General features: G+C 45.2%; 4 protein-coding genes and 1 pseudogene across 4 annotated transcripts; 2 read left to right on the top strand and 3 right to left on the bottom strand.

The window, feature by feature from the left end:
- The first annotated feature begins 12,403 nt into the window (after positions 1-12,403).
- On the top strand, positions 12,404-19,960 carry LOC136507606 (uncharacterized). Its single transcript, XM_066502275.1, has 4 exons — positions 12,404-12,584; positions 13,492-13,680; positions 13,784-14,007; positions 19,349-19,960. Exons 1-4 carry the CDS (start codon positions 12,404-12,406, stop codon positions 19,958-19,960), a joined length of 1,206 nt encoding a protein of 401 aa, XP_066358372.1.
- Positions 19,961-21,896: 1,936 nt separating this feature from the next.
- On the bottom strand, positions 21,897-23,902 carry LOC136507605 (NAC domain-containing protein 20-like; annotated as a pseudogene).
- Positions 23,903-36,899: 12,997 nt separating this feature from the next.
- Positions 36,900-37,412, top strand: LOC136507604 (secreted RxLR effector protein 161-like). The gene has a single exon (XM_066502274.1). It carries the CDS (start codon positions 36,900-36,902, stop codon positions 37,410-37,412), a length of 513 nt encoding a protein of 170 aa, XP_066358371.1.
- Positions 37,413-38,408: 996 nt separating this feature from the next.
- Positions 38,409-45,365, bottom strand: LOC136507974 (uncharacterized). Its single transcript, XM_066502559.1, has 5 exons — positions 44,920-45,365; positions 43,750-44,623; positions 39,569-39,775; positions 39,346-39,482; positions 38,409-39,264 (listed from the first exon to the last, which is right to left on the bottom strand). Exons 2-5 carry the CDS (start codon positions 44,543-44,545, stop codon positions 38,506-38,508), a joined length of 1,899 nt encoding a protein of 632 aa, XP_066358656.1. The 5' UTR covers positions 44,546-44,623; positions 44,920-45,365; the 3' UTR covers positions 38,409-38,505.
- Positions 45,366-48,796: 3,431 nt separating this feature from the next.
- On the bottom strand, positions 48,797-52,495 carry LOC136508226 (probable inactive purple acid phosphatase 1). The gene is made up of 13 exons (XM_066502871.1): positions 52,343-52,495; positions 52,007-52,217; positions 51,824-51,915; positions 51,611-51,677; positions 51,357-51,479; positions 51,137-51,229; positions 50,792-50,921; positions 50,601-50,682; positions 50,365-50,497; positions 50,059-50,264; positions 49,844-49,969; positions 49,448-49,757; positions 48,797-49,306 (listed from the first exon to the last, which is right to left on the bottom strand). Exons 1-13 carry the CDS (start codon positions 52,348-52,350, stop codon positions 49,001-49,003), a joined length of 1,887 nt encoding a protein of 628 aa, XP_066358968.1. The 5' UTR covers positions 52,351-52,495; the 3' UTR covers positions 48,797-49,000.
- Positions 52,496-71,703: the final 19,208 nt, after the last annotated feature.

Raw genomic sequence — 71,703 nt, 5'->3', positions numbered from 1 at the left:
AAGGAGTCTTCTTAAGGGCATCTAAAGGATTATCTAGCAACAATTATTGACCGCACTACATACCTTGGCATCAAGTGCAATCACAACTTTCTAATGCAAAGGAGGATCGCAGTCACAAAGAAATTACAGATTATGTACTCTTCAGTTGTCCTGTTCATATTTCACAAACTAGTGCTCCAATATGCACAAATTTTGGTGGGCATGTAGATCCATGGGTCTTCTAACTACTCACCAAAATTCAACTCAACCGGACACCGTTTGACCATCCAAACCATTCATCTACCAAAACTGCTCTGTTCTGAAATGACAGCAAACCGAGCCGACAAGATATCTCTCAAATCTGATGTTTTACTCAACCAATACTCAAACCAACTTAAGACATTGAAGGGTCCTAAGCAAGGAATGAGATCACCAAGTTTGGGGTCAATCCAACTTAGTTTGAGTCACTAATTGCCTGGCTTGAAGATAACCGGTTTAGTGCCACAAAATCTGGACAAATTTCTCGTTCTTCCTTTATAGCCGCGGTAGCTTTCTCGCTGAGGATGGAGGCTAGGGTTTTCCTTACATGCCTCTTAGGAAACAACCTCAACCGTTGATTTAGACACCAACTCGACGATGCGCAAGCATTTAACTGGTGGGATGTTTTCGCAGGGCACAAAGCATTATTCCACCTGGAGGGCATCCCTATATAGATAAGGAACCGTTTCTGAATATTCTCTGGCACCTCGTCCAATAGAGCCTTGAACAAATCCGTTTGTGATACCTAGGGGCACAATGATGCTGATCGAAACTAGGGATATGCTTTCTCTAGTTCTTTACTTAGCTGATACAACATCTTGCACTATATACGTGATTGTCCAAGATGGAATTGACTTGATAGCATATTTGGAGAAGAAGTAGCACTTGTATTGCAGGGCCAGGTTTGCTGTTTCCTTGATGAACATTGTTCTGTGAGATCTGGTCTTCATAGTTACCAACTAGTCGTTACCTAACTGAAGACGAACTTTCCTACTGGTAACTAATCAGTTGTCCCTCAACACTAAAAAGGTTCCAAATCTTCACTCTTGATAATAAAAATTGTGGTCGAAGCATATAGATGGTTGCCATTGAAGTCAGCAGAAAGGGATCACACCAAGGAAGGTCAGTTCGTCTACGTGATCCTTATGCACCTAAAGATTGAGAACTTGGACATGAACTCATATATACTAGGTGACCTATTACAGCACATAATATCCTGGTCCATTTATCATCCGCCTGATAACTTGTTCAACCTTAAGTGTGGTGCACCTTTCTGATCCAACGAGAATTACATAAGTTGCTCACTAGATGACCGACGTCATTACAGGGATAGTCAAGTAGAGTCACTTGCCTACCATCTCTTGCAGTCTATTTATGTTCCTGTTAGTGACCTGTTCTTCAAAGGTTAACCGTTGGACAACTTCAAAAGGAAATCCTATTGCATCTAGTTCGACATATAGATCTCTTGACATGATAAGGAGAGATAACCAAGGAAGAGCTCACATGAAAATAACACATCGGTGCAGTTCTGCAATGGATCATGACTAGAAACCTCGATACCAGCGCGTGCTGAGCAGCATAGCCTTATGTGTGCACCCATAGGAGGCTCTCGGTTTCATCATGGCATCGTAGATCGCTAATCGTGGCACCATTACTGAACATACAACCCACAAGAAATCTCACATGGCACAAATTAGGTTGCATAGGAGCAAGCACTATGCAAAGGAGGGATAGCAAACAAAGGTAGTCACAAGGTTAGGAGTCAACAAGCAGGGGATCCGAAGATTAAAACACAGCGCAAGAGAGCATAGCCTAATTGCCGAAGGCAACTAAGCAGGAGACTCTTGCTGAATTTCCATATATGCCTTGTGTCCACCAAGTGATTACCAGATAATGATTAACTTAAGATTTGGTCTTGTCGAGGAGCAACATGAGATTAAGACTAATAAACATCCAGAGACTTGAAAGAGTTGGAGACAAAATAAACAAGATTCAAGGGACAGAGCCAAGGCACTGACTAGGGATTCAGTTGATAAAACAATGACATGATCTATGAGGAAAAGGTTCCAAAGCAAGGTAGATAGCGATTAGCGTTGCACCAGATCATCTGTAGGAGAAGGAGCAATGAGATCTAACAAGGATTTTTGAGCAAGATTCTCCTACATAGGAGCGAGACAACCACAACACATGCAAGTATTCAAGGGAACTAAACTTGGGCCTAAGGTCAAGCAAAGGCATGGATAAAGGTCCTCATAGCGCAACACTCAAGGGCCAGCAACCACGGGAACAGGCTCAGGCTCCTAAGAGAGAACTTAATTGAAAACGACACCCATGAGATTACCAAAACTTGGACGTTGTTCTAGGATAGCGCTCTTCAACACTCGTATGCTTACCGAGGACAAAAGGGGTGACAACTACGGCACTACCTAAATAACGAGCATCCGCACCTACATCCTGGTCTTAAGCAAGCATTTCGAAATACTCAATCTAATTAGCTTAAGCGGCTATTTCTAAGCACAAAGCTCACACCTAACAAGTAGTCACCTACAACAACACTGCTACACATATCATGCAAAACATGGTGGTAAAGTATTGTTATCTTTTATTTCCTTTTTACTGAGTAGGTGGATATCTTTACAAAACAAGTTTTACTTACATTAGCAATTTAGTTTTCAAAGGGGTGAACCTTTTGCTAACTATTAACTTGTCATCTATTTCCTTTGGAAGCAAACATACAAGGCAAAGCTAATTACACACTATCTTCAAGCACAGCTATTCAAGTGGCATGGAACAAGGTACCTTGTCTAGCTTCACATAAGGAAGATAGAAGCATCACATTGATCACAAGTTACTTAGTATTAGAACAAGGTGAGGGAAGCATATTGATGCACAAGCACAATCATGATGCATGCTCGTCCTATTCGTCCTCATGAAATTGCCAGCCTAAGGTGGCAATCACGTTCTATGTCGGTGGCATAACACGTACTCTCTCGACATATAGCTAGTCGTCAGCTACATTCAAGCTACGCATTCGTGGTTAGCGTACCTGCAGGCAAATTCATTGCAGCCCATCCCCATAAGAGATAATTAAGTACACAATGAAAACAGTAAACTAAGATACTCTCCATATATACATCCCTAGATATATATACTTCGGTATCCATAGCTACCCAACAGATATACCCACAATTAAGTACCTTCATATATACATGTGGGTAACATATAAATATTCTAGTAACCATAGCTAACTCTCCCCTAGACCGATAGTTGAACGGTCATGCTCTCACAACTCACACTTACCTGGGCGAGAGGCAATTGATCCATACATTACCATTCAAGTGAACGGCATCCATACAATAGCACGCCGTATGGACGACGAAAGTAAAAATTTCAATAAAGTACATCCCCTAAAGTTAGTACTTAGATAGCCACCTAATGGTCCTTAACTGGGCATAAAGAAGGATGTCGCTAGCATAGTTTTTGCAAATAAGTTTTGACAAATTTGCCTGTAGCTAAAGTTTTAGTCAAAATAGGAGTTTTAAAATCAAAACTTTGTTTTTAAAACAATATACATGATAGTATTATGCTTAATCTCGCTCTGATACCAGCTGTGACAGAACCGCCCAATTTATACAAGATCAAGTACGGCTGTCCCCGCTTAACACATTGACACGCGCATACTCTCACTTATATAAACCCGGTAGGCCGCCGAGTGTCACGCAGGACCTCGGTAAATCAACATCACAACTAAGATCGCGTGATTAAGCAAATACACATCACATACATAGAGTTGCAGCGGAAATAATATTACAATGAGTTTGCAATTAAAAGTACAAGTTTGGGTTTCAAAACCAATTAGTGAAAACAACATAACTTTCAAATGATTACATTAATATAAGTTCCAAATACGTTGCTAGCATAAGTGACATCCTCAGACAAAAGCATGTAGATGAGAAGTGAATATAGAGTCACCGAGCCCACCGGTGGTTAGCCACCATCTTCAGCAGGCCAAAACCTCACCTGCAACATGGTGGGATAAACCCTGAGTACTCGAATGTACTCAGCTAGACTTACCCATCATAAACAGAAATAAAATTGACTCCAAGGAGTATGCAAGGCTTTATAAGTAGAGGTAGCTTGACAATATTTTGCATAAAAAGCGATTAACTCAATTATACAATTATAATTCTGTCATCAAGTTAATTATAACTATCCATCTCTAGATTAGCAACTATCATGTGCCAAACATGTGGTATATCTTTTTAGAGCATACAATAGTAACCATAGCAGGAATAGTAATTCCATGTTTATCTGAACTATCACATTCCATAATACAATTACTATGATGTTGGGACTAGCCAAGTTTCTCACTATCCGGGAGAGACGGTGATTCGAATCGATTTCAACCAGCTGGGAATTTATTCCTAACACAAACCTAGGCAGACCAGATCAACGGTCAGCTTAGGTCACCTTTGGTACAACTCAGGTATACATTTCGCGGGTCCGTACCACGCCACACAGTCTGGGACACCAGATGCTAGGACGTTCAGGCCTAGCCTACCCTTGGGCTCAGTCTGATCGCCCCCCGCAAGAAGCACACAACAGAACAGGTCCCGGCCTGAGTTGAGCTACTCGGCTTCGCAGTTGGAACGAGTTATCCGGCCAGCTAAGTGATAGGCATGTGTTCAATCTTGTCAGAAGCGCCAACAATGGTACGGTCCTTAATCGACACAGACAGAATCACATGAGTCAACCTACACATAGACTCCGCCCGGCCTCGATTTACTTTTACCCCATGGTTCTTTTCCACGATAGCAAATATGGCCAACCGTGCTTCGGTATCCACCTATATCTCGCAGGTGATAGGATATCACCCGACTTCTACCGGTCTAAGCATGGCTAAGCATATATTCAATCCTGGACCTATACCGGTTAAAGGTGTAATATCTGGACAAGGAATTTATATGCATCAAGTGGTTCCCTTCAACTCTTATAACGTAATGCATCAATCATAAGTACTTAAGTAATCATTTGTAAAATACTGGGAGACTTAAAATGCTCTGGGGCTTGCCTAGGATCCGACACAAGTCAGTTCAGTTAGCTTGCACCGACTTGGTGACATCTCCGGTCCTAGCACTTGCTTAGTCCTTCCCTCTTTGGGATAGATCCACCAAACCCAATCTTTGAGTTCGGCTCCACATCACATCCTCCACGTGGTTCATCTAGCGTACCTAAATGAGATGCAAGATGCACGTGTATGAATGTGATGAATGGTAACACAAGATGCCTCACATAAGCATTCAAGACCAACACAAGATTATGCAAAACATAGACACCAATAGCTATTTAACTAACATCACACAACTAACCCTAGAGAGCAAGTACATCAAGCATGACACAAGTTTAACAAGGTCACAAGTATCATAACTTGACCATCAATAAGGGCATAAGCCACACTTAGCAACACATGGAGTAAACAACCACAACTAGCATGTCTATTTATGGACTGGAAACAACAGCTTCATGTTAGGATCATAACTAGAGTTATACAACTCCAATAGCCATGCAATAAGACATTCTGTAAAGCTTATGAAATTTTCTACAATTCATATTTAATCCTCTTAGCATGATTCTCAAGTTAACTAAGTCAAACAAACTCATTTATAGAAACCGGTCCACAATTGACAGAGAGCAGCCATATCTGAAACCCAACTTTAAACAGGCATAACTCACAAACTACTTGGCCAAATGACACCAAATTTTAACAGCAGATATATACATGAATTATATACAACTTCCTTATTATCATCTAGGTGTGATTCAAATCCTAACTAGATCAAACACTAGCATCTTTCAGATCTGCTCAGAATACAATCAAAACCTGACAGAGGACTTAAAAGTCATGTAACTCCTACACTATCTGGCCTATGACCTTACAATTTGAACACAAGCAAGATCATGAAATTTGCTACAACTTTTGTATTCACTACAACCATAGCAAACATCATTTACACCACGAAAATGATTGCACAAGCAAAACTGCAAATGCAGCCCAACAGCAGTGGTACAGAAAACTGATAGAAACTTCAGAGAAGCATAACTGGAGTTCTAGACCTCCAACAAACATGACCCATAACTTTTTGAAAATATTAGGAAGTTACCTACAACTTTCTTATTCTCATATTAAGATGATTCTACAGTTATAAGGGTCAATTAATCCAATAATTGCATCTCTATCCAAAACATAGACAGAAACTGACATGCCACTTTAAACAGCTATAAATGGAGTTATACATGCCCAATAAATGTGGTTCTAGACTTTTTAGAAATCTTAGCAAATTCGAAACAACTTTGTTGTAAACACCTAAAGCTAATTCTACTACTAAGAAGGCTCCACAACAAGAACAAGGAAACCCTCTCTGGGTTTGAGCAGAAACAGCCACAGAGATTTAAGCAAGTATAACTCAAGATCTACTTAACCAAAAATCATGATATTTAACTTTTTGGAAATATTAAGAAAAGTACTACAACTCATGTATTTTCACCAAGTCATGATTCATAACTTAACTGAGCCAATTAATTCAAACATGCAGAACTGTTCAGAGTAGAAGCAAAGCAATACAAGGCATTTGTTATTTTTATAATTCTTAAACTATAAATCCTAAACTCCTGAAATGTTTACCAGACAACAACAATCACCTTAGTAGCACTCCACAAAAATTTCACATTTATTTGAGCATAAAAACTACAGTTATGAAAAAGACAATTAAGACTAGCATTCAAACCCTAACCTGCATAAATCTATTTTTACGGCAGAAACTTTAAACTCAAGAATGCCATATTATAGATCTAATGCATAGACAATTTCACAAGGATTCCAAAAAGTCCTTATTTACTATTTTACGATTCTTCTACAAATTACTATGAATTTTCAAAGTGGAGCATTCAAATCTGCCAAAATCAAAAGAAAAGGAATCTAAATCTTGCACTGGGGTCCTTGCAGAAAACCTATATTAAATACGAACAAATGAATCCTTTCTGGCACTATTCACAAGAGTCACTGTCTATTCACTTAACCCCCTGGAGAACATCATATTCATGCGCGTGGTCCTTCTTCTTCCTCACCTGGCCGGAACAGAGCAGCGTCGCCGGCGCTCGTGATTCAGGCGGTTGTGGTCGTCGTCGGCGTCGGATAAGTTGCAGGGGAGCTCCCATGGGCCGTCGGCTCACATGCGTCCGCGGCAGCCATGGCACCGGTGGTAGCGCGCCACGGCGGTGAAGAAGGGCCGGGGAGGGACTCGAGAGGCCAAGGAGAGGGCGGCGGAGCCGGTGGTGCATGCGGATGGACACAAGGAAGCTCGAGGCAGTGGAGATGTGGCGTGGTGAGTTCGGCCAGCCGGCCATGGCGGACGTGGCCGTGCTCAGCGCACGCGAGCATGGCACCAAGAGCGAGAGAGCGCCGGGGGAGGGCAGAGGGAGTGAGGGCGAGCACGCTGGGATTCGATGCTTACTCAAGTAGGGTGCCTGGGTGCAACCGGGAGGCAGGTGCACGCGTCGGCATGGTGGGGCGCGCTCGGCGGCATGGTTACCACGAAGTCAATTCATCGAGTACGTGGCGTGCGTTGCTGTGCCCAACTTGGAGTCCGTTTTCGGCATATTCGGTGCAGATTCGGACCTTGGCGCCTTTAGAAAAGTTGCTGTCCTCATAATGCTCTTCTACTTGTATTAAGGAAGCAAGACCATTAGAGCTATGGATTAGTAGGTAATTAAGCTCTAAATTAACAGTGTCAGTGTGTTGACAGCGATGAACAAAAGCCCAAATTGATGCTCAAAACGAAGTCCAACGAGTGCCATCTTTATACATGCTCATCTCCATCATGTAACCTTCAACTTTTATTTTTGGACCAACTCAAGTTGCTTAACGAATTTCGGAGAACGCGGAATGCCAATGTCGTTGCTTAGCGAAACTCCAGACTTAGAATAATTCTAAGTGTTGAAAACCACAGCAAATTCGATCTTGTGACCTCGATTTGACTTACTTCCATGCTGATCTAGCTCTTAGTCCAAAAATCAAGTTTGTTCTACATGATATGGACTACAACTTTCATTTAAGGTCCAACCTCAAAATTGGTATAGAACCTACTGTTCTACTTTGACCAAAATAGGATCACAATGAAGCTTATTTTATCCTTTTTGATCCATTAGAGCATTTTCTAGCCACCTGCTCAACATGAACCCTTCATAACATTTGTTCATGAGTGCAAGTAGAGTTGTTTGAGCAAGGTACCAAGGTTTGGTTGACTTCATAGGTTTCCATCCACTTGATAAAGCAATTCATGCAAAGATGTGACTTATCATTTCATGTGACTTTTTGATTCCAAACTTCATGAAACTTTTCCACGGGTCTAGATGGATGCATGTGGATGTAATGTACATGGAAGAAGCATGTTTAGCATTACACTTGCAAAATCTTAACAAGGGTCCATATGTAAGCAATTGTGCGTGGCCCAAGTTTAAGTTGGAGCTCCATCATGTAGATTTGATCTTGACACCTTGATTACCACTTGACATGTCATGTTTGAGCTCAAACCCCTTGCTTAACTAGTGATAAACACCGGGGGTGTTACAAGGGGTTAATTGGGCTAACCATAGGACTTAATTATTGCAAAAAAAATTAGAATTAGCCCAATTCACCCCCCCCCCTCTTGGGCATTTTGATCCTTTCACCTTTGTGTGAAGGATTCTTCTGGTGGGCACAGATGGAATCCTTGCATACTATCGATAGCTATTTTCTCGATGTTTATCTTCATTCCGCTGTTTATGATTTCGCACTCTTACATTTGGTAATGTAATAATGTAATTTTAAAGAACTTTGGATGTATGAAATGGATAAGTATTGTAACTCATTCTCATTATTAGATCATTGGGGAAAAATGTGGACCTTTTGGGCTCTCCCTCGGGATGTGCCCGATGGATACCGCCCGCTGTAGCTTGCTTTCGGGGTGCTTAGTGTCTAGTGGAAGATGAGCGCCTCCGTAAGTACGTTATTTTGGGCGGTTCTGCCACACCGACCGCCATCCAGCGGTGACACGATCAGGAAAAACGCCCGCCTCAACCATCCTGTTGATCTCCGCCTCCCCCATGAGCGACGACACCCACTCACTATCACCTCTAGCTCCGGTGGCCGCCTTCTTTAGGTTTCCAACTCCCCTCCTCGGTGCCATCTCTCAGGTTTGGTTTGGGATTGGCGGCGAAAGCGCGCGTGGATGTGAATCAGGAAGCGCTAGGGCTGAGGAAGACAAAATGGCAAAGTGGCAAAGGTGGGAGCGTGGGGCGTGGCAGCGCATTTATAAAGCACCAGCCCCCGACTCTTCGCATTCAAGGGTTTTTGGGAAACCGCTCCACGATTTGCACCCCTTTGAATTCTCCAGAGTGGCATACATGGGCTGTTGTCTGGGCTTTCACGCAACTACAGCCCGTATCGCCCATTTTTTGCCGCAATTTGTTACTGCTCGCCGAATATTCGCCGACTTCGCCGCAATTAATTAAGGCTCAGTAACCACTACTGTACAACCATTACTCTGGTTTTTTCTCCACGATTTGTTTTCTCCAAGATTTCCACTTGTGGCTTGGGGACTGCGTCATCAATATGATTTCATTCCTCACCACACTAGGGTCTATCTTCCATTGACTATTGTTTCTGACCCTAGCACCACCTGACCACATCACCTACTGTCAGGCTCGGGGACTAAGTGGGCACACTTCACCTTGCGGTGAATGTGCTTTTCTCATTTTGGGGCTACGCCTAGGGACTGGCTGCCTGCTCGGCTGGTCTTCTGCTTTTCTTCTACTTTGGACCCTGGCACCATGTGACTACATCACCTACTGTCAGGCTCGGAGACTAAGTGGGCACACTTCACCTCACGGTGAGTGTGTTTGTTTTATTCTGGAAGACTTCGCGCCTCCTGAAGTTAAAGAAGACTGTCTCCCTTTCTCGTGGTTGGACTCTAAGTGGGCACACTTGGTCCACTGCGAGGAAATTTTCGATTTTGAACTTGAGCTCCTCACATCCTTATGGCAAGCCTTACTTGGGATACACTGCTCATCGACGGTTCACAACTACTCGGCGATGGTTTGCAATTGCTCGGCGATGGTTCGCAACTGCTCAACGAGGGTTCATAACTGCTCGACAACTCATCACGGTGGTCGGACCATGAGTCTGACTACTCGGCTTTGTTCACACCTGCTCGAACAAGCTCAAAATAGCATTGCACAACAGATACAGGGCGCTTGGGGACTAGCTATGGGGGGTACGACCTCGGATACCCACGGCAGACCACATGGGCTACGCTCCCAGGGGTGGCCCAGCCCACAAGATGAAGCCTTGAGGAGCACGGCGCTGCTCGGCGCATCCCGCAAGACACCAGGAAGATATCCTAAAGATACTACAAGATCTGTTAGGATACGTATGATCCTATGATTCCTGTAATCTATTATTACTTTCCGGTTATCTCCTAGATCTAACCGACTTGTAACCCTGCCCCCAGACTATATAAGGCGGGCAGGGACCCCCTCCAAAGACACGCAATATCATACGATAGCCAATACAATCCAACAGACCACAGGAGTAGGGTATTACGTCGCGCTGATGGCCTAAACCTGTCTAACTCTTGTGTCTCTGTTGCCTTCTTGTTCTTGATTACGCGCACCTTTGTCGATCAATCTACCTTTGTGGGATACCCCTCGGAGGACTGCCGATGATATTTTGTCGACATAATCACCTCCTTCACTTCACCAACTCCTCCACCCTTGCTCAAATGTGCCAACCACCAAGTGAATCACCTTGTATACGTGTGTTAGCATATTTTCACAAACATTTTCAAGGGTGTTAGCACTACACTAGATCCTAAATTCATATGCAATGAGTTAGAGCATCTAGTGGCACTTTGATAATCGCATTTCAATACAAGTTTCACCCCTCTTAATAGTACGGCTATCAATCCTAAATATGATCACACTCGCTAAGTGTCTCGATCACTAAACCGAAAAGCTCCTATCAATTTCACCTTTGCCTTGAGATTTTTGTTTTTCTCTTTTTTCTTTTCCAAGCCCAAGCACTTAATCATCACCATGGCATCACCATTATCATGATCTTCACCATTGCTTCATCACTTGGAATAGTGCTACCTATCTCATGATCACTTAGATAAACTAGGTTAGCACTTAGGGTTTTATCAATTCAGTAAAACCAAACTAGAGCTTTCAGCAGCATAGCCGCTCACCGGGGGCCGCACAGTTGGCCGCCCGCTGCCATCCTCCTTCTCCACCGTGACCTAGCGCTAGATCCCCGCTGTGTAGTGCTCCGCCCGCCCGCCCATGTCAGGTTTTTGCTGAAAGTACAGTTGCAAGCGTATATTTCAGATGTTTTAGAGGTATGTTGCAATTGTTTCACATCGATGTTGCAAAAGTAGATCACGATGTTGCATATGTTGCAATAGCTATATGCGCATGTTGTAAAGGTCTGTTCCAAATATTTCATCAGTTTCTTAGACGTGTGTAGCGAGTGTTTTATTTGGATGTTGCATATGTTTCACGCATACTCCCTCCGTCCCTACATAATTGTCGTTTTTGGTTTCCTGCCATAAGTTTGACTAGATTTGTAAAAAAAATACGTGCAATATTTGTATCTCCAAATAAATTTATTATGAAAATAGATTCAACGACCTATCTAATGATATTAATTATGTACCATAAATGTTAATATTTTTTTTATAAAATTAGTAAAGTTATTTTCTCGGGAAGTGAGAACGACATTTATTTAGAGACAGAGGGAGTATATTGCAAGTGTTTTATCTGGATATTGCATATGCTTTTAATTGTTTTAAGGCATTTTGCAAGTGTTTCAGACGTATGTTGTAATTGTTTCAGACGTATGTTGCAAGTGTTTCATCTAGATGTTACAAAAATAGATCTAAATGTTGCATTCGTTGCAATGACATGAGACAAGATGGGAGCGGAGCGTGGCGGAGGACGGTGGGCGCGGCGCGGAAAGGGGCGTGGCTGGGCGAGGCGCAGCGGGGACGAGGATGTCGCAGGTGACACGGCGGGCGCTCTCCAGTTTCTATTACAGCACGGCTGGGGGTAACGACACTCCTATTACCCAGGCGCACTCCTATTATGCAGGCGCGCTCCTATTACGCGAGCATGGCGGGCGCGCTTCTCTTGCGTAGGGACGAGATGGGGCGTGGTGGTGCGCTTGAACGCGTCCGGACATCCGGCGCTAGCTGCCTGGATCTAGGTCTAGCCTCCTTTACTACCACACCACCCTCATCTAGGCCTCTAGTGCTTGTACAGGATACCGAGAACGAGAAGCAACCGACGAGCGATGGAGATTGAAGGAGGCGGAAGCGGATCGGCGGAGACCCTTGGCGCTGGCAGCGGCAAGAAGCGGCCATATTCTCCGCGCTGCGGCGAGGATTCACCCAAGTCTTCTGCCATGGATGCTGACGATGAATGGTTTGTCAACGACAGCGGTAGCGAAGAAGGGGACGATTACGGGAATCAAGGTAAAAACTCAAAAATCACCTGTATGTAGTTTGGTAATGCCGAATTCTTTTTATCAAAGAAAATCATTCACAAAATCTTATAACATTGAAACGAATCTTTCGATCTTAACATAATTAGACAGTTACAAGATTTCTCCTTGTGGGGGTCGTTCTTGGGCAGTGGGCTTTGGAAATTTGTATCAAAATGCTTAGGGACTGAATTCTGAAAATCCATCCCTGTAGCACCATTAACACTTCGTCAATGCGTGAAGTGATGTCTGGGCTCATTGAACTATATGCTTGTGGATTCGACTGCTTTTGTTAGCTTCTTCATCACTTCAGAAAATAAAAAATATTTTAAATAATATAATATTCCTAACAGGAATTTCGTAGGAAAGAAAACATCTACTGAGTTGCTGTAGAGGACCTGATTTGGCATCGTAGAACCACCTCTTCTGTCAAAATCTTAGTTCTTTCTCCTTTATTTGTAAAATATTGCGAATATTGCTTCGCAATGTTGCATGAACTATTTCCTATGTTGCAGCGGTTCAGACATCACAGTTTGGTTCTTTTTTATATCTGAACTTGATTTAAGACATAATAAACAAATAAGTGTATGCTCATGGTTTAATATGTTTTCCCTATAAGAAGCTTAAACTTTCATTTTGTACATTCAAAACATCCCATAGATTCCCACGATTATAACCTTCACCCCATCATAACCTATCCACAACACCTTGGTATAAATAAGAGAATTTAATATCTGTAATTTTTACGTTCAAAAAAATATCTGTAATTTTTATACATATGTCTGTATACTGCCACGTGAATTACAACTGATTTCAACATACTACATGTTTGTTGGAACAATTCATGTATGGGATTGCATTTTTTTGTGCTGATTTTAATGATATTTTATTTGGTGTAGGGATGTGTAGCCCTTTTATAGTCGATAATTTTCCAAGGGCTAGTTGGGACCATGACGAGCAATCTGATTTGGTATTTGCAAATCCAGAAACTAAACTTCGTGGGCCTTCACCAACGATGATTTTCCCTCCATTCAAAAGTGGAAGGCATTTATTTGATTCAGAATATAATCTCAATGATAAATCTGAAAGTAAGTATCTTTTTCTGCTTCCCCCTTTCGTCCCATATATCATATATTCTAAACTAGCTGGCACTCTATACACATTATATGTTTTAGCATCGATTTTTAGCAGTCAGTTTGACCAATGTTGAGGATTGCTTAAAGGAATGTTGTTGCCTTCCGATGGACTTGATTCAATTCGTTGATGTTAAGATTGCTGGTTATCAACATAGCCGTCCTGGTCGAGCCAAGATTTTTGGTTTTGTCGCGGCACGGGACACAGTCAAGCCCTTGCGCAACTATATCTATCGGCGTGCTATTGACAATTGTGAAGCCGTTCCTGTGAAGCGAAAAACGGTAATTATATTTGGTTTACAGTTTCTAGGCTTATAATTATCTGTGTGCGTGCTCCTTTTAATCATTCATAAATATCTGTACATGTAACACTAGGATATGTCAAAACTGCAATTTTCCACATCTAGATTTAGGTACCGCTCGTATCACTTTGGGATAGTGATCTCAATTTCTTCTACAACTGATCTAATTCGACATTTGAACCTATAGGATTTGTGAAGTGAAAGGTAGTATTTGTTGGAGTTGTTCCAAATTCACTCCAGGATATAGGCCAAGCTTCTGACGGTACGGTATATATACCCTTGCTAGGGTTTCGTGGAGACTTGATTCTCTTGTAAGCCGTCATAGGCGTGTAACCCAAAACTCTTGAGATAGTGAGATTGTTGCTGGCTGGTGCCCGTGGTTTTTCCCCTTCACATCGGAGGGGTTTTCCACGTTAAATCGTGTATCTCCTCTGTGGCTTGATTCTTTACTTTATATTCCTATACGTCGTTCATAACAAGTGGTACCAGAGCTTTGGTTGCTGTTAGGGTTCATGACGACGTCGATGAAGTTCGATCTTCCGCTGCTGAACTACGACACGCGGTTCTCGCTATGGCAAGTCAAGATGCGGGGGATTCTGGCGCAGACTCATGACTATGATGAGGCGCTGGATAGTTTCAGAAAGAGGAAGGCCGAGTGGACTCCAGAAGAGATCCGCAAGGATCAGAAGGCGCTCGCCCTAATTCAGTTGCATCTTCATAATGATATTTTGCAGGAGTGTCTGAAAGAGAAAACTGCTGCAGAACTATGGCTGAAACTGGAATCGATCTGTATGTCCAAGGATCTAACCAGTAAGATGCAGATGAAGATGAAGCTGTTCACCCTGAAGATGAAGGAGGAGGATTCAGTGATGAGCCACATCGCTGAATTCAAGAAGATCGTCGCCGACCTAGTGTCGATGGAGGTGAAGTATGATGATGAGGACTTAGGTCTTTTGCTGCTATGTTCTTTGCCAAATTCGTATGCAAATTTTCGTGACACCATACTTTTGAGCCGTGATGAACTAACCCTAAAGGAAGTTTATGAGGCTCTCCAGTCTAGGGAGAAGATGAGAGGCATGGTGCAGAATGACGGGACGTCGTCCTCCAAGGGCGATGCTTTGCATGTGAGAGGCAGAACTGAAAATAGATCCTCCAATGATGGCAATGATGGTAGAAAGAACTACGAAAGGAGAGGCCGTTCAAAGTCCAAGCCGCATGGTAATAAAAGGTTCTGTGTTTATTGCAAGCTGACAAATCATAATGTTGAGGATTGCAGAAAAGTACAGAATAAGGAGAAGAGGAAAAACAAGTCGGCTGGTAAGGTCTCTGTTGCTGCTGCTGCGTCTGATGATGATTCTGGAGATTGTCTGGTAGTATTTGCTGGTTGTGTTGCTGGTCATGATGAATGGATTCTCGATTCCGCATGTTCATTTCATATTTGCACTAACAGAAATTGGTTTAGCTCGTATAAGTCTGTGCAGAAAGGGGATGTTGTGCGGATGGGAGATGATAACCCGTGTGACATTGTGGGGATTGGATCAGTTCAGATCAAGACTGATGATGGCATGACACGCACACTGAAAAACGTCAGGTATATACCAGGGATGTCCAGAAATCTTATCTCATTGAGCACGCTTGATGCAGAAGGTTACAAATATTTCGGTTCAGATGGCGTTCTGAAGGTATCAAAAGGTTCTCTTGTTTGCTTGAAAGGTGATCTTAATTCTGCAAAGTTATATGTCCTTAGAGGGTGTACTTTACCTGGTTCTGATTCCGCTGTTGCTGCTGTTACTAATGATGAACCTAGTAAAACTAACCTTTGGCATATGCGTTTGGGACATATGAGTCACCATGGTATGGCAGAATTGATGAAGAGAAACCTACTGGATGGCTGCACTTCGAGTAAAATAAAGTTTTGTGAGCATTGTATTTTCGGGAAGCATAAAAGGATACATTTCAACACTTCTGTTCACACCACTAAAGGTACTCTTGATTATGTTCATGCTGATTTATGGGGTCCTTCCCGTAAGTCCTCACTTGGTGGTGCTCGTTACATGCTTACAATTATTGATGATTACTCTAGAAGGGTTTGGCCTTATTTTCTGAAACAGAAAGATGATACTTTTGCTGCTTTTAAGGACTGGAAAGTAATGATAGAAAGGCAAACTGAAAGGAAGGTAAAATTGCTTCGTACTGATAATGGTGGAGAATTTTGTTCGCGTGAATTTAATGATTATTGCAGATCGGAAGGCATTGTTAGGCATCACACCATACCCCATACTCCACAACAGAATGGTGTGGCCGAACGCATGAACAGAACCATCATATCTAAGGCCCGTTGCATGCTGTCTAATGCCAGGATGAGCAAGCATTTTTGGGCTGAAGCTGCTAATACTGCCTGTTACTTGATAAACAGGTCGCCTTCTATTCCACTAAATAAAAGAACTCCCATTGAGGTATGGTCTGGTACGCCTGCTGATTATTCACAGTTGAAAGTTTTTAGATGCACTGCTTATGCTCATGTTGATAATGGGAAATTAGAGCCTAGAGCTGTTAAGTGTCTTTTCCTTGGTTATAGTTCGGGAGTCAAAGGCTATAAATTGTGGAATCCTGAAACAGGAAAGACTTTTATGAGCAGGAGTGTTGTTTTCAATGAATCTGTGATGTTTACTGACAGTTTGCCCTCAGATCATGTTCCAGAAAAAGAGCTGCAGCGTATGCGCATGCAGGTGGAGCATGTTGATGATGATACAGGTGTGCAGGTGGAGCCTGTTGATGAGCATGGTGACCATGATAATGATGTTGCTGAGGATGATGCTCATGATGATGTTCAGCAAACTCCTCCTATTTTGCAGTTAGAGGAGGATTTACCTATTGCTCAACGCAAGTCACAAAGGACAATTGCACCTCCTAAGCGTCTTATTGAAGAGTGTAATTTGTCTTACTATGCTTTGAGTTGTGCTGAACAGGTGGAGAATGTTCATGAGCCAGCAACCTATAAAGAAGCTATTCGTTATGGTGATACTGAGAATTGGATTTCTGCTATGCATGAGGAGATGCAGTCTCTTGAGAAGAACAGTACATGGGAGATTGTACCTTTGCCTAAGAATAAGAAGACCATCAGCTGCAAATGGATCTTCAAGAGAAAGGAGGGTTTATCTCCAAGCGAACCTCCAAAGTATAAGGCAAGGTTAGTTGCTAAAGGCTACAGTCAAATTCCGGGTGTTGACTACAATGATGTGTTCTCTCCAGTGGTAAAACACAGTTCAATTCGTACTTTCCTTAGTATTGTTGCTTCACATGATCTTGAGCTTGAGCAGTTAGATGTGAAGACTGCGTTTTTGCATGGAGAGCTTGAGGAGGACATATACATGGACCAACCAGAAGGGTTCATAGTGCTTGGCAAGGAAAAATATGTGTGCAAGTTGAAGAGATCCTTGTATGGTTTGAAACAGTCCCCTCGTCAGTGGAATAAGAGGTTTGATTCATTTATGTTAGCACACAGTTTTAAAAGATCTAAGTATGATAGCTGTGTTTACATCAAGCATGTTAATGGATCACCTATATATTTGCTGTTATATGTTGATGATATGCTGATTGCTGCCAAGAGCAAGATTGAAATCACTAAGTTAAAGAAGCTATTGAGTAGTGGTTTTGATATGAAAGATCTTGGTAGTGCTAAGAAAATTCTTGGTATGGAAATTAATAGAGACAGAAAATCTGGTTTGCTATTTCTTAGTCAACAAAATTATATCAAGAAAGTTCTTCAGCGTTTCAACATGCAAAATGCTAAGGTTGTTAGTACCCCTATTGCACCTCACTTTAAGTTGTCAGCTGCTCAGTGTCCTAGTACAGATGAAGAGATTGAATACATGTCAAGGGTTCCTTATTCTAGTGCTGTTGGGTCTTTGATGTATGCCATGGTTTGCTCTCGTCCAGATTTGCCATATGCTATGAGTCTTGTTAGTAGATATATGTCTAATCCTGGCAAAGAACATTGGAGGGCAGTTCAGTGGATTTTCAGGTACCTCAGAGGCACAGCAGATTCCTGTTTAAAGTTTGGAAGAACTGATAAGGGTCTTATTGGCTATGTGGATTCTGATTATGCTGCTGATCTGGACAGGCGAAGATCACTTACAGGTTATGTGTTTACTGTTGGCAGTTGTGCTGTGAGTTGGAGGGCTACTTTACAGTCAGTTGTTGCTTTGTCTACTACTGAAGCAGAATATATGGCTATTTGTGAAGCGTGCAAAGAATTAATTTGGCTGAAAGGTTTGTACGCTGAGCTTTGTGGAGTTGAATCTTGCATAAGTTTGCACTGTGACAGTCAAAGTGCAATTTACCTCACTAAAGATCAGATGTTCCATGAGAGAACTAAACACATAGATATCAAGTATCATTTTGTGCGTGATGTGATTGAAGAAGGTAAGCTGAAGGTATGCAAGATTAGTACTCATGATAATCCTGCTGATATGATGACAAAATCTGTTCCTGTTGCTAAGTTTGAGCTGTGCTTAAGCTTAGTTGGTTTAATTGGATAGTCCAAGAGACTATTGTTGGCACCAGTGGTTTTCTATCTTTGTTATGTTCAGGATGAATGGTTGATTTATGATACAAGATGAATTTGTCTCAAGGTGGAGTTTGTTGGAGTTGTTCCAAATTCACTCCAGGATATAGGCCAAGCTTCTCTTGTAAGCCGCCATAGGCGTGTAACCCAAAACTCTTGAGATAGTGAGATTGTTGCTGGCTGGTGCCCGTGGTTTTTCCCCTTCACATCGGAGGGGTTTTCCACGTTAAATCGTGTGTCTCCTCTGTGGCTTGATTCTTTACTTTATATTCCTATACGTCGTTCATAACAGTATTTGGTTTGCAAACTGCAATTGTCTACATGCATGCTCCTTTTATCATGAAAAAAAACAGCAATACATTAGCTATGTTCAAATTTAGCATAGTGTTTTGTAAATGCAGAGTTTGTGACTGCCATATTTATTGTGTGCTGTAAAAAGTTAACAGTCTGCATGGTCGTAATTCATTTTGCAAACTCCAACGACTATCTTCCTGCATGCGCCTTTTTCAATCTGAAAGTGCATACTCTGTTATGAATTTGCCAATTTGTAAATTTGTGCATTTTTATAGAAATTTTTGTACTTATCTGACAGCAATTCACTCATATTTTTTGTAAACCAAAATTGTTTGGTGTAGGAGCATGTTTCACTTTTATTTGCCATGTTGACATGCTGTGTTAGGTATCAGAAGATGGATTCCCCTCTACTATCCATAACTGATAAAAGATTTCAAATATATGACTGACTTCGTTGCAGGGCACGGCACGTTTGTCTCTGAAGAGCCCTACTCGGGTCATTTCAATGTCAACCCGTGCATTGGTCGAGTTTGAGCTCCATGCCCAGAGTGAAGAGGAGGCAAATGGTGATGATGGTCCAAACATTGAAGGATGCACTGAGCTATACAATATGTTTGAATCGAAGTCGTTCATTCGACACAAACGCCTGTACGGCGAAAGGTGTGCTCTGGACATCAAGTACCTGGTGCTGATGAATGCGGTGGAGGCCCGGGTTGAAGTTACAGTCCTCTGCTCCGCTGCCATTGATGACGTCGTCAACATGAAGCTGCTCGCCAAGACCAGCGGCTTCAGTGAGGTGATCCGGCTTTTTCGTGGCGTGGCTCCAAAGCTGGGTTTCATGACGAGCTTTGTTATAGCGGTGGAGAGACACAGCGACTTTGATCTCTACATCAAAGGGTATCCAAGAGACCATCCTAACGTCGACCAGAAACTAGTGCCGTGTTCACGGTGGCAATGTAGCTTCGCCTCTGGGTACCATGGGACGGATGAAGAAGTGGCAGAGCTAGGGGACTTTGGAGCGGTCTCAATCAAGGTCACTTGGAGATCCCACAGGAAGAATAGTGATGAATAGGCTTGGTATCCGGCAGCCAAAACATTTGATTTACCAACTTCATTATGTTCCAGTGAAATGTGTCATTCCTAAAGGGCAGATGTACCTAGTTGCTTTTTACCGATACCTTCATATGCTAGTTTATTCTCGTCTGTGTTCCTGTATGTGTTTTTCAGTTTCATCTGGTTTGGTTTCCGGCCCAGATTATTCTGGCTGGATCTTATCGAACGTTCATATGAATGTCCTTGTTCCATCATGCCTGACCCAGACGAAAACTCGTGAAATGATGTCATCAGACAGCAGCACGAACTCTGTTATGTCTTATCTGTAGCAAGCATATACAGATAAGTTGTAGCCAAATCTAACATAAAGGGGTACGGTTCAATATGCATTTTGTAAGGCTCGAAGAAATTGAAACAAGCATCGAAAAGACATCATGAGAAGAAGCCTCAAAACAGTTAGCATTCCCTTTTCTCACAATAATTCGACACTACATGCTATATCTCAAAAAGCAATGGTGCATAGTGCAGTGGCCTATTGATCCACAGAAAACAGAAGTTTTTGAGCGTTAACAAGTACGAACACGGTCGCACACGGCATTGAATTTCTTAGGAGGCAAAAATATTATACAATAGTTCCCCAAAAACTACAAAATTATGTCACCTGTAGGTATTTCAATCGCAGATCTTCAACCAATATCTTTTACATGACTCTAAAATATCTCATCTTCATGTTCACTTTGCAGAATCCATTAGCACAATAATTCTCTATGTGTGTTAAACTCATGCTATCAAGAATTGGGAGGAGGAAAGGGAGGGTGATGGGAGGCACCTTATGGGGGCCTAGGTGACGATTCCAGTGGTCAGGGTAATTGTCGGTGCTTGCGGCTCCATGCACATTGGTTGCAGCATCCATTCGAATGGAAACAAAAGAGAGATAGAGGACGACAAACAAATGAAACAGCTCAGGCCTCAATAATTGGCCTTTCCTAGAAGGATGTACCTATAACGCACAGCCACACACCTTATAAACACAAAAGAAATGGTTAGGATAGAAATAATGTTAGAAATATTTTGGCAGTCCCTATTGCGAGCGGCCTCTGCCACCGCCCACCATAGGCCCTTCATGCCTCCCTCCAATCTACTAACCAAGGAGGCGAGTCACCGCTATCCACCACACCCGATCCCGCACGGCTCTAGGGGCAAACCATCGCTAGCCTCTTCCGACACCAACACAAACTACTTCAAATCTCAACCCCCCCTCATGCCGCCTCTTCAACTACAGGTGAACCGGCCTTCCTGAAGTTCACTTTATATGCGGTCCCTAACCACAAGAACTCTAGCCATGACACGCTTAAATCTAGAGGAGTAGGACAACCTACCTCATGATTGAGTGAGAAAACCGTGTTGCAAGCTGTTATTGATAGGAAGCGAATATAAGGTTGAGCCGGCGCTACAGGATTTGTTTTGTTCCAATCAGCCACATAGGTGTGCTGGCATGACAACTAACGCATGCATATTCGGCGAGTAGTCTTAACAAAAAAAAATCACAATATAAATGCATACGCTTTAACGTTTAATTTGGCAATTAAGCTCATATATTAAACAACATACTATAGTTCACATGTATATAATATATGGGTTCACGATAATATTGTACCAAACTCCAATCTGCTTCTTACAATACAACCATCAGCATGACCAAGCGGATGTTATATATCCAGGTATGCATACCATCATGCCCCACATTACTAAGACCAAATGACACACATATACCACATATGCAATGATACGGTGCATATACTAGTACAAGCATACACACATAGCTTATCGACTAGTTATTACGGAAACATACAAACCATGCATTATTTCACAAAATGCAATGCAGATGATATAGATATAACATACGTATTTATGCGAATTCATAACTTTTCCTCCTCCCTCCACGTTCACTTCTTTCAGTACTTCCATGGGCCAGTCACGGACATCATTGACGAGATCTCAGCGGCATTAGCCCGCTCATCCTTTTGCGACACCATCGAGGACGGCCTACTCTCCGGTGCAGCAACATACAAGCCCCCAGAGCTAGCTGCTCCCATGTCCATGTGGCCAGCTATAGCCTCCATGCCCATCTGGCCAACTGCCCCCATGTCCATTTGGTGGTAGAAGTTCATCGGCAGTGGTGCGGCCATCGGATTGCCGAATAGGGTGCCATTGATCTCAAGCCCGCCGGCACTACCAATACCTGCCATAGGCGGCATCCCCACACCGCCGTTGGGGTAGTAGGCCGGGGGCCACCGGGTCCATATATGGCGAAGTCTGGCAGGATGGGAAATTGCATGGCCATGGGCACGGGCAGTGGCAGCTGCAGCGGCATGGGGATGGGGATGGCCAAGATGTTGTTTTGATTCTGATCAATCTCAGCGCCAGCCATGGCCACCTGGTACACTGGTGCAGTCGTCTTCATGATCCTAGTGGTCTTGTCAAACACACGACAGACCACCCACTCATTGTATGAGAATTTCTTTTTTTTTGAAAGGACCGGTAGAGAAAAAGGAAAACAAAAGTCAGTTCAGTTTTTTAAGTGGAAACCGGACCCAAAATCCATAAACACCACGGATTAGATGAGGTGCTCCAGCACCATCCTCAACTACAGTACAACTGCCGACCAGCTAGCCACTCAGCTCTACTAACCACTCAACTAAACGACTAACCACTCGCTCCAGAGAACCCAACTAAGCTGAACACAACCCAACTAACAACTCTACTAACAACTTGACTAGCACAACTTACACGGCCACTAGCCACCAGCAGAACTATCACAACTAACCGAGTAGGCAACATCCTACTGGTGAAGTTGCTCCAAAAAAAACTCTTTCCCTGTGAGCTCCCAACTTGGCAGCCAGCTTCCTGGATGTGGCTTTTCATTCAAGTGACCAGTGAAGCAACTGTTGTAGTGACCCGGCCGATCCATTTTTCTTCTTCTTAGCGCGATCCATTTTTCTTCTTCTTAGCGCATCCCACCTCAATCAAGACTGTGAGGGCCACCATCTTCTCTTTAGTCAAAGGACGATCCAAGTGTTGAGCATAAAAATAAAAAGAACTTCCTTATCCTGCGACGAATCAGGAGTCGCTTCACCTAATTTTTTTGCTAAAAGATCTTGGGCTAATTGAGTAGTACTTCTGCCAGGAGTTCATTTGTAAATCGGGAGCAAAATCAGATTAGGCTAAGCAAATAAAGAAAATAGTATATGGATGCATGCATCATGCCGGTGTTGTTACCGCTACCACGCACCTTGTCAGTAGAAGCTGAAGCTTTCATGGCTGCAACGGCTTTAGCGACTAAGCTAGATGCCGATGCAGGGCCGAGGAGCTTGCCGCTGCCTTCGAGTCTGTACTCATGCATCACCCAGTTGGTTTTATCACCCCTAGGAGCCCTGCCCTCGTAGAAGACGAGCGTCTTCTTCATGCTGACTAGCAGCAGCACCCCTTTTGTGGTGTTGTAGACCTCCTTGTCCCTTCCTGTTGCTTTCCAATAACCGGTCTTTGTGGCCCGGTTCGCCCTCAGCCCCGTCGGGTACTTGTGGTCCTTCTGGTAGAAGAAGTACCACTCTTTCTCTCCCCATTTTGCTTCATCTGCAGCATGCGAATCAAGCGCCATATATTAGTCGATGACTAGCATAGCAGCATGCATCCACTACACGGATCAAACAAGAACAAGGAGTATATGTATGTAGGTCGAGGTTGCTTGTTATGTACCCGGGAGGTCCCATGGCTCAGTCTTGTTTAGGTCGACCTCTCCGATGGCGATGCAGGTGTAGTCCGTGTTTCGCACCTTGTTCATCAGGTAGTGGCTGACAATCTCATCGTCAGTTGGGTCGAAGCAGAACCCTGGAGGCAGGTCAAGGCTGCCGGCTCGAACAGCGTTCATCTCTTGCTGCTGGGGCTGCTGTTGGTCCGCCATGGTTCTCTTGGTCCTCACCAGGAAGCACCAACAACCGTATCAAGCAACAAAGAAGCCCCCTTTGGCACGGCTCATCAGCCGGCTTCTCGAGCGGCTTTTGATGAAGCCGTGCCAAACGGTGCTCAGAGAAACAGCTTACGCCTAGAAAGCCGGAGAGAAGCCATTCGGCGGCTTACACTGGAGAGGGCAAGCCAAAAAATGTGGCTTCCCCCGACTTCTTCCTCAACTTTTCCATCTTTGTCCTCGTGGAAAGCACGGCAACGGCAGTTGGAGGAGGCAGTCCCACGCGAGGCCGTCATGGTGGCGCGCCACCGCGCAGCTGGCGTCTGGCGATCCCCGTCCCAGTCGCGCCGCCGCAAAAGGACGGAGGCAGGCGACGAGCGCGGCGGACGGGATCTGGGGAGGCACAGCGGTGGAGGAGGCCGGACCGCTGGTGAGCACGGCCGCGATGGGGAGGCGCGCGAGTGCACGAGGCTGCCGGGGAGCCGGAGAGCGAGAGAGCTGGCACGCGGGGACGCGCAAGCGTGCAGCCATCGGGCCGCTAGGGCGCGGGGATGAAGAAGATAAGGCTGCGTGCGTCGATGCGTGCGGTGGATGAGATAAGGCTGCGTGCGTGCGGTGATGGGGTAGATAGAGAATGGAAGGAAAAATAAAATAAGTGAAGAAAATTAAGAAAAGAAAAAAATTAAAAAAAATAGAAGGGTCATATTATCAATATTTTATATTTATTAATTTTTTTATTTCACGTAAATCACATTATCAATAGAGTCAACACATAAAACTCATATCTTCAAGCAATACACATATGCAAGGGCACAATGGACAATTGACATCTTCTATATATTCTAAAAAGCTAGAAAAAGCCATTTTGCCAAACGTTTTCGTACAAAATAAGCTAGAGCTAGAAAAAGCTGTTTTTCCATAGGAGCCAGAGCCAAAGCTATTTTTTCACGAGCCAGAGCCATGCCAAACGGGCCCGAAGAATCTCTAGATAGTAATGAAAAAACAAAGCATACATACATGCACAAACTCTTTCTTGACCTGGCTGGCATTAAAGCCGGCTGCAGCTATTTTATTATAAGAGAAGAATAATGTAGATTATAGCCGATAAGCCGGTCAATAAATTTAAGTGAACACACACCTATGTCTCTCGCTCGCTCACCAAGACGGATGCAGGACAAGTTGTTTTAAGTGAACACACACCTATGTCTCTCGCTCGCTCACCAAGACGGATGCAGGACAAGTTGTTGTGGTGCAGTGAGTCCCCACATGACTTAAATAGGCAGGTTGCGCAAGCCACTTTCCGCTGAATCCGCCTGCCTCTGTCTGTCTCTCGTGTTTTCCAGTGGTGACTGTTTCTACTGGGCATTGGACTGTTGCTCTTTCCAACCGTGCCACGCTTGTCCTCGTGCACCAGGGCTCGCTTTTGTGCCAAGGCCTCGACCGCTACTGGTGATAGGTGGTGGGTTTATGGAATGTCTCTGTTTGTGTGCGGCGTGAAGCGTGCCACCTGTCGTGACCTCCCTCCGGTTTGCCTAGCCTGGCCTGCAATTCCTGTGGACGTATGCGTTCATGTGCCGCTCATGGATGCAGGCAGGCCTGCTCCGCCCGTTGCCTTGTCTGCATGTCGAGATGCGCGCGTCTGCAGCCGAGGGCTACCGCAAGGCCTTCATGATAGAAAGTTGTGGACAGGCCAGCCGTGGGGTCCATGTTGCCTCGCATGTAGTGCAGGCACTGCTGTAGCCGTAGGCATCCATCTGCAAGCAGGCCAATGACCGGTCTTTGTGATCTGGTGTCGATCATTGCGGCGCCGGAGCGTTACTCAATCAGTTTTTTTGGTGCATGGAGAAACGCGTGCGCTCACGGCGTTGTGCCGATGCGGTGTGTTATAGCTGTGTATGTATATGTGCCCATTGTCATGTAGAAACCGTGCATAGATCGGTGCCCAACAGACAAGTATGCGTCCGAGCGTGCCAGCAGCGCCGGTCCTACGATTCTGACTGCCCTCAGACGAACTCGTCGCGACGGCCCCTCTAGACCATAAAGTTTTAGAATATATAGGCTAATTTTATTTATATAGGGAAAGCAAATCCAATAATATATTTTTAATTTAATATGTCTGATAATTATCGAGAGCGAGAAACAATGTGGACTAAAAAACAATATATTTGTACTTCTAGAACTAATACGATTACCTTAAAGAAGAATAGAACTCCATCATATCCACCGCTTCTTATAAAAAGATACTTCTTCGGGCATTTCTTGATGCAAAATCATCAAAAACGGTATCGAGATCAATAGTGTCTAAGATATCCTTCTCGATGGTGCACATAGCCAAGCCATTTAACCTTTCTTGTGATATAGTTGATCTCAAATAGTTCTTCAACAACTTCAATTTTGAGAAACTTCTTTCGGCCGAAGCTACGGTCACAGGTACAGTTAAAAGAATTCGATAGGCAACTGAAATATTTGGATAGCAATCTGCATCCATGACAAACTTCAGAATCTCTGGCGTCGACATCAAAGAATCTGGTAAAGTCACTTGCAACACCTTTAATTCTGAAAAAAAATCATTGATCTCAACATCGGATGAGTTATCATGAGAAAAGTTTTCCACAAAAATCTTGCAGCGCAACCAAAGATCAGCTTCATCCAAGGATTTCAAATTTTCTTAGTTGAACAAGAACCCAAAAACATTATCAAATGCTGTCATCTGCTCAAATCTACTAGTCAATGAAGCAATTGCAGAATCAATCATAACTAGGAAGTACTCTCTTCTAAATGAGTCCACATCAGACTATTGTATTTCCTCGTCTTGGTCATCTTGTTCATCAAAATATGTCTTTCTCTTTCGTTGACGTTTTGTAGGAAATATTGGCTCTATATCCAATTCAGATGCAATGTTTTTTGTTGTATCCATACTAGAAGTGAAACATTTATCTCTATACTTCTTAAAATATGATATGACACTTTCAATGTGTTTGAGAGTAGCATCTATACTCACAATTTTAGATTGCAACTTCTTGCTAACCTTATTTATAGAGAATAAAATATCGTGCCAGATAACTAAACCAACTATAAATTCAAAATTCTCAAGTGCACTCACCAAAGATTGACATTCACTAACTGCCATTGGGTCATCAGTTGAAGCCTTCTCTAGCGCTATTAAAGCTGATCTTATTTGAGGAGTTTGGAATCTGATAGCTTGAAGACTTTTTATTCGGCTTTCTCAGCGAGTATTAGACCATGACTTAACTGTCAATCCTGAGACATTGTCAACCAAAATCTTCCACCTTTTGGTAGATTTTGCAAACATGGTGTATATACGTTGGATAATGCCAAAAAAAAGAAATAGCTTGCCTGCAAGATTTTAAATATCACAAATAGTAAAATCTCAAATAATGGTATATTATATGAAAACAATGTATAACATATAAAAGAAATAATAGTTTACCTGTAAGATTTTCCCACATCACAAAGAGTAAGATTCAGACTATGACATGCACACGGCATATATAGTGCTCTTGGATTAATTTCAAGCAAGCGTGTCTGAACACCTTGGTGTTTCCTCTTCATATTTGAACCATTATCATACCCTTGACCCCTCACATCATCAATATTCAAATCAAGAGAGTCCAATGCACTCTTTAATTCATTAAAAAGACCCAATCCTGATGTGTCATCAACCTTCAAAAACTCTAGGAAGAACTCCTCTACCCTTGGAACATTCCCCAATATATTCACACACCTAATAATTAGAGTCATTTGTTCTTCATGGCTCACATCTGTCAATCTAAAATCACAGAAAAATACATGGCATCCTTAATGATCTTTAATATAGTTTGTTTTACACAATCTGCAAGAAGAGAAATCATCTCATTCTGAATTTTATGCCCAAGGTAATGATGATGAATCTCACTATTTTGAATCCGCCTAATATGGTCTTGCATCACAGGATCAAATTCACCCATCATTTCAACTGTGCCCAGAAAGTTACCATTGTTAGCTTGATATAGTTTCTCATTTTGTCCTCGGAAAGCCAAATTATGTTTAGCAAAAAACTTGACAGCAGAAACGATTCTTACTAAAACTTGTCTCCAACGCTCTCTCTCCTTTGCAATTTCTCGTTGCAAATCATCATCAATTGTTTTATTTTTGCTCAACCTCAGCCTAAGTTCATTCCAAAGTATTCATGTTTCTTATATGCTCCACACTATTCTCATGTTCCTTGAGTCTTAAACTAAGATGTTTTCGGTCCCTCAATCCATCGTGTGCTACCAAACTTTTGTTCTGATCTGATTTGAATAATTTGCAATAAAAACAAAAAACTTTGTCCACATGTTTAGAGTAAACCAACCATTTTCTATCAACCACCTCACCATTGCTTAACTTTCTGGAGTAGTAAGCATATGAAAAATGTCTATTGTGAGCATCTACAGGGAACTCAAGATTCAATTCTCTCACTAGTCCTTTTTCAATCAAAATATCTCTACCCTTATTATCAAGATTCTCCCAAGTTCTGGGATCAAAGACATCATGAATAGAAGGTTGCACATCATCAATTGAATTTTCAAGTTGAGAGCAAGGCTGTAAATTTTCATTATCTATAGCATCAACTTGTTCACTTAAATTATCATTAACTTGTTGCTCTTCTTCTTGATTATCAGGTGCATCTATAAGGTTGTCATCACGCACAACACTACTTGAAGCTGGAAAAAAACTTATCTAAAGCACCTTGTTGTGACTGAACAAACTGTTCTTCTTGTCTTTTCCGTTTTCTTTTCACAGCCCCTGACAAATGTTTCTTAGGTAATATTCTAAAATTCTTACACCTGACCTAAATTATAAGAAAAACATGACTATATGAGTACAAAATACTAGACAAAATTTGAACAAGGAAAAAAAAAAACCTAGGGCCTAGACAATTTAGACATGAACCGATTCAGAACCCAGATTCATAAATTACAAAAAAGGCAGAAGGCAATAACCAAGATAAATCTTCAGATATCGTTGACTCGTCGTCCTCGTCGAGCCCTGCCTCGAGCCCTCGACTGCCTCGTCGCGTGGTGATCGGCCGATCGCTCGATCGGCCGTCGGCGCTGCGTCTCGCCAAGTCGCCGTTCGCGGAAGTCTGTGCGGGGCTGCGGAAGTACGAAGTAGCGATCGCTGATTCCGTGATTCGCTGTCAGGCTGTGCCGGGGCTGCGGCGTTCGGGCGTTGGCGCAGTGCGCTGCGTTGGCGGCAGCTCGGCTCCTGACTTCCTGAGTCCTTATCGCTGAAAAGGAAGACAATAGGCCGACGGCGATGGGCTCTGAAAAGAAGCACCAGCGGACAGCGGTCCAGCGCAATGAGAGGCCGACGGGCCAGCGCACTGCGACGGGCGACAGGCTGTGCGGCGCTGAATCCGCTGATGGGCTGTGCTGGCTGCCTGGCTGCTGCATTAATCCCGCCTGGGCCCCTGCCCCCCCCCCCCCCCCCCCCCCCCCCCGGGCCGGCACTGCGTGCCAGCCCTGGAAACCATGGTCAGCTAGCCTGTTACTAAGCCAGCCAAGGAACAGGTGGCGACAAACGCTTGATTTATGCATGCAGGGGGGGTATTTTCCTTTTCAATTCGTTACTTTCAAAGGAATTAATTTAGTAAAGCTATGTTCTGATCCATATCGATTCATCACACATTGCGCATTCATATAGATGGCTAGAGTCCATGTCTACGTGCTTTCCAGGCCCGGTGAAATGGCATGCTACTTTCCCTAGAAAAGTGGCGGCAGTGTGTGCTTGTCGTCGACCATGGGTACGGTGCCATCTCATCCAGGAGAGGCTCCAGGTGTGATATACGTGAACGTACATGCTTATCAATTGCTTAGCTTGAATGGGGCTAATCCTCTAAAGTCATCTTATGCATGGGTGTGCCCCAACCGGAAGGAATCGACCCAGGTATCTATCATCACATGTTCACCACACAAGCCACCGCAACCACACTTTAGATATGGTATCAGGGAATATACCCCACACTCGTCTCATCAACAAGGTGTAATTTCATGTTAGTATAAAAACTATAAAGTAGCATATATTTGTCACCATAGGATAGATGTTAATAGTATGTCTCTAAACCTGGCAAGGAGGACCGATCCATTGTGGATTAACCTGGATCACCCAAAGGAGGATATGATGATGCATGGCTCAGAGGTAGGCCGAGTTTGATGGCACTAGGCTCGGTATCAGGTCTCATGGCCGGTTGGATCTCCTGCCTATGCTTTCCGGATTAACAGAGATGTGTTGTAAGAGGCAGATAAATGTGGCCACCGCTCTAGAACATTTTTTTGCCACCTCTGTAGCTCTGTTTCCTAGCTAGTAGTGAGATTTATTGGATGGCCTGCACCTTGCTCAGTTGTCGTCGTATTGTAGCTGCCACAACTAGCTAAAAGTGTAGTGTGGTAGACGTTGCATCTAGCCATAGCTACGGCACAGCCGCACTTGTGGCTTGGCTTCGTTGAGAAACAAAGAGGACATGCCATGAGTCGTGAGTAGCTAGTCCCACCAATCTGTTGGCGTAGGATTCCCCCAGTGCTTTAAGATTGTCCCACAATTAATGAAAAACAATAGGATATATATCTGTTAATACATCTAAGATGATCTCATATCAATCACAGTGATGAGCACGCAAGGCCAAAACTGTAATGGAAGGGGATATTACACTTTAACCCTCGTCACATTATTATTGGCATCAAACTCCTGTTGATTGAGTACACTCTCCATCCATTGATAAATGGAAATTATGGAGCTTTGTTGATATATGACTCCGTTGATAATATGGTAAAATTGATATACTAAATATGAACAATTGACAACCACATGCCCCTACAGGAAGCAATCAATGTATCTATCACCAGCTCACCACACAAGCTACTGCAACAACACTTTATATATATGTGAGAGTATATTCAGTAGCCAGCTACAAAATAAGTTATTCTGTAGCCACCTCCATTTACGATAATTTTATATACTAATTTACGATAATATCAATACGATAGTTGGGTTACTATAACACATGGGGATATTTACCATAACATTATAGTAAACCACTTAGCAAGGAGTTACTATAATCTCGTAAATTAACATAGTAATTATCGTAACTCAAAGTGGCTACAGAATAAGTTATTTTGTAGCCAACTACAGGGTAGTAGTTCTATATATTCAGTAGCCAGTTACAAAATAAGTTATTCTATAGCCACCTCCATTTACGACAATTTTATATACTAATTTACGATAATGTCCAGCGTCCGGTCAGTTCACAGGAGGTGAACTGCTGCTGAGAAGGAGTGACCGGACGCTGAAATAGTGTTTTCCCAGCGTCCGGTCAGGTGGCGATCCAGCGTCCGGTCGATCGAAGATGATGAAGGCTTCTTGCATCAGACTCTGGCTGCGTCCGGTCGGTGTTCACTGGACTCGTTCGGTCGCGATTCCAGGGGATTTAGACCTCTCTGGAATCGACCGGACGCTGGGTGGCAGTGTCCGGTCGCTGCCACCGGAGCGTCTGGTCAGTAGAAAACGTGCGGGAATCGAACTCTCTTCTCCGTTTCCTATTCTACTCCGTGGGGGCCACTATAAATCTCCGCATGCGGTTTTTGACCTATCTCTATTCCGCATCCTCGCCACCGCCGTGCTCCTCCATGCCGCGCCCATGCCACCGCTGCCCACGCCATGCTCCCCGCACCGCACCCGCGCCAGCGCCGCGTCCAAGCGTCGCAGCAACCCGCGCCGCCGCTCGCACCTCCCCTGCCCACAGCCGCCACCGTCGTGCCCTGCCGCACCGCTGCAGCCCGTGCCCTGCGCCGCTGCTACCCCGCCCTGCGCCGCCGAGCCCCCACAGCGGAAGCACCACCTCACCAGCGCCGCCCCCGTGCTCCATTGCCGCCGTTGTGCCCTAGCACCCACATTGCATCCTCGCCGTTGTACCGCTGATCCACGCCACTACAAACCCTAATCACTAGTTGCCGACCCAGTGGTTCCTCGATCTGTTCCTCTTCTCATCGTTTCACCGGTTTGTCAGGTAGCATGCCCTCGGTTCTAATTTCGCACCTAATTGCTTGTTTTCTTAGGTTTTCGTATCTCTAGATGAATAATTAAAATTATTTGTATACCCTCTATTCTATCGTGCAGTGAGTCGGTGTCGTTGAGGTCCTATTTGCAGTTGTCAGTCAACTCGGGGCCAAGCTCACGAGTATGGATCGAGGCCAAGCCTCGGAAGTGACAGTTGGCGGTTGATCTTCGTCAGCAGCAGTTGTTCTTTTTAGATCCATCAGATGGCTCATGTCAAGAATGTTGGAGGTGGTCCTGGTGATGAGGATCTGAGGCCCCCGCCTTGCCTGCCTGCAGATCCAAAAGGCAAGGCGATGAAGAAGCTTGCAACAAAGAAGCAGAAGTATCCAGATCCAGATACAGCTAGAGCAGCCGCAATTGCAGCAGCAGCAGAGCGTGCAGAGGTAGGAGGTGCTAGGAGTTGAGTCCAAATCGCATATCAGCTCTCTCCATCACGAGAGTTGCACTAGAGCATGTTGAGCGCCGTCATGGTGGTCTAGCTGGGACTGTCATGGTTGTGGGACGGCGAGTTGTCTCGGATAAGAGTCAACCTCAGGGGGAGTCACAGCAGGAGCCACAGCCAGCAGAGCAGACTCAGGAGGGAGAGCAGGCAGTAGAGACAGAGCATGCACCTCAGCCACAGCTTCGCCACTCTAGTCTTACCCGTGCTCCAGCCACTCTAAGGTCAGAGACCTAGCGGAGGGGTTCACGTCCACCACCTAGACCACAGGGTCCGCCTCCAGTGACCCACTTGGATTTGAGGGCCGCCACGGCCAAGCAGGTTCAATAGCTCAGATTTGTGGACTTTGAGCAGTGGTTTCCATCGAGGCGGGATGAGCGTGCTTCAGAGGGTTTCTACACACCTCTACAGGAAGATTTTTATAATGCATATCTTAATAGTGGGGCTGTATTCAGATCTCAGAGGGTGTGTAACATTGATACCATTATAGCAGCAGCTGGAGAGCACATTTGCCCCTACCTATCTTACCTGCTAGGGCTGACAGATTTACTTGGACGGATAGGCTTATATGTTTCATCTTGGGTCCATCAGTTCTATGCTTCTCTCTGGATTGACTCGCAGCATAGATTTATACACTTTGCATTCAGTGGCAGAGATTACAGGTTGATGAGCACTAGGGTTAGAGAGATACTTAGGCTTCAGGAGCAGCCCGTCTGGCTACATGAGGTTTGCTATGGATAGACAGTGCCCCCTAGACGCCCTCATGGCGGTATGATTCCCCCTACAGATCTAGTCCGCCACTGATTCACAGAGCCATTCGGCGAGGGGTCTAGCAGGACACCCAGTGATCTCACTCCCACTGCTAGAGTGCTTGATGTCATTATGAGGAGGACACTGCTTCCAAGGATGGGGGTATCGCAAGGGCTTGACTCGCATACAGTTATGGTTACTGAACTCTCTGATGCAGCAGACAGTATTTGACATTTGGGATCTCCTTCTATCAGAGATGGAGGATACTATTGCAGAGGGGTTCAGGGGTCACAGGTAGCTACCATATGCTCACTAGATTATATTCTTAATCCATAGGGCAGTTACTGTGAGGCCACCAGAGATGCTGGCAGAGTACAGTGGTGCTACTACAGAGTTCCCTGCATACAACATGACTCAGATGATCCGACATAGTGCAGTGAGGACACCCAGCTAGCCGAGCCGATGTTTAGAGGTGCCAGAGACTGCAGCTCAGTAGGATGAGACTATCAGGGGCATAACAGTTATAGAGGAGGAGCTTGATGCTCAGCAGGAGGGGATGGTCGAGAGCGACCCCAGTGATAGCTCAGATGAGGACTACCGGGACATTCCTCAGATGCCTCCATGTCGACATGACCATGAGGCCGGTAGCTCCAGTTCAGCTCCACCTACACCACAGACAGACCCCGCTCTACTTGCCATACTTGAGCGAATGAGGCAGGATCAGGCTCGCTAGGCTCAGGAGACCACCGCCACTTTTTCACAGTTTCAGACTCGATAGGATGAGTTTCAGCGGCAGCAGCAGGCCATACGGCAGCAGCAGCAGGCCATGCATTAGCAGCAGCTCCTCATGCAGCAGCAGCTCCTTGGATTTATGCAGCATGTAGTAACAGCTATTGGGGTTCCACCACCATAGCCTTCACCCCAGCTTGGTTAGCCTGCCACCACTTCTATGACTCCAGCTTTATAGCCTAGTGGGCTTTAGAGTCAGGGACAGCCACCAGCACAGTTTGCTTTACCTACAGAGTAGGTGTCCTAGTGGTTTTCTTCTCCAGTGTTAGCCCCGTAGTTCATATCTCTTTAGACGGACTTCACACTGGCTCAGACTTCCTCGCTACTAGTGCCAGATACCTCAGTCTCTAGGAGTCTTGGAGCGACTTTTAGTGAGTTGATAGGGCAGACTACTCCGCCATATTTGCATGTCCCAGGTCCTTCTATAGTTGCACCTATTACCGGGACTACAGAGACACCCTCTTCCTCAGTGGCATCATCAGAGCCGACTGCTCCAGTCATACCTGCACAGTCTACAGCAGCTCCAGTTGTTGATCTGACCCAGACCGCTTCAGTGTCGCTTCTAGCTACAAAGGGTTAGACTGCTCAGAGCTCTGGTTCAGATGATGATGGCACTCAGTTCTAGCTTGCTCCTCGTACCTCAGCGCCCGACTCGTCTGCTGCAGCCTCGCCGACCGACTCTTAGGTTTTGGTGTTTGACACCAAAGGGGGAGAGGGATCGAGTATGTTAGTCTTAGGGAGAGCGACATATCTAGGGGGTGCTTAGTTTATCTATTAGATTATCTATTACATTTGGAGTTTTATGTGTGATACACTATTATGTATTCGTGTGTTTACTTTTATGCATCAAACTGTATTTATGTGATAGTGATATCTACGTGATCATGATATATGACATGTGTGCTATCTACTTTGAATTATTTATATGTCATATCACTTGTGCTATGCTCATTTTCTTTGCTTCCGGGTTTTACTCTGATGCAAATGAGCTTTATTACTTGTACTCATGCATATTTCATATCTTTTGAGTACATCATGTTGGCTTGGGTCATATAAGCTTGCCTAACTCTTTTGTTCTTATTGTCAAAAACTTATATGAACCAAGCATGTTAAAAACTTTAACTCTTTCACATACTCAAGGTGGCATTGTCATCAATAACCAAAAAGGGGGAGATTGAAAGCATCTAGGCCCCTAGTTGGGTTTCGGTGATTAATGACAACACGTGATTACTATGACTAACGTGTGTTTTGTAGAGGCAATTAAGTTAGGTCATGGTAATGGAGATCGATTGGGCTATCATGGTGGTCATGCCCCTACGATGGAAATCATTTCGGTTTTCAAAGGATGGACGACAAGGTTAAGGATGGACTAGTTCTAAGTGTCGTTTGGTGTTGAAGAGACACTTAGAGTAGTTTAGGACTTGGTTTTTCCTTTGGCCGTACTATTAAGGGGGGTATGGATGGGTAGCTTGACCTAGATGAGTCTAGTGGGTTAGGTGTGGTGCACACTTGCTAAACCTAGCACTAGGTAGCTCCTAAAAAGCCCTTAGATCCATTGGAGCAAACTTCATTCATGTACGATCGAAAATTAGAAGTGAATGGATGGTCAAATACTGACCGGACGCTTGCTTCGGTGTGACCGGATGCTGACACAGAGTCCGATCAGTTCATTTGATCAAGGTGAAGTCATCTGGAAGTGACCGGACGCTGAGAGGTGAAGTGACCGGACGCTGAGGGTCAGCGTCCTGGTCGACTCCAGTAAGGCTCCAGAGAGGGAAAATCACGACCGGACGCGTCCGGTCACCATTTGATCACTAGAATTTATGGTGAACTGACCGGCGCGTCCGGTCAACATGACCGGAGCGTCCGGCCACCCCGCAGAGGCACATAACGATTCGTTTTTTAGCCCATGTTATAAATACTTCCTCCATTCGTGTGGGGGGTACTTTTGCTCATTTCAACAGCTGAAGAAACACCTTTAAGAGTGCCAAAAAGAGCAATGTCCTAGTGAGGTGATTGAAATTTGAGAATCCCAAAGAGAGCCCTCATTAGTGAGATCAAGAGTAGCAAAGTGTGCATCCACCCTTCTCATTAGGCTTGTCGTGGTCAAGTGAGAGTTTGTGCTTGTTACTCTTGGTGATCGCCATCACCTAGATGGCTTGGTGGTGATTGGGAGCTTGGTGATCATCCGGCGGAGCTTGTGGATGACCCAACTCACGTTGTGAGCGGTTGTGGGTGATTCACCACGACGGAGTGTCAAAGAATCAACCTATAGAGAGTACTTGATCCTTGCGTAGATCAAGGGGGAGCTACACCCTCGCGCGGGTGCTCCAACAAGGACTAGTGGGGAGTGGCGACTCTCCGATACCTCGGCAAAAACATCGCCACGTTCCTCATTCTCTCTTTACTTTGAGTATTTACTTTGAGCAATTTAATACTTGTCTTTACATTCATAGAATTATCATGCTAGAGTAGGATTGGAACTTAGGTTGCAAGACTTTTTGTGCGGTAGAACATTAGAAACACTTTCTAGGCACAAGGGATTAATTGGGCTAACCGTTGGATTTAATTATTGCTAAAGAAATTTAGAATTAACCCAATTTACCCCCCTCTTGGGCATCTTGATCCTTTCAGCGTGTATGTGGATGACTTGATCGTCACTGGCGCGTGCACGGGGGACATCAACAGCTTCAAGCGCGAGATGGCAGCTCGTTTTCGAATGAGCGATCTCGGCGCACTCTCCTACTACCTCGGCATCGAGGTGAGACAGGGGAAGGAGGAACTCACGCTCGATCAGAGCGCGTATGCCTCCAAGCTGTTGGAGAGGAGCGGCTGAAGCTGACGAAGGCCAGAACCGCGACGAAGGTGGATGCAACACTCTACCGGAGTATCGTCGGCGGTCTACGCTACCTAGTCCACATGAGGCCGGACATTGCGTTCGCCATGGGCTACATCAGTCGCTTCATGGAGGATCCCAGAGAGGATCACTGGACTGCGGTAAAGCGGCTACTGCGCTACGTCCAAGGGATGGTGGATCAGGGGATCATCTTTCCCAAGACCGGCGGTAGTAGACTGCAGCTCACTGTGTTCAGCGATGCAGACATGGCGGGGGACATCGACGGACGACGGAGCACCTCTGGCGTGCTCGTCTTCCTCGAGTCGGCTCCAATTTTATGGCTATCGCTGAAACAGAAGGTGGTGGCGCTATCTACTGTGCAAACAGAGTGCGTAGCGGCGGCCACAGCGGCGTGCCAAGTTGTGTGGCTATGCCGGCTGCTGGGCGAGCTGACCGGCGTGGAAACTCACCCACCAGCACTGATGGTGGACAACCCGCCCGCCATCGCTCTCGCGAATAATTCGGTTCTACACGACCGGAGCAAACACATCGACGTGAAGTTTCACTTCCTCAGGGACTGTGTCGATGGAGGGTAGATCGTCATCGAGTTCGTCGAAACTGGTCGGCAACTCGCGGACGTTCTCACCAAGACTGCTAGGACGTCTTCGACTCACGGAGCTGAATGAGATGATCGTCATAGAGGGGGTACAAGGGTTAGCAATAGGATTAGAGGAAGATTGTTAGATAATCTACTGCTACCTTGTGTGAACACAGCAAGGGACGACAGCGCCGAAAGCCCCCCTGCTGTGATACTGTAGCCGCTGCAGGTGCAGGCGCCGCACGGCTCACCTGCAGCACTGTAGCCACATGCAGAGGCCGGCGCGGAGTCAGCCCTGTATGTCATCTAGTCACTGTTGCAGCAGGGCTGCTGTATTAGGACCAGATGGATAGAGTTGTATAAATAGACTACCACACCAACTCAGTAAAGAGAGTTTAGATTTGCCATCTACCGTACAGGGTTTCGGCCAACGCTGGTGTCTTGTACTATGTGTGTATGCTCTGTTCTTTCTTTTTCAACCTCTAGCCATTGTGTGTGGGGACGGACAACGCTTGTTCGTGGTCGACACGGCTAGTGGGTGCTCGACAACACTAGCGGGTGCTCGGCAAGACTGGTGAATGGTTCACTCACCTGAACCGGTGATCCTGTGGGCCAACATAGGCTTGGTATCTGATAGCCAAAACATTTGATTTACCAACTTCATTATGTTCCAATGAAATGTGTCATTCCTAAAGGCCAGATGTACCAAGTTACTTTTTACCGATACATTCATATGCTAGCTTATTCTCGTCTGTGTTCCTGTATGCGTTTTTCAGTTTCATCTGGTTTGGTTTCCGGCCCAGATTATTCTGGCTGGATCTTACAACATGTTCATATGAATGTCCTTGTCCGAGCATGCCTGACCCAGACGAAAATTCAGAAAAATGATGTCTTCAGATGGCAGCAGCATCTCTGTTATGTGTCGTAGGCTCATAGTCATAGCCATATACAGCAGCAATGGGTTGCATTCTGTAAGCACTGAAAAGACATCACGAGAAGAAACCTCAAAACAATTAATATTTTCCTTTTCTCAATAATAATTCAACACTACATACTATATCTCAAAAATCAATGGTGTATAGTGCAGGGGCCTATTGATCCACAGAAAACAGAAGCTTTTGAGCGTTAACGAGTACAGGTGAACCTTGTTTAGTTCTCTCTACAATCTGCTGAATCAGCACTTTACAGTCGTCGTCATCATCGTCGTCACCTGACTCATCTCTATCACTTTCTTGATCTCTGCTAGGATCTGCACTCTTTAGAGCTCTCTCCCAAGTGGGTACTTCTTTCAGCTTCCTAGAGCTGTCCTCCATTCCCCAGATTAACCCACGGTCTACCAAGTAATCTTCGTTTGCCTGTGGCTTCCCGTTTGTACTTGTGGTGCAAGGGGAGTCAGCAATTCTCATGAATTCTTCGTAAGCTTCGTCATAAGCTTCAAGTGCGTCTCCAGATAGGTTTAGACAATATGGTTCTGCCAAGGAGCTAGTTTCTTGTATGAAAATGGGACTTCCCTGACCTGAAGATGAGCCTGACTCACTGTTTGAGCATATTCGTTCAGAGAATATTTGATCAGTCACCATCATCTGCACTTGCCTCTGCTTCTGCCTGTGGGCAATTGCTGACTCAAGCTCCTTGATTCGGTCTTCAAGCCTACGTTGGATCACCTTGTGGAGACGAATGCTGAGATCTCTTGGCGAGACGGGATAGTTTGCTCCACATGTGTAATCTGGGGAACTTTCCCTGCTGTCCCTGCCATGGTCATATTCACTGCTGTAATCTGTGTGGTCACGAGGGATCATATCAGCTTTCAGTTCCCCACAAACAATGTCACCAATGAACTCCTCGTCAACCTACACATGCAGAATTTCAATACATAGAATTGTAGGCTACATACAGATGTATGTGGAATATTTTGGTGAAAGATAGCTAACCTCATTAAAGTCAGATATTTCTTCTTCCAAACGTTTCGAAGTGATATTCAGTTCCAGTCTTGCAAGCTCAGCTTCAAGCTCAGCTTCGATTTTGCTCATTGGCTCTGGATCAACTACGTGTAGTTTGTTATTATCATCTATTATCAGCAGATAAGATACATCAGCTTTTGGTTTGAATAAGTTAAAAATGTTGTAAGAAAATTCTAAACAATTGATACTTTACCATCATGTTCGCTAGAAGTTTCATTAGGCAATTCTTTCACAGTTAAACCCTCTTTCATCTCCAGTTCATCTTGTAAATCCTGAACTAAGTTCTCCATTTGTTTCAGTGTGCCCTTCAACGTATCAAATTCCTTCTTGTTTGACAGAGAAGACGACAGTATACCGATGCTCACCCCAATAGAGAATAGGAGGAGTCGATCACGTAAACCTGCAGATCAAATATGCATATTTAGGATGTGCCAAATGCTTCAAAGAGGAGGGAAACAATCTAAAATGGAATGAATTCAATGAAGAAGCATGCCATTCATAGAGAGAAGTCACCCTTCAATAGTTTTTTTCTCGTACAGCGCGCAGGAGAACTGTGCGTCATTTCATTAAGGTAGAAAAAATGTTACAAGAGTCTAAGAGACCCAACTCACACACCCCACACCCAGGACACTAGGTTACAGACTCGCCACACAAAATAACAGAAACGACCAAAAAAACCTCCGTGCTTTAAGCTCCAGCAGGCAGCGACCTAAATACAAGTTCCTGGAGTTTGGAGGCCCCTGCCGAGCACCAGAGCCCTCCCTCTGAGTTAGTAGCCCTAAGGACCTCCTGAACGCTTGGCCTCTTATTATCAAAGACACAAGAGTTGCGATGCTTCCAAATCTCCCATGCCACCAAAATTATCAAGGAGTTGAGGCCTTTACGCGCTTCCTTGGGGACAGCTGCAGTTGACCTCTTCCACCACCCCGAGAAACGGGTCACAGTAGGCTGTGGTGCCAACTGCAGCAGTCCTAACTATTGTAGAACCAGGGACCAAACTTGTCGAGCGAATACACAGCCCACTAGCAAATGATTTATTGTTTCATCTTCTTGATCACATAAGGGACAAGACTCAGGATGGGCCAGATTCCTCTTTGCTAGTCGATCAGCTGTCCAAACCCGATTGTGGAACACCAGCCAGATGAAAAACTTACAGCGCGGGGGAGCCCAGGTTTTCCAGATCCTTCTCCATGAACAGGCAGATTTCGTCAATGATGTCACAAAGAAGGCTGCACAGGCAGATTTACTGCTGTAAGAACCATCATGTGATAATTTCCAACTAAAAAGGTCTGGAATCTCCAGATGCAAAATAATTCCATCCACAATATCCCAAATGTGGAGGTAATCAAGGAAGACCTCTACTGTAAGAGCTCCCTTAATATCTTGTACCCAACTTCTATTATGCAGTGCTTGAGCCACAGTCCTCCTTTTGGCGGTTCGTTTTTGGACTGTTTTGAACAGGTTAGGCACTATTTCAGCCATTGTATGCCCATCCAACCATCTATCTGTCCAGAACAAGATTTCCTCTCCATTTTCGACTATGGCATCAACGGCAACATTGAAGAGGGCCCGGGCTTTATGAGGAACAGTGATAGGAAGGCCAGCCCAAGGCCACTCAGCAACTGTCTTTTGCACCCAGAGCCACCGAATCCTAAGAGCCCAACCAAGAAGTTCGAGATTATGAATCCCAAGGCCTCCATATTCCAGTGGTCTCTGTACTTTTTCCCAAACTACCAGGCAATTGCCACCATTGGCCTGTTGGCGACGCTTCCAAAGGAATCCTCGCCGCTTTTTATCAATAGCGTTAAGCACCCATTTTGGAAGGTCCAAGGCTATTAAAAGATATATTGGGATAGCAGTCAACACGACCTTCACCATGACTAACCGCCCAGCCCTATTCATTAGAGAAGCCTTGCCAAAGGGCGCCTAGCTCAAACGATTAGGTCACCCAGCGGCACTCCTCAGGTCCTGGGTTCGACTCCCCGTGGGAGCGAATTTCAGGCTGAGGTTAAAAAAATCCCCTCGTCCGTCCCCATAACCAAAGCACTGGGGGGGCACCGGCCCAATTCTCACTTGGGCGACGGAAAGCCACCGTGTAAGGGTGGGGGCGGGGGTTCGGGGGTTTTCTCGGCCGGGTGAGAAGGTCCTTCTTCTTATTTGTAATGCTGCGGGGGCAGTCTTAACCCCCCGGTCAAGTTTTTTTTTATTAGAGCAGCCTTCCATCTAGGGAGATACTCTGCCACCTTGTCCACTAAAGGTAGTAGCACCTCTTTAGTTGGTTTTCCAATTGAGAGTGGGAGGCCAAGATATGTACAAGGGAAAGCCTTTATGGGACATGAGAGGATGTTTGACGTGAGTGTCAACTCCTCCTCAGCACACTGAATAGGGGAAACTGAACTCTTGGACAGGTTGGTTTTAAGACCAGAGGCATGTCCAAACAATTCCAGGAGATGTCTAACAGTGACCAGATCCAAATTGTATTGTCTCAAAAATATAACCGCGTCATCAGCATAAAAGGAGACCCGGTGCCGTGCTTGCTGGCTAGAGGTTACTGAGACGGTGGGGGAGGGAGAGGTGGGGTCGGGAGAGGTCACCGTTCAATATAACCTTACTGGTTGGGATTTACTTCAATTACAGTCATTAGCAGCACGTGAAAGAGGTTACTGAGACGCATGAGTGTCTAAAAGTCCTCATGTGTGAAATTAGACTACAGAACTGTACTACCAATGATGCCAAAGGAAAGTATGTAGCAGAAACATAAATGAAAAGTGAACTCAGAGAACTGATAATATGATTACAAGCATTCACAAATTCTCAATGGATTCAGGGCATTCAGGGTGCCCTCTCGGTTGCTGCTATTTTGGAATACATGGATATCTGGGAGTTTGTTTCTGATGTTGTTTTGCAGCCTGATGTCTACTGTGGAGGCTTACTGAGTCTGGCCAATATTCTGCAAAGTCAGCTTACAAGCATTTTTCTTTGGTTCTGTTGTATTATATGGAAGGGCGGGCCTGGTGCAAGCGGTAGAGTCTTACCGCCTGTGACCGGAAGGTCCCGGGTTCGAGTCGCGGTCTACTCGCATTGCACAGGCGAGGGTAAGGCTTGCCACTGACACCCTTCCCTAGACCCCGCATAGAACGGGAGCTCTCTGCACTGGGTACGCCCTTTTTTCTGTTGTATTATATGGAGAACTTGGGCACCAAAGAAATGCCAATTTTTCTTATGCCTTGCTGCACATGGTAGGTGCTGGACAGCAGACTGACTAGCTAAGAAGGGCCTTCCACACCTGAGCCACTGCCCTTTATGTGATCAAGAAGAAGAGACCATCTTCCAGGTAGGTGTCGCTTCTTCTCCTCCAGCGAGTTGGACTCTCCCCTTCCCCTCAGGCCGGATATGTGGTGCTCAGTGACTGTTGCTTGAGGATTAATGATTACATTCGGGGCAGCATGAAGCTGGGCCTTAATTCTCTGGTTGTCTTGGGTGCTTGGATGTTGTTGAAACACTGCAATGATTTCGTTTTTCAATGGTGCTTCCCCTAATGTTCAGCAGATCCTAAAGTTTATCCTGGAAGAGGGTGAGCTGTGGTGTCTAGCACGAGTTGGGGGTTTAGCCAGCTGGGTGCAGTCGTCTCTTGAGGCTGCAAGGTGGCTTGGTGGAGGTCATGTTTTTCTTTGTACCTGGTGCAAATGCGACTTGTTGAGGTTAGGTGTGTTTGTGTGTGTGTGTTGGGGTTTGTACTTCTTGTGTATTTCTTCTCCTTAATGCAATATAAATCAGTGGTTGTCAGAGCAGTGAGCATAGAATAATTCATGTCTGGAAGTTGGAACCATTGTTTCAATATTTAGATTATGATGATATCAGAACTTACTAGTGAAGAGTATGGCATAACAATTAACAAGTCACAAGATAATTCAACTGGGATCATCAGTCAAAAGGAACAGAAGCTCCACAGTCCACATGACATGAGTCATCACAAACTCTCTACAGGTACAATTAATTAGTATTACCTGACCATGGATGTTTGATTTGAGTTTATACAAAAATGGCAGATGAAAGTTTCCTATGTGATAGTAATGGTACCAGTCACAAAACAGCACGAAGGACAAAGGACTATGCATATACTTATGACAAAAGTCTAAAATTCTTGCAGTCTAACTATAAGATTTCCATTTATCTTAGGAGTTAGCAATTTATTTTGAATGTTTAGTTTTTACTTCAAAGTGCATTGACAGACCTAATCAATATGAGAAACACTTCCATTTAATGCATAGTATATGATAGGGAGAACATTTTGGAAGCTAATTATTTCAAGCATGGGATTCCTCGGCTATAATCATGTAGCAAACGTTGAGGAATGATGCTGAAAGTAAGTACCTGCTTGTTCATGTGATTTGCTACTTCGCTGAGAACCAGACAAACCAAGCCTTGCATCATGTGAATTTCTGGACTCATGTTTGAGTTTCTTCAGGTCAGGTAGAGGAGCAATTCCAATCAGACTTCCTGGCATCACTGAGGTGCCTCTACATTCCTCCTTGTCTAATCTGATATAGCGTGATTTACTAATTATCCTTCTACCATCTGTCACAATGAATGGCCTAACAGAAGCTGGGGAGGGAGCTGGAGCAAACGTGCACTCTTCAATTTCAAAGTTCTCACTGTAAAGCTGTGGAACGTAGGAGTTGTCCATTGGCACAAGTGGCTTCATCAAATTCCTACGAGATCTTCTGCTCCTAAGAGCTCCACAACCTCTTCCAGGCCCAGAACCAAGAGCAGGGCTCCTTGGAGTGACTTCAACAGCTTGACCCACTCGAAGGGCATTGACCAGATTCTTGCCTTTACCAGCTGCCTTGCTACCACTCGCAAGCACACTTTCCCCACGGTTCTGTGAGCCGTTTCTTCTAAAAATCCATGGTTGTAAACTCAGTAGGGATCCAGGATCCCCCACATACTCGCCTGGGCTCACCGAATCAGTGTTGCGGCTGCCGCTAGTAGAAGCAACTGCCCTGCCACCTGATGAGCCACTAAATGCGGAGTGAACAGGGTTTCTTGGAGTATTGCAAGGCACATTCTCCTCATCCAGACCTAAGTCCCCAGCAATCTGATTAAGAATCATCCTACGAAACACATTGCTCCCCACTTCCCCATTCTTAGGGTTGTTGTGCTTATCCATCGGGAGAAATTTTAGACTGGCACTAATTCTTCAACAGCACCACAGAAGCCTCTTCATGTCCACAGTTGCTTGGGCAATCTACATGAATAAAACCTGATTAGAGCATGCACAAAGCTTGAACTCATCAACATTAAAAATAAGCATAAAGCATATGCCGGCCTGGCTGATTGAAATATGGGTTCAGTGAACCCCAAAATCTTTGGGAAAAATAAACTGCACCCACGCTTTGGGTACCAACTAACATAGGTGCTGCAAATTTGGGCGGAAAGCGAGAAAGATTCGGACTTCCTGCTCGCGGCCGCAGCCACAGTCCGTCAGGACAGAACTACCAAGAGAACCATCTCTATACAAGCAAGCAACCTAGGATTACTCACCAGGAAAACAAGAAATGGAACCGCCACCTCCGGATGGATCTTCCCTCCCCTCCGCACCACCAGCTCCACCAGGTCGAGGAGCTGCGGCGGCGGCGGCGTCCGTGGAGCCGGGATCCGGCTGAGCTGGCCCCGAAACCTTCAGAAACAGCAGTAAAGAAAAAGAACCGGCTGTTTATCTCATCTCAACCACAAGAAGGGCAGAGGAGGATAAGGCGCCGCCGCCGGCGACGAAATGCCGGCGTCACGAAGTGAGGAAGCGAGGCGGCGCGAGTTGGGGCTAGAGCAGGAGGGGAGCATCCATCAGACCATCATTGAGAAGCAGGCGTTTTGGGGGTCGGATTTGGGTGCTTGGGTTTGGGGTTTGGTCTGGAGGGGAGCAGGAAGAACATCCCGAGGAGGAGCCAAACCACCAAGCACAGGAGTACAGGACCACGACAGCATGAAAAAAGATTAAAAAATTAAAAAGAAATTGCTGGAGCAGAGCACAGTTAATTTTTGAGCCATGTATAAATGCATAAATGGTGTGCTGTTGGTGGAAAAAATTGATGCCGCCACACAAACGGTCAGACAGAAACTTTCATCCGCAAAAGCAACGGATTTGTTGTCGTATATGAAAATGCTACGAGCAGAAAATTTTCAAAGAAGTTAGATTGGCATCGAGGCCTTGGCGTACCTATTTGGCTTTTCAAATATATAGTTTTTGTTTTACGTTTAGATACATATTATATCTAGATATATAAATAAAAGTTATTTATCTAAAAAAACCAAAATGATTTATAATTTAGAAAGGAGATGATAGAAGGAGAGAGTACACGTGTTACGTTGTTTGAATTGGCACTAATCCTTAACTTCCTGCTAATTTACCTCCCTGGACATTAATGACTACTTATTTTGGGTCATTAGAGGTTGTCCCTGTGAGTTGTATGTGAATCATTTTTGCATTTTCTTGCTACACCAACCAAACCACCTAATTTTTCTAGATTTGCACCCAAAAAAAAGGGCTGTCGTATTTGTACACTTCAACTCACCCTAAGCTTGTTTTACACAACAGAAAAGGCAGAAGGTAGAAGAGAACACAGATCCTATTATTCTAATTGGGGTTTTCTCCTGTAGCTAGTATTTGTTAATCCATTGGTACTGACCGACCTTTTTCTCCTTTCAATAATGGGCGGCTCCTGTGTACAGTACAGTGTCCAAGGACTGCACTTTGTTTAATTTTCCCGGGAACAGGCAAAAGAGATGCTTAGTCTTTACATCATTGCCAAAGCAAAAAGATAATCCTCTTCCATCCCAGCCGTCAATGTGTCCTGCTCTGTGGTTCCAGCTCTTGATGCCAGGAATGGACGCAGGCCCACATCACCTGCACTGTACTTGGACGTTGAATTGTATTTTCCCACATCATTATTATCCAATTGCATGGTATGAATGTACTCAACTTTTATAATAGGGTTCATGTCCACATCGACTAGTAAGCTTCGATACTACCTATGTACATCCATCCTCCAATATTTTTTTCTCGACCAAGCAAAAGGCTTGCGTGTAAAAATGTTTTGTCCATGTGTAATTGTATGTAAGCTTTCCAAAAAAACAATAAAAAGACTCAGATTTGCACAGAGTTAGTTATAGAATGCGTGGCGGGGAATTTCTGATGCTTGATGCCAAGAGAGGTACATCTGATGCTGATGGGTCCATGTCATTTTGCACAGGGAAAGCATGGCTTTGAAACTTCAACAGGACAACCAATGGGGACTTTTTTCTTGGACATTTTCCCTCATGGAATTTTCCCCCTCCTCATAAAACAAGATTGGGTAAGGCTTTCATTTGGCCCACACAACTATGCTTTGTTGGACATCACGCGGCCATCAAACACTAGCAGGTTCGGAGATGATATCAAACGTAGGTTTGGCACAAACATAGAGACAAAGACCACAGACAACTGAGAACTGACTAGATTGCTGCAGATCAAGTCTCCTCCTTGTTTTTGAGTGATCGGTAGGAAAGCTTCTTCTAGCAATTATATTTACAACCAAAAAAATCCATCGATTTTGTTCAGCCACAGGATCTGTTTGGTTGTTGACGTAGTTTGCCAAACCTAGCATTCGGCAAACTTTGGTTGTCATAGAAAGTGTGACGAGCAAAATTTAAGTCATACTTGTGGCAAAGTTTTGCAAGAAAATAAGTCTATAATATGTGGAATATGGTGCTAAAAACTTATGACACGTCGTATTAATTGTGTGGCAACGGACCAAACAACTTCGAAAAAACTATAGCTTAACTAACCTATGACGTGGCAAGGTACGGTCACAAACCAACTCTAGAACGAAAAGAAGACCAACCTGTGGTCAAGTTGCGCTCACGTATGCTTGCCTCCTTGTCCACCTGAGTTCGAGCCCCACATGCTCACCTTCTTTACATCCTAGGTTCCAGAGGCATCTGCCCTTATTTAAAGAAACGGTAATGCCCCGTTGGAGGGACGCGATGCCCATGGGTCTTTTTTATCTGCTCCTATATCTACTCCTCTTTAGGTACCACAATTTCTTAAAAAAATATCGCTGCAACGTCACGAGTCCATGACTGTGCTCTGCGTGACCACGCTCCGCCACGCCTCCCGCCCGCCTTCCTCTCCGCCGCCACGTCCGGGCACATCCCGCGCTGCTCTGCGACCCGCGCCATGCCCCCATCCACCTCGCCCGTCACAAAAGGAGAGGCAGGGGAGGCCTGCGCCTGCACCCCCATCCAGCACGCCCCGTCGGTAGGAAGGGGAGGCCTGCGCGTTGCGCCATCGGTAGGAAGAGGAGGCCTGCGCGTTGCGCCTGGGTTGTATGCTGGACCGTTATTCTTGACGTCCCCGTAACCCGAGGTTGCTGACTACCAGAGTTCCCCACCAGGTAGGCTGTGGGCGCCGACGACGCTGTGTTTTAAAGTGTTTCAAGCGTTTCAAACTTATATTTCAAGTGTTTTCATCTGGATGTTGCAAAAGTAGATATGTGATTTTTCATATGTTGCAATGACAATATATGCGTGTTTTAAGCCTATGTTCAAAGTGTTGCAGTTGGTTCAGACGCATGTTTCAAATGTTTTCATCTGGATGTTGCATATGCTTGCTATGGCTACACACGCTTGATTCAAGTGTTTTGTTTTCATGTGTTTCAGATGTTTTAGACTTATGTTGCAAAAGTGGATCTGGATGTTGCATATATTGTTATTGCTATACACGCATGTTTTAAGAGCATATTTCATGTTTCAAGTGTTTTTGTTTTCATGTGTTTCAGATGTTTCAGACTTATGTTGCAAAAGTGGATCTGGATGTTGCATATGTTGTTATTACTATACACCCATGTTTTAAGAGCATATTTTAAATGTTTCATCTGTTTCAGTTGTATGTTGCAAATGTTTTTATCTTTATGTTTCAAAAGTAGATTGGGTGTTGTACATGTTGCAATGCGCGCTGATCGCAGGCAGACAATGGCCTGCCACAACCGCCTGGTGCTACTGCCGAGGCGCCGCCGTGGTTTATGTGCGGGCGTTCATGTGCGAGCGCGGGATGGGCACGGCAGGCTTGGTGCTGCTGCTGCCGGGGGCACCACCGTGGTTCACGTGCAAACACAGGCGCGTGGTACCAGACGCTGGCGCGCGATGCAGACAGCGCGCGGGATGCGATGCGGGCAGGCGTCGGGTGCAGGCGCCGAGCTCTGTCCGGACAGCCGCTGCCTTCCGAGCGCGATTTGGCGCGGGGTGAAGGGAGTTGCGTTCGTCAGGCGCGGATGTGGAAGCTGCATCCGGACCAACGCCGCGTTCCGGACATCCGGGCGCTAGTCGTCCGTTAAAGAAAATAAAAAAAAAAACTTGAAAATTTGCAAAGCACTGCACCTCATCCTACTAAAACATATTTTAGCTAAGGGTAGAACAAAAGGCACTCACAGTTTCACCTGCAGGTACAACAAAATAATGCAGGCAGAAAAGAAAACGCCTCATTTATTGCCGCACTAAAAAAACGATGTACAGTAACTGAATTGCTGCTGCCCTGCAAGAAACTGAATGTCCGAATTCCTTGCCTGAAAACCATTGTGATTGTGAGACTTCATGAGGCCAGTGTGGTCCGGGGGCAGTTGTCCACAGAGCAAGCGAGGATGTCCCGGTAGTCGCGCGAGATCGTGAAATGGTCGTACACGTTGCCGTCGCGGCTCTTCTTGTACTCGAACAGCAGGGACGAGTGGTTGAAGGCCGTGAGCTTGACGAACCCGTGGTCGAAGTCAGTAAAGTGGCTCCACTGGATCTTTGAGGCGGTGAATTCAGAAAGGGTGGCTCCTGCACCGCCGACGACGACGTGCGTCGTAGCCTGGAACGGGCCGCTGTAGTGGTCTGACGCGTCCACGACGCATTGACTCTGCAGAAATTGAAAGATTACAGTCAGGCGTATGGGTGTGTGTAACAGGACATGCAAGTTTCAGACAGCAGGAAGTGCAACAAAAACAACTGTGTGCAAACTAGAGGTTGATCTGATTGTAGATGGAAACTGAAGGCACACCTGATAGACTGGGCATGTCCTTTCGTAACTGTGGACGTGTCCATAGAAGGCGAGATCGACCTTGTACTTCTGCCAGAGCTCCTGCAGCGCTTCCCGCCCCATGGGTTCCTCGAACGTGCCCTCTGACTCGTAGTAGGCGCAGGACGAGTAGCCAAGAACACGGTGCGCAAGGAAGATGAGCCATGGCTGCTTCTGCCTGTCAACAGAAGACAGGCATTGCTCGATGAACTTGTACTGCTCGGTCCCGGGCCTCCAGTCCTCTTCCGTGTGAGCAATGCAGAACCTGAACATGCCATAGTCTGTTGCGTACCTGAAGAAGGACCAATGTTCAGTTCGGTCAGTAACAAAGTTAGAAATGGCATCTGAAGAAACTGCTATGGCCTTAACTATAGTTACCAGAATTTTGCACGGTTCTCAGCTGGAGTGTAGAACACGGTTTGGGCAGGGACACCGCATTCTCCACCGGAGTCAAGATTTCCGTAGAATGAACCAGTGCCAGGCCAATCCCTCTCATGGTTACCACTGCAAAAGTTCCTCTTCTTGTAAACAACCGTATACAGGAATACATGGGAGGAACATAAGAAAGTATCGAACTGAGACACTCAACTGACCTTCCAATCATGTATGGCACCGTTGAAGCGATTGGTTCAATCTGTGCAGTGAACTGGTCCCATTGAGACAAGTAGCCATTCGCGTAGCAGATGTCCCCAATGTGGACCACCATGTCGATGTTTTCTATGTCACTGATGATCTGATGAGTAGTGTTTAGTGAACCTGGCTGGAAGTTGTTGAACTCATTTGAGCCATCTGCCTCTGCCTGTAAATAGAAATAGAAAATGCCAGAAGGTTGAGTACATTTGAAAATGAAAAATACCAATTTGTTATTTGAATGAAACTAGGATAGATATGGAAGGAACCTTTCCCATGTCTCCAAATATGATAACTCGTTGCAAAGAATCTTGTCCAGGGTAAGGTGATGCTTTGAAGCTGTATGATTTGCTCCAGACGCGGGTCCCATTCATTAGCCTATGGCCAAGCCTGTAAGTGTACCTGAATTTTTGCAAATGAACATGTTGCTTATTAGCTCACGAAACAGGTTGAACATATGGAAATGTTTAAATAGCCAAATACAAATGCATGACAGAACCCATACGGTGAGTCTGGCCACAAATCCTTCAGGTAGCTAGTATGAATGTAACCAGGATGGCGCCAACCAACAGTTCGCGCTGGTGCCCCTGAGGTTGCACGTTAGAAATTAAAAGACTGATAAATCGGCTAGTAAATCGTGAACTGTCAAGAGCTTCTCGGTTCATCTCTAGGGAGAATAGGAAAATAATAACTTACCACACATGCTATTTCTGTCAAATGTTAATGTTCCAGCTGGAGCAAGAAACCGGCGTCCTCCTTTCTCACCCCATTCAACAAAAGGGACTGCTTCTGTAATATCATAGCCACTTGTCCAGGTGACTGTCATCTGCAAAAACAAAGATAATAGAGTCGCATTCTTAGATTGGTGGTTGTAGTTAATTTATTTCCACAATGTATGTGCTCCTTTGTTTATACAACGTTGAGCTGAGAGCAGAATACTAAAATAATTTCTTGTAAAAAAACATACACATTGCACAATGTTTCGTGTAATCCATGAAACTGAAACTGTTGTCGCAATTATGGAATGTCAAGAAGGCTTACTTCATTCCAAGACTTCCCTTGTGCCAAACGTGGGTACACTGGTGCCTTTGGATTCACAAATGCTACCTTGTTGGAGACAGCAATCAGCTTGGGCTGTTACAGCAGTGGCTTTTGTTCAGATGCAGAACATGAACGAATGCATCTTCAAAAGTTCAGAATTATACTGGAAAGTACAAAGTAGAGAAGTTCAGGAGATGGTAGTAACTTTTTTTTAGCTTACCTTCAAGAGGCCTCCTGAAAAAAGTGCGAACGAGAAATCTTCCCTCTGGTTGATCAACTGAAGCTTCAGATAGCCCTTTCCAGTCTTGTTATAGTCATCATTTTTGAAGTTTGCAAACTGGTACTGCAACGAATGAATGAAGATATGGGGAGAAAAAACAGTCAGGGTTCAAAAATATATGCATTCAGAAAATCTGAAACTTGACATGCTATTGTACACAAAGTCGAGTTAAACAGAACAGGGCACATGCTGACCTTGATAGGTGCAGTGCATAGCACTGGAGGATACTGCCTCTTATTCTCAGGCTCACAGATTGCAGCACTGACAATGCCCAAACAAGAAACATCAGACTGAGAATGTGTGCCCTTTCTTTGCAAAGGGGAATTATGGAGACATTTATCCCCATCTGGTTGAGTGAGTTTGTTGATCTAATCAATTAGCCAGGCAACAATACTGTTAACTGTTACCTGAAATTCGCAGGAGAGAACACGCCGATCCAATCGTCGCTGGATGGGTTGGGATGGAAGAACTCCACATCCACCCATTCACTGTTCTCGCCCTGCAGCGCCACAATCCACAAGTTCCCTAGACTGTCAGTGAACCAGAAATTGACTCCCCAAACAAGAGTGGCGGTGAGGACTGGAGTTGACCTTGAGCCCAAGAAGCAAAGGGGACGCCTTGACGTGCGCCGCATCGTCGACGGCGAGGACCGCCCTCTCGACGGCGATCCTCGACAGCGGCTGCTCCCCGCCGCCGCCTCTGCCAGGGTGCGCCACGGCGCTGACGGCCAGCCATGTGGCGGCCGCCCACAGCAGCAGCGGCGCCCTCATGCTGCCCTGACGAACTCCCAGCTGAGAGAGCCTGAAACAAACAGCAGCTGAACCTAAAATCCCTAACCACTTGTTGTAGCAATCTCCAAAGGGAAAAGAAAAAAGGTAGCGACTTGATGAGGATCAGTGTGCTGGATTGGATTTGCGGATATATACCCAATCATGGAGGAGAGCAGGAGCGGAATATTCCCGGAACCAGAGTGGCGTGCGGAACTGAACACCGCGAATGCAGAGCGCTGGCTGCGTCGCGCACATAAAGCTCGCCCGTCGCCATTGACTCTGTCAGTGTCAGCGTCGGTGTCCAGTCAAGTACCCATGTTGATGTTCAAATTTGCACAATTACAAATATGGACCAGGGGCGCCCGTCGCCGTGGAGAGCTCTGCTGTCGGGAACGAGATCCTCTCAGACTATGTTTGGTTTCTACGTGAGCTTCTAAATGAATATTTGATATATGCACGGAGTATTAAATATAGATTAATTATAAAACTAATTACACAATTTGCAATACGAATCTTTTAAGCCTAATTAGTTTATGATTTGACAACATGGTACTACAGTAAACATGTGCTAATGACAGATTAATTAGGCTTAAAAATTCGTCTCGCAAATTAGTCTCCATCTATGTAATTAGTTTTGTAATTAATCTATATTTAATGCTCCTTATTAATATCTAAACATTTGATGTGACATAAATTTTAGGAGCGACTAAATAATCAAACATCCCCTATCTCCATCGGTTGTTACCTAGATACTAGACGCATTCTGGTGTTCGGGTCATGCACACGAAATAAGTCACGCACCTAAAACATTCCTTTTCCAACTGCGAAGGCAAAAGAAAAGCCCCCGAGCGGACAGTTTCTTTGTTGAGTGCGCGCTGAAAATTTCCGCGGGAGACGGAGGCTATGGTGCGAGCCGGGTGTTGTACCGCGGCTTCGCTCGATGGCGGGGTTATTTTGCTGCCTCGGCTGCGTGAAGGGACTCGAGGTGGCAGCGATGTAGCCGGCATTGGCGCGGGCTCGCTCAATCAACCGTCCGCACAAGGCCGGCGTTGGACAACAGAGTTAATCAGAACACGGGTAATCTGATTTTCTAGCAATTTGCTTGTTCGATGTCACATTTCCTTTTAGGGCTTGTGCGTTTTGCCCAAAATCCGAGTGGATTGGAGAGGATCAAAGGGGATTGAGAGGGATGTTGACTTATAGGGGGGATCAAATCCCTCTCAATCCCCTCCAATCCCTCTCAAGCCCATAATTGGTGCCTAATTTGTCCCTAAATCGACTTGGCTTTAGACCTCGACTGCGGTTGTTTTGGCCATGGCTTGGAGTTACGTCAAAATGTCAATGTTCGGGACAGCCGCAGCATAGTCCAACAACGATGATTTCATAGCCGCGGTGGCCGTCCTCACCCAGACACCACAAAAATGCCCTTGGGGAGGTTCGGTCCCAGGCCACAAGACTTACAAGCTGTGATCGACTTGCAGCAGACTGGCAGCTGAATCAGGACTACTTCGTTGAACGTCCACTTTACAATGAGGAGCATTTCAGAAGGAGGTACAATCTTTGGCCCAGTTTCCATTTCCATGACCCATTGAATTAATTTGAAATAATCATGCATCCTCTTGTAATAACCACCTGAAGTCTGATTCACACCTGCATGTTATGCCACCATGTTATTTGGGCATCAAATGGTCAAAGATTTCTTAAAAGACGTTGCAAACTATTACCAGTAATAGGGTCATTGCTAATATTCAGAAATGCCGAACACACCATCAAGTCCTCCTCTTTGGTGATTGCAGTTCCTCTCCTGGATACGTTTTTCTTCTTTTCGGCCCTCTGTGATTTCAATGATGGAGGGTTCTGAGAGCCATGGTTGTTGTCAATGGAGAACCCTTGACTAGGTTGCCCATTCATAGGTGGGCAGGACATCTGGGAAGAGCCATGCATGTTGAACTAGTGATGAAAAGAACTGTTAATCATCGATGTATTGATATGTAAATAGAACAAACCATCATGCATGGCTGCAATAAACCTGGGGGTTTGGAAGGAACATCCAAAGATTGCAAAGCGACAGAATAACCAAAAAGCTCACGGATCTGCCCCAAAGATTTCTTCAGATTCACCAACGCGACCACTTGTGCCACTAAAAATGTTATCCATCATCCTAATACAAAGAGATTCAATAATGGTGATCCACAACAAGAAGCAGAAGAATATATCAGCACGGATGATGCATTTGGTTCTTCCATCCATAGGCAATTTGGTCCCTATCTAAAACCACCATCAACAATATATATGCCACGGGGAAGTAGTCAACAAGACAAGTCTTCCACTGCATTTAATATTGTTTAGTTTAAGATGGCTCATAGAGTAACACAGACAGTATTTGCCCTATTTAAATCCCAATTGTCTCATATGTCAGCTAATAATCCCACCACAAAATAGAGTTGTGCTATGATAAAATGAAGGCCTAATACAAGAAGTCTAGTCTAGAGTTTATGTTTCACTAAAATGCAACTGAGACCACCCAAATAAAGGTGGACAACGAAATAAAACTAGAATGCAGTACACACAATTGCTAAGTTCATGGTGAAATCATAAGATGAGCACCATTATTCTATTCCCAGATCCAACTGTACTACCACACAGCTCACAATTCAATCCATCTCGGTCATGAGAATCAGATGACGCGAAGAACTTTGCACAGAACACAGAAGAGCAAACATGCAGACAGAGAGACCGCAGTGGTGGCATTGGCATTGCATTACTTACTAGGAAGTTGTGGTCGACGAAAGCCCTAGGCTCCCACGAGATGACCTCGGTCCACTGCGCGCCGCGCTCTCGCAGCCTCTCCCTGCTCACAACCAACCAACAAGCAGCGACAATTCAGGATCAACAGTGAATCAAGCCAAATCTGAACGAGTGACAACAGGTGGGTGAGGAAATGCCGGGGCGGAAACAAAACCAGCTCCTGTCCGCCTAGGAGCTGGCCGGCCAGCGGCAGCTGAAGCGTGGAGTGGCAGCAGCTGCGCCGCTGGGGCAAAGACGCACCGTCATGGGGTGGATTGGCTAGGGCTCCGCAGCGGCCGGCACGAGCACACGGTGGCGGCGAGCGGCGAGCCTGGAGGACGCGGTGGCGGGCGGTGTAAGAAAATTGGACCCTAGGTCCATTTACTTTTGATTTTGGTGTTTGATGACCAACACAACCAAATTGGACTAATGAATTTGCAAGTGATTGTTTTGTAGTTCAATAGGATGCAAGACAGTGACTTGGACAAAGGCGATGTGATGATCCGATGATCAACACCATAAGCAAGACATTAGAAGCACAAGAGAAGACCCAAGATATCAAGTAAAGTCCAAGCACGAAGATAGGAACCAAGCCGGACGCAAGATCGCGAAGATACGAGCTCATAGAGGTGATCGGATGCTGGGCCGGACACTGGAAGGTGATCAACCAGACGCTCCGATTAGTGACTCGACTACAGCAGGTGTCAGTAGCAGCGATCGGACGCTGAATAAGGAAAATGACCGGACGCACCGATGGCACTGTTCATCATCCCAGCAACATATTCAGCATTGACCGGACGCTGGCGACAAATCGATCGGACATAGAACAGCAGCGTCCGATCGAGTACAGATAGGTTCTAGAGCGGCGAAATTGCGATCGGACGTGTCTGGTGGCATGTGACCGGACGCTGGCAGCGTCCTGATCAGTTGATCATGGCTTTAACGGTCGGGACGACCGGACGTGTCTGGTCAAGACGTGATCAGCGTCCGGTCAGTAGCAGAAAAGCGGAATTTCATCCCCAACGGCTACTTTCTCAGTGGGACTTATAAATAGACCCCCCAACTGGCCATTTGATGGTAGTGAAGTTGAGAAAACATATCAAGGGTGTTGACACACTATTTTAGTGATCTCCACTTGCATAGTGCTTAGTGATTCATTAGGTGATTAGCGTAGGTGCTTTGCGAAGTGCTTAGGTTAATTAGACCACCGCTTATGCACTTGCTCTAGGCTTAGGCCTAGTGTTTAGTGAGGTTTGCATACCTCTTACCACTCGGTGCTTGCGTGCACCATTCTTATACATCGGAGGGGCTTGTAGTCTTGCAAGATCACACCAACCGTGGTTGTGTTATGGCTGCCGCCGTGTACCGAGGGAACAAGGCCCATGGCATTTTGGCCGGAAGCTTGATAGTGAAGACGGCGGGGAGCATCCGAGAGAGGCTTGCCGGAAGGCACGTTGGAGACCCACTTGCGCGTGGGGAAGGCCCGAGGCTATCCACAGAGTTACCCGACCAGGAGCTTGACCCTTGCGAGGGATTCCTTGCGAGGGACTCCAACGAGGACTAGGGGGAAGCTTGCGCGCTTCTCGATACCTCGGTAAAAATACCAGAGTCATCGATAAGAGTTTGCATCTCTACCTTGCTCTTTAGCTTCCGCATTTACATTGATTACATTACTTCTTTTGCGGTAGAGGTAGCAACACACTAGCAAAACCGTAGTTGCACATTTAGATAGTTTATCTTTTGCATAGGTTTTGCTAAGGGTAGAAAACGAGGCCATAGTTTAGAGTTAGAATTTTAAGTTGCCTAATTCACCCCCTCTCTTAGGCGTCACGGTCCCCTACAAGTGGTATCAGAGCTAGTTGGCTCAATTTGGATCTTTGGCTTAACCGCCGTTGAGCCGACGCTATTAAGAGTGGTTAGGATGGATACCTCTAGGCCTCCACACTTTGAGGGCACTAACTTCCCCTACTATAAAGTTAGAATGACTTGTTACCTTGAGACGGTAGATTTAGGTGTTTGGAGAGTCACTCATGATGGGATGAAACCCATTAAGAATCCCGGTAAACCCACAAAGAGTGAAGAAAGAGAAATTCATTTCAATGCTAGAGCTAAAAATTGCTTGTTCGAATCTTTTAGCATGTATATTTTTAACCAAGTGTTCACTTTAAATACGGTACATGAAATTTGGTCAAAACTACAAGAGCTCCATGACGGCACAAGTAGTGTCTATGAGCGAAAATATTGCCAGCTCAACAAAGTTATGATTCTTTTGAAATAAATGATGATGAGCTTGTTCATGATATGTATTCTCGTTTGAATCTAATAATCAATGAGCTCAATTCTATAGGATTAACAAAGCTAGGTGATGCGGATATTGTGAGAAAGATCATCTTCGTGCTACCACAAAAGAAATATGCAAGCATCATCACCATCCTTCACAACATGGAGGACTTGAGCACCATGACCCCGGCCATAGTCATTGCCAAAATAGTGGCATTTGAAATGGCACGCAAGATGGGTCAAGAAGAAGTCTCTTCATCAAGCAAAGACAAAGCTCTCGCATGTAGTGAGAAAAAGAAGATGAAGGGCAAGCAAGTTGAGACAAGCTCAAGTTCAAGATCCTCAAGTGAAGAAGAAGAAGAAGAGGATGATGATGATGATGATTCAAGTGATGATGATCAATCTTCCTCCTCCACCTCCGACCTTGATGAAGAATCAATCAAACTTATTAACAAGGTGGAGAGGATGATCCAAAGGTGTCAAGGGTGTGCCCATCCAAATTCAAGATCTCATTTTCACCAATCAAAGAAATGAGTAAAGAAAGAAATGATACTATGGATGCAGCGAGTTGGGGCACTTTGTGGAAGTTTGTTTAAACAAGCCCACACCCAAGACAAAGAAGAAGGCATGCAAGAACAAAGGTCTCACATCAATAAGGTCATGGGATGATTCTTTAAGTGAAGAAGAACACCATCACAAGAGGCGAGGCCGCAAGCACTCATCATCAAGCTCTTCTCGTGTGTGCCTTATGGCACGAGGTAACGAAAGTTCATCCTCTAGTGAGAGTGATAGTGATGATGAAATGCCTTCTTATCATGAAATTGTGCAATAAAATCTTAATTATGCTAAAGTTTCCACTAGTCAACAAAAAAATCTCGAAAAATTAAAAGAAAAGCTAGATAGTTCACAAGAAGCATATAAAACTTTGCTTGAACAATATGAGTCATTTGCTAATCTTAATGTTGAACTATCTACTAAAATTGAGCAACTTGAGGCTAGTGCAACAACAAATACTTGCACAATCAATGATGAGCAACTTGTAAAGAAAAATGAAAAATTAAAAGAAAAGTTAGCTAGCTCACAAGATGCTTATAAAAGTTTGCTTGCTAAAATGAAAACCATGTGCAAACATTATGATGGGCTAACTAATAAAGTTGCTAATCTTGAAGCCATTGGTACAACCCCCACCAAGGCATCTAAAAAGAAAAGTTCTATCTTTGACAAACCTAAAAAGGATGCCTCTACTTCTTGCAATAACTTATTTTTAGACTCACCTTTGTGCAGCCAAGTTTATGTTGAGAAAGTTGTTATAGATATATGCACACAAGAGGTTGCAAAGGAGAATGAGCAACTCAAGCAAGAAGTGGCTCGCCTCACCAAGAACTTGACTCAAGTGAAAGGCAAGAAGGAGCAAGCCCAACTTCATCAAGATAACACCGTCAAGGGAGTGAAGAAGCTTGATGAAGGACAAACTGTGGTTTGCTACGTGTGCCACAAGAAAGGTCACAAGTCCTATGAGTGCAAGGTGAAGAATGGGGGAGGAGCAAAGAAGGAAGAGAAAAAGCAAACAAGCAAGCTCTCCAACACCCACACCAACAAGGTGGACAAAAAGGTCTCCACACCTTATCTCTTGAAGAAGAAGAAAAATGACAAGGTGGTGGCCATCAAGGTGAACAAGCAAGCCAATAATGGGGTCAAACGCTTTTGGGTGCCAAAGGAAATCATTTCCAACATGAAGAGCACCAAGAAGGTTTAAATCCCGAAAGGGAAGTGAGAGGTCCAATGGACTTTGGAAAATTTGGAGACTTGGCAAAGTATGGATGCATTTCATGGGGTGCATCATGATGGACAAGATCATTGTCAAGTGGGTTAGTGAATACTAGGGACCCAAATTCTCCTTCCCATGTTAGGTAACTAGATTCAATTTGCTTCAAGTGGTACTAGATTTAATTTCCTACAAGTGGCACCTTTAAGCATATAGTTACTCTTCATGCCTAAGTTTGCATTTACATGCTTATATCTTTGTCATGCATACACTAGGTATATCTTATGGTAGGCTTGCTCGGTTTCATTCTTAACCCTTGGAGCAAATCTATATGGTTTAAAATTGTTTAGGAGCACGACACATAGCTTGTCTTTTGATTGTTCATCTAATATGTGCCAAAGTCTAAATTGTAGATAATTTCTCCCGAATATCGCTTTCGAAAAAGACTCTCACACTCATGTGATGTCATCTTTCAAAGTGGTATTTTTTTATTCTAAAATCAATGTGCATGTTTCCTACAAGTATTCCATACTTGTGTGCACAAATTTAGGGGGAGGTTACTCTACAAGTTGGATGCTTTGAGACTAACACTTTTTCAAGCTTATCATGTAAGTAGTAGTCTCATTGCAAGGAAAATAGAGTCCCCGGAGTTAAGCATCATACTTCAAATATCCACCACCTATTGCAAGTGGTAGAAATCAAATTGGTTTCCACATGTGGTATTTCTAAACCGATATCATCATGTTGTTTTCATTTTGATATTTATATGCTTTCTCCATGTATTATATAGATTAAATTTCCTTGAGCAATAATTTGCCAATCATGCATATGCTTTGCCTTCCACCATATGTGTGCATAAATTTAGGGAGAGCTTAGTCTATATAATGTGAGAGTCAAATTTTGTGACCTTTTTCACTCTACATACAAAGGATCACAAAGTTTGACCCTCCCTTGTGCTACTAATGTCTTCCTTTTCGATGTTTGAGTCCAAAAGGGGAGAGTTTAGAGGACCAAAAGCAAGCATTAATTTGTAGGACCAAAAGCTAGATCATAATAATTTACAAGTGGTAATGGTCTACAAGTGGTAATGGTCCGAGAAAGGGAGGATAGTAAATTATGGATTAGCATATGTAATGGGGAGCATTTGTACGATCAAAAGCAAGGCTTAAATCCATAATACCACATAGGGACATTTGCAAGGGCAAGATGGTAAGAAAAGTTTTCAAGTGGTATATTTTAGTCTTACAAGTAGTATTTTTTAGCATCATATAACCTTGCCCCTTGCAGTGCATCCTAGCAAGTAGATAGGTTTTAAATTCCAAATTTTTATTATTTGCTTGCTTTCGTTGTGTTGTCATCAATCACCAAAACGGGGGAGATTGTAAGGAAAATGGACGATTGTTTTGTAGTTCAATAGGGTGCAAGACGTGACTTGAACAAAGGCGACGTGATGATCCGATGATCAACACCATAAGCAAGACCTTAGAAGCACAAGAGAAGACCCAAGATATCAAGCAAAGTCCAAGCACAAAGATAGGAACCAAGCCGAACGCAAGATCGCGAAGCTACGAGCTCATAGAGGTCACCGGACGCTGAAAGGTGATCGACAGGATGCTCCAATTAGTGACTCGGCTACAGCAGGCGTTAGCAACAGCGATCGGACGCTGAACAACGAAAATGACTGGACGCATCGATGACATTGTTCATCATCTCGACAACACATTCAGCATTGACTGGACGCTGGCGGTAAATCGACCGGACGTAGAACAACAGTGTTCGATCGAGTACAGAGAGGTTCCAGAGCAGCGAAATTGCGACCAGACGCGTCCGGTGGCATGTGACCGAACGCTGGCAGTGTCCGATCAGTTGATCGCGGCTCTAACGGTCGAGACGACCGGACGCGTCCGATCAGGACGTGATCAGTGTCCGATCAGTAGCAGAAAAATAGGATTTTGTCCCCAACGGCTATTTTCTCAGTGGGGCTTATAAATAGACCCCCAACCGGTCATTTGACGGTAGTGGAGCTGAGGAAACATACCAACGGTGTTGACACACCATTTTAGTGATCCCCACTTGCATAGTGCTTAGTGATTCATTAGGTGATTAGCGTAGGTGCTTTGTGAAGTGCTTAGGTTGATTAGACCACCGCTTATGCGCTTGCTCTAGGTTTAGGCCTAGTGTTTAGTGAGGTTTGCATACCTCATACCATTTGGTGCTTGTGTGCACCATTCTTGTACATCGGAGGGGCTTGTAGTCTTGCGAGATCACACCAATCGAGGTTGTGGTGTGGCCGCCACCGTGTACCGGAAGGAACAAGGCCCGTGGTGTTTCGGCCGAAAGCTTGATAGTGAAGACGGCAGGGAGCATCCGAGAGAGGCTTGCCGGATGGCATGTCGGAAGGCCCAAGGCTATCCACGGAGTTACCTGACTGGGAGCTTGGCCCTTGCGAGGGATTCCTTGCGAGGGGCTCCAACGAGGACTAGGGGGAAGCTTGCGCGCTTCTCGATACCTCGGTAAAAATACTAGAGTCGTCGACAAGAGTTTGCATATCTCTACCTTGTTCTTTAGCTTCCACATTTACATTGATTACATTACTCCTTTTACGGTAGAGATAGCAACACACTAGCAAAATTGTAGTTGCATATTTAGATAGTTTATCTTTTACATAGGTTTTGCTAAGGGTTTATCTTTTACATAGGTTTTGCTAAGGGTAGAAAACGAGGCCATAGTTTAGAGTTAGAATTTTAAGTTGCCTAATTCACCCTCTCTTAGGCGTCACGGTCCTCTACAGGCGGGCTGTCCAGGGATCATCCATACCTACGAAGCCTAGCTCAGTGCAGATCTCAGCGACAGTGACTCATCGGTTGCGCTTTCCTCTTCTTTCCCCTCCCTCAAAACGGTTGTGCAGGCGCGACAGAGATATGGGTCGAGAAGAGAGATGGACACTTGTTTGGGTTCCCACTGGACACCAACCCAAATTGGGTCTTTGGTTTGCCTACTTCGTTGGACCGTGTTTTTCACCTATATAAACCAACGTGAACAAGGCATATTTAGGTTTGGGTGCCGTAATGGCTAGGTTGTTGAGACCATCTAACATACTCGTTTCTACATAGGATGGATGTCCAAGCTTCCTGCACTGTTGCTGCACCATCCGACGGTGGCATCCAACAAACAAAGGAAATACATGACTATTCTATCCATCGGCCCACTATCACGCGGCCCTTGTTCGGCCCATTCGCACGCAGCTACGCAGAAAGCTAGCGCGCAGGTGGACAGAAAACTAGCGGGAGATCGTGGACGCCGCGGAAAAAAAAGGTAGTTTCAGCCGGCGAGTTCGTCCAAGGAGGTCGATCCATCAACGGCGATGGATTTTTGCACTCCCTTTTCACCTGCATAAGTTCCGTGGACTAGCTCTGCTTTGCAGTGTCATGAATGGATATTTGGATTTGATTGATCTGTCTTCATCAGATTGTTCTGAGCTTTGTTGAAGCCTCTCCCTTTCCCAAGAAAGATGTAGCTTAGGTCTGCAATTAAAATGGAATCGAAAGGTCCTGAAGTGGAAGGAAATAGGTGTGTAAGTCAATCTCATGTCTTTTCTTTTGTCAATATGTGCCATAACATGTAACTTTTTATTGTGGCATGATTTTTTTAACTTTCTGGTCTTTTTTCCCTTAACAAAGAGAGTTGATGATCGCTCTTTCATGAATATGCACTAATCTCACGGCCGCTCTTTTATGAATATGCACTATTCTCATGTTTTTGAATGAATATGAACCAACCTCTGCTTTTCTATTTCGTACAGAGAGAGCTTGATGGCTAATTTTGTACCTCATGTTGGCATGGAATTTAGAACTTCGGATGAAGCTTGGGCATTTTGGCTCGATAAGAAGCACAAGGCTAGAAAAAAGAGAGAAAACAAAGCTACATCTCAGTTTGGCGAAGGGGGTAATAATGATGTTGTACATGGACAAGAGACAGTTAGTGGTGGAGCATAAGCACATGAGGGATTATGTCCATTGTTTCCTGAACCCTCTAATTCAAGTGGTGCACAAGCACAAGCACAAGGTGCATCCTGACCATTTTTCCTGAAGCTTCAAGTTCAGGTGGTACACAAGCACAAGCACAAGCACACAAGTTAGCTTCACTCAAATGTTGACAATAATATGCTCATATAGCTATTTTACAACTCTTGAGATAATATTTCTTTTTTAAAAGAACTTACTTCTTCACTTAATTTACATGGACCAATGACCAATGACCTCCTGTCTAGATTCTGGCGATATTGTTATGAAGAGCTATTAGTATTTTGAAGTATCAGAACTATATGCAACATAGAGGATGCTCCCAAGTGGATATAGATGTTCGGATTTCTTTTGCCACAAATCAGTTATCTGGTGCTAGATGCTATGCTCCTAGGTGGATAAAATCAGTTGTTTGTTGCCATTTTGTAAGTATCTTAGAAGCAAAAACTCTAGTTCTGTACAATATAATTTAGCTTTCAATTGCTATGTTGGAGATGAGCATTCTAGTACCATTGGTACATATTCTGCCATTCAGAGTTCTCAAATCAAAACAATCATCACGACAGCACTGAAATATCAAATTCACAATAATTATACTCTCAAATTGGCAAGAATTATCCAATCATCACAAATAAGATTGAGCCACAATCTCAACTCACATCAGTTACAAAGTTATAATTCAACACTACTACTTGTCTACTGCTAGTCTGAACTTTGGAGACAGCTGCGCTACACGCGGGAGAGCGCGAGCACGAGCTAAGGATAGGACGGTGGAGGCGGGCGGTGGAGGAGAGCACTTTCCCGGTGACCTGCTTGCCTGCTCCAGTGTCGAGGGAGGCCGCGAGCAGTGGCAGCGGCAACAGCAACCGCCGGCCGGTGGCCATCTTCGCGGGCTTCAACGGCGACGAGTGCCTGGAACACTTCGTTCCTTTGTAGAGAATGAGGGCGGTGGAGGAGAGAACTTGCCCAGGGACATGCTTGCCTACTCCAGCGCCGGGGGAGGCCTCGAGCAGGGAGGAGCAGCAGCTAGCCAAGGCCATCTTCATGGGCGCGGCGGCGGCGGTGGCAAGTGCCTGGAGCACTTTGTATCTTTTTCCACTTTTGTTTTGTGTTTTCTAAATGTGGGTCGTGTCGAGTAGGCCAAGGCAAGAATTGGATGGCTTCCTTGCATATTTCTGCTGCGCCGTCGGATGCCCAATGAACATCATCGGGCATAGGTACGTCCCTCTGCTGTAGTTCGCAACATGTTAGAGCATCTCCAAGAGTTTCTAAAACACTCTCCTAATCTAAATTTTTTAGCAAAATTAAGAAAAATAGGTGTCCAACAGTTTCTAAAATCAACTCCTAATCTTTTAGCACTTTTAAAAACTGAGTCCTTTGCGCGTAAAGATACGCGCAGTTGCGCTCGCGCGGATCCTGCCGCGACCAGGTGAACCGTGCGTACGTGCCGGCGTGCCGCCCTTCTCGCTGACTCAGTCGAGGAAGAACCCCTCGCCGAACCCCAGCAGCCGCGCCATGGCCATGAGCACGCGCTTCGCCACCTGCTCGGCATGCTCGCTGCCCCAGGGCGTACTCGTGCAGGAGCCTCCCGAGCACCGACCGGAGCTTGCCGGCCTCCTCGACGTCGCCGGGGTCGGCAAGACTGCACGTCCACGGTGGGGATGGCTCATCGACTCACCGTACGCCGACGGCGGCCTGATCGACTTCAAGAAGACGGACCGCGACTGCGGCAGGGGCTTCCAGCTCCTCATACGCCGCGGCGGGCACGAACAACAGCGGGCAACAACCCCGCGGGCAGCGGGTCCTACTCGTACGAGGCCATACGGAGGCACTGCAAGGCGGAGGCACCGGCAACGCTGCTGCTGAGCCTGGTCGGCCGGAGTAGTAGTAGTACTAGTTTGATTTATTTGGTTCGGTAGGCCGTCGCGGCTGCCGGATCGATTAGTTGGTTGATTTTATTAACCTAATTATAATTGTTGAGGCACTGCGAGACGGATGCAGGCATAGTCGTCGTCGTCGTAGGGGTCTAGGGGATAGGGGATGGAAGGCCGGCCGCGCCGATTGGCATGGACGAGGTCAGACTCAGACCTCGCCGGCGGCAGCTTCTCGTAGCTTGTGGTGCCAAATTTAGATTTTTTTAAATTGAATTATTAGAAACTCTTGGAGATAACCTTTATGATTCCTCCTAATATCATTTTAGGAGTTGTAAAAGTACATGTTTTTAGGAAGAAAATATAGGATACTGTTGGAGATGCTCTTAGAGGATTTGCTTTACCCTAATCTAAAGAAAACTCTACGAAACGACATAATAATAATACCACATTGCTTTTCTAACAAGATAAGACCACCCCTACCCCTATAACATAGGGGGTACATGGCCAATCAAGATATTCAACATCCAATCAATCTTTTTACATTTATTATTACTATTACATTATATATAATCCTTTTTCTAACCATATGCTATTGTTCATCTCTTGATCCGATGATCAAGGATGGTGCCCTAGGCCGGCTAGCCGGGGCAACCTACCACGATGGAGTTCCTCCCGGATGAGAACTTCTACGGTTCCTTTGCTAGTTTGCTAAACTAGCCATTCTTCGCCATGTATTGGCGGTTTGCCTGTAAACCTCTCCTTTCCTCACCACGTTAGTGTGATCCCCCTCCACGTTCTTGTTCCATGGCGACCCGGATGATATAGGCCTAGCCGGTGTGTGACTAATCTCTGCGTCAACACGTCCTTTTTAATTCCTTTTGGATTCTATACATACTTTTAATCCCTTTTACTCTATCTTTCACACATAAACGTTCTCTACCTATGTCGCAGAAGGTCAGCAAACCTAGGCTCAAACCTTACCTCCCTTCAGCCTAATCTCTTGCGTTTCTGTTCCACATGTCAGACAAGAGAAATACTCTTTATGGTACTAAATTATTATCGCGATGGACCGTGCCACCGCCGTCGTCGGCGATCCCACCGTCGACGTCGCCGATCCTCTTCCAGCTTTCGCCGCTCGCGATGGACCGTGCAACCGTCGTCGTCGGCGATCCCACCGTCGACGTCGCCGATCCTCTTCCCACCGTCGATGTCGCCGAGCTGGCTGATCCCGCTGCTTCTCCCAACGTCGTCGCCAGCAGCAGTGCGCGGGCCCCCACCACCGTTGTCGCGGCTCTCTCCCCCACCGCCGTCGTCGCAGATCTCTCCCCCAGCGCCGCCGTCGATCCAGCAGCTCTCTCCCCCACCGTCGTCGTCGATCCAGCAGCTCTCTTTGGGCTTCTGGGCTACGATGCAGCTATCGTCATCGGCCTCGTCACGGAGCTGGGACGCGTCGCCCTGGAACACCCTGCTGTTGACAGTGACTGTTGTGCTGCTCCCGGTGGCGCTTATGGCCGCTCTGAAGAAGCGCCTCTACCTCAGCTCTCTACGCCAAGCTGGCACCGGTCTGCTCGTCGTCGCCATCTCGACGCGATTTGGACGCTGGGGGTGACCGGCATCTGGATGGGCTTCTGGGCAGTAGCTGAAGATCCGCTGGTTTAGGGGGAGCAGCTGAAGAAGATTCACCGGTTGGTTTAGTCTGAACAAGAATTCGATGGTGTGTAGGGGTGTTTATTAGTCTGAACAACCCGTGATCCTTTCATTTGTCTTCAGGAGTTGTTTAACCGAATTGGTAAACGACCAGATTTTTAAATATTAGTGATAGATTAGAAATTATACAAGATTTGGTCACGACTCATAAATCGGGGAGAATACATGTTGGGAACTCTTCTAGGAAGGACGGAATAAGAATTTTTTAGCTCTTTAGTACTAATTAAAGCATACTCACAATGTACAAGCTTCACTGCCATAACCATAGTGTACTGGGCTCTCCGATCCTGGCTCCGAATGTACCAATCTACTATTCTGATTCGTAAGGATGTAATAAACAACGACTGTAATTTACAGCCCAAAAGCTTGGTAAAAATGGCGATGAAATATTCACCAGTACGCAACACAACTAACCACGCTTAACTTGTATTAGGAAGATTAGAATCCCTAGTAACAGTACAGCATCAATAACACGTATCAGAAGCCACCGTAGCTTTTCCAATGGTACTCCATACATATTCATGGATAAAACAAAAGCAAGCACACTTCCAAGTTCCAATATTGCCGGTAGTAGTCATAGTAGTACTAGTACTAGTTTAGGATGAGTGGATGGACATATATAGATAATTTTAGGCAAGACTATTAATAAAGAAGTCCATATCCACAAGACATATATAGATAATTTTAGGCAACACTATTAATAAAGAAGTCCATATCCACAAAAGCAAGCACACTTGTCAATTCTAATACTGCTGGTGGCGTAGTTACAATTTATTTAATCAAATTCATCCACCTTTCTTCCAATGGGCATCTCGGCTCATGTACATACAAAAAAAAGTCTATGAATGAAACCAACCGAAATATGAAATGAAACCAATCAACCGAAATATGTGACACATGATGCAAGTTTCGCATAGATCACTACTGGCCCTCGGCAAAGGACTAGAAACCCTCGGCAAAGGCTTTGCCGAGGGCTGCCCTCGGCAAAGACCCCTCGGGGAATTTTTAGACGGCGATGGGGTCTTTGCTGAGGGCCCTTTATCAGGCACTCGGCAAAGCCTTTGCCGAGGGCCAGGACGGCCCTTGGCAAAGAAAAGAAGCCGTCACGCGCCGGCGCCGTTGGCAGTTTCTTTGCCGAAGGCCGACCCTCGGCAAAGAAATGGTTTTTTTTTTTAATTTTTTTTGCCGAGGGCCGGCCCTCGGCAAAGAATTTTTTTTTAAATCTTTGCCGAGGGCCTCCTCCCTGGCCCTCGGCAAAGAAATTTTCAGGATTTTTCCCAAAAAAACCTTTGCCGAGGGCTATTGCAAGGGCCCTCGGCAAAGGTTTTTTTTAAAAAAAAAATTGTTTACTGAGGGCCGGCCCTCGGCAAAGAAATATTTTTTTTAAATTTTTTTTTAAAAACCTTTGCCGAGGGCCTGCTCCCTGGCCCTCGGCAAAGAAATTTTCAGGATTTTAAAAAAAAATCTTTGCCGAGGGCTATTGCTAGGGCCCCCCTCGGCAAAGGACCCTTCTTTGCCGAGGGCCTTGGTCATTGCCCTTGGCAAAGAGACAGAAATTAAATTTTTTTTTGTTTTTTGCATTCCATCGACACAAGCATTTCATATATATACATATATATATCACACAGAACCCATTTTCTCACAATATATCACAACCATAATTGTGAACCACAAATCACAATATATTACAACAACAAGTCACATGTTCATCATCATTCACATGTTTATTACGACAAGTTAATGAAATCCAAGCACAAGTCACAACCATAAATCACAAATCACGCTAAAGTCCAACCACATCACCTAGCACGAGTCCTCATCAAGCTAGCCTATGAGACGATGGTGAAGGAAAAGCAGGATCACCCGGTGACGCACTAGCGGGTTGATTGGAACCCGCGGGCGAAAGCTGCACAAAGGAGCAGAGATTGCATGTGTGAGTAATTCAGGAAAATAGTTTTGGAACTTAGAGATTGCATCTAGTAATCTAGGAATACAAAAAGATTAGACTCAATTGAAAATTTCGGCAGCACCTCCCCTGCACGGGGAGGTTTCCAAAACCTGCAAGAAACGACGGCACGAACGCTGACATCCACAACGGCACGAACGCTGACATCCACAACGGCACGAAGGCGTAGGAGGTGGACTTTCATACTTACAGGAGTAGCTGTAGGAGTAGGAGGTGGAGGAGCTGAAAACTGCACAGGTACACCCGATGCTTGCCCAAGACTTTGCATGATCACCATCATCTCCACCATCTGCTTCTGCGCGGCCTCAAACGCGACCTTCTGGGCCTGCAGCTGTGCGGTCAGCTCCGCGTTCTGCTCTTGACTTTGCCTTCTTGTTTCTTGCAGCTCGGCCTGCAATATTTCACTCCAATGTATCAGTAATACAAATCTAATTTAGGTGTGTAAATATCTACGTACGACGAGTAAAGCAGGAATTACCTGGAGTGCTTAGACCTGCTGCAGTGCTGGAGAAGGCCGTGGACGTATGGGCTGGCTGGAGCTCGTGCTCCATGCTCGGATAGCGTCGAGGGAGGGAACAGTGGTGGAGTCGATGGCGCCGTCTGCAATCCACAGCCGCCCGTGCTTCTTGCCTCCTTCGAGCCTCATGATCGCCTCTACATCAATGGGCTCAGTGCGCATATTGTAATCTTACCCATAGATCTCCCTTACCGTTGACGTGTACTCTTGGACTTTAGTGTACACGTTCGGGTCGGAGTACGCCTGGGGCGGGGCAGCCGGGTCGAAGGAGACAAAGGACGATGCCCTACCCATGTGGGATATAGCCCACGCAGAGAACTCCGAGACCTCCTCGTCTAGGTGCGCAGCCTCTTGCGAGAAAGATGGGAAGATGGTGAGAAATCAAGCAGAATTGAGCGTCAAAATAAATGAAAAAAATCACTTACGTATGCTTGTTTGTATCCGGGGAGGCTACGGCTGCCTTGATGGTGAGTTGGACCTTGCCTCATCAGACGCTGTTCCCGCTGCCTCTCGTGCGTGTCAACAAAGTCCTGTGATAACCACTTGTCCATGATCATGGCCCAGCACTCGGGATACGATCGGCACCACCAGGGAATCACCTACAAGTCATCGAGTATTTGACATATCAGAAGATGAAATTGAACCTACTTAATATCAAAATGAATCATTATAAATGTTATTCGCCTACCTCAAGGTACTGGTCCCGGGTCAGCGTAATCCGTCTTGCTTGAGGCTTGGGGAGGGACTGCCTAAGTACCGACCTATAGTAGTCTATGTGGGCCTAGACGCGCCCATGGTGGTGCATCTCGGTGACGTACTTCCTACAAGCTACGGCAGCTGCCCGATCCACCTGGGCCTCAAGTCCTTCTTCGGCCTTGAAATATTTCTGCATACAAAACTGATGTATCCATTCATTATTTCAATAAAAGATTTAACCAATGAATGCGATGTATTAAGCAATGTTGTGCGAGAGAGACTTACCCAAAACTCCGCCAATACTCGCTCCTGCTTGTTGCGGTAAGTGTCATCCGTGACTAGCGCGTACCTGTCCCAGTTGGAGGCCGGCTCCCGCACCACCGGCTCTTCGGACAGTTGCACAATGCCGGGGTACCATTTCCTGCACAAAACACCAAGGATGCTCGCAGGGGTGCGTGCTGGAGTACCCGACAAAACCAACCAGGCCCTGCACAAGTGATTAAGAAAATTTATCAGTTTCTCTTAAGATTTCTAACATATCTTATGAAGTTGTTGTGATAACATCCATAGTTACTTACCTCTTTGCCATAGGCCGAATCACTGGGCGGTTGTGAGGAAGCAGAACCGGAGGGAGGCTCACGGGACCTCGCTCGTAGAGAGTCCGGGTAGCGGTACCCTCTCCCTCGCCCTCGAGCGCCTCGCCTCCCTCGCCCTCAAGCGCCTCGTCTCCCTCGCCCGTCTGCTGACCCCTCTCGTCCTCCGACGAGGACGAGGCCGTGGCCATCACATGCTCCTCCTCTAGCACCTCATCATGTGTCGAGGGAGGAGACCGCTGCCTCCTGCGGTGGCTGCCCCTGGTCCTCCTCTCGTCACCTCCTGCGGACGCTACCCCGGACGATGACCCCTCACCTCAAAGGAGAGGGCGGTCTCTCTCGTAAACCGAGGGCGTGTCACGGCATGGACGTCTGCTCGCCATCTTTGTCCAATCACCTGCAATCACAAAGAATGAACAAGACTAATTAGTACATATATTAGAAATAGATTCAAAATATATAAACAAAACACAAATTAAAAAAACCATAGTATTACATGTATTAGGAATAATCTTCATGATTGGGATCATAGGTCTCATCATCACTGTCAAAATTGTCCAAATGGGCAACACTATCCGAAGGTTCTATGTTGTCATCGTCGTCATTGCCTAGAAGTAATCGCTCAAGCATTGCTATGTCCTTGGCATTTACCACCACATCTCCATCGACCTCGTCATCAACCGTTTCGTTGTCTACTTCCATTTCGATTGCTTCGGGTAATACTATCTCAAACGTGCCTGGTAGCCCATCTTCTTGATAGAACTGTCCATCATATGTGTTTGCGTTGAAGTTGTAATCATCATTGTTTGGGGCAGGTAGTTTACCATGTAGAGATACCTGGTGCACAATAGCCCAACCCTTAAGATCCTCTTTGTCTTGGTTGGCGTATCGAGTATAATACACATACACAGCCTGTTGAGCCACAATGTAGACATCTTTTCCAGGATAGATGGAATCTTCTCGAATCTCCACTAGCCCAAGATGAGGGGTTTGTCTCGTTGATCGAGGATTAAACCAGTGGCATTTGAACATGATAGGTTTAAGAGGTTCGTCTCCATGAAATGAGAGTTCATAGATTTCCTCAACACTACCATGATAGTTGAGGCCATCAGTGCCGGGCGTACAAACTCCGCTATTTGTGGTTTTTCGTTTGGGCCGAATCTGCTCGTAACTTGTTGTGTGGAAGCAATATCCGTTCATGTCATAGCCGGTAAATGACTTCACCCTAACATCACAGCCGTTTGCAACCTGTTTCAACTCATCGCTCATGGACGAATCGGTCTGGGCCTGCAAGGTGAATCATGATAGAT

This window comes from Miscanthus floridulus, chromosome 15 (assembly GCF_019320115.1).
Source record: "Miscanthus floridulus cultivar M001 chromosome 15, ASM1932011v1, whole genome shotgun sequence".
NCBI classification, from domain to species: Eukaryota; Viridiplantae; Streptophyta; class Magnoliopsida; order Poales; family Poaceae; genus Miscanthus; species Miscanthus floridulus.
Note: the sequence above shows the minus strand (reverse complement) of the source record. Positions and strands in the feature narration are given on the sequence as shown.

Excerpts from the sequence above, each read along its gene's own strand:
- LOC136507606 (XM_066502275.1), top strand. The coding sequence starts at position 12,404 with ATGGAGATTGAAGGAGGCGGAAGCGGATCGGCGGAGACCCTTGGCGCT. Across the intron at positions 12,585-13,491 it reads GGACGATTACGGGAATCAAG|GGATGTGTAGCCCTTTTATA; the intron begins GTAAAAACTCAA and ends TATTTGGTGTAG. Across the intron at positions 13,681-13,783 it reads TCTCAATGATAAATCTGAAA|TCAGTTTGACCAATGTTGAG; the intron begins GTAAGTATCTTT and ends GATTTTTAGCAG.
- LOC136507604 (XM_066502274.1), top strand. The coding sequence starts at position 36,900 with ATGAGGCCGGACATTGCGTTCGCCATGGGCTACATCAGTCGCTTCATG.
- LOC136507974 (XM_066502559.1), bottom strand. The coding sequence starts at position 44,545 with ATGGATAAGCACAACAACCCTAAGAATGGGGAAGTGGGGAGCAATGTG. Across the intron at positions 39,776-43,749 it reads CAAATCACATGAACAAGCAG|GTTTACGTGATCGACTCCTC; the intron begins GTACTTACTTTC and ends TTTGATCTGCAG. Across the intron at positions 39,265-39,345 it reads AAATATCTGACTTTAATGAG|GTTGACGAGGAGTTCATTGG; the intron begins GTTAGCTATCTT and ends CTGCATGTGTAG.
- LOC136508226 (XM_066502871.1), bottom strand. Across the intron at positions 50,265-50,364 it reads TATTTGGAGACATGGGAAAG|GCAGAGGCAGATGGCTCAAA; the intron begins GTTCCTTCCATA and ends TTCTATTTACAG. Across the intron at positions 49,970-50,058 it reads GTGCCATACATGATTGGAAG|TGGTAACCATGAGAGGGATT; the intron begins GTCAGTTGAGTG and ends GAACTTTTGCAG.